Raw genomic sequence first — 71,360 nt, 5'->3', positions numbered from 1 at the left:
CCCCAGCAAGAGTGACCCCACCGTCACCTCCACGTTGTTCGAGCCTGAACTCCCCCTCAACCTGAGCCTATTTCTTGCCACATCTGCTGGCCTCTACCTGGCTGAGCCCCCTCCTCACCACAGGAAACCTCCCTGAGGTGGGGTCGCCCCCTCACCCTGACATCAAGGGCTCAGCATGGAAATAGCCCAGCTGGGCGCCTTCTCCAGCCAGGATACTCGCCAGCCCACGTCCATTGTTTGCAGAGTAGACGCAGAGTCCACGGTCAACATCCAGAGGAAAGGAGGGGCTTTCCCAGCAGGCACTACGGCAGCTCTCAAACACCCCGGCACCTTCCCATCTGCCCCCACTTTCCCACCCTCCCCCTACCTATTCACCTGGCCCCGCTTCTCACCCATCTCTTACCTTCCCACCTACTCCCCACTGTCTCACCTACTCCTCCACCTTCTCACCTGCCCCCCACCTTTCCACTCCCCCACCTTCTCACCTGCCCCCCACCTTTCCACACTCCTCCACCTGCTCACCTGGCCCCCACCTTCTCACACATCCCCCATTTTCCCACCTGGCTCCACCTTCCCACCCTCCCACCTTCCCACCTGCCCCTACCTCTCACCTGCCCCCCCATGCCCGCTCTCCAGCCTTCCCAGCCCCGGGGGAGGAAGTGGGTGCTTTTGGCAGGTATGATCGGGTGTCGTTATGCTCCCAAACTGATGCAAGAAAGCATTCTCGTTAGGTCGATTGATGAACAAGTGGCATGAGCACTCATAGAAAGCACACTTGCATGTTATCCCCAGGGCTTTAGCTTTCCTGAAACCCAAGCCCACATCCAGTTCTATGGACCATATCATAGAACTGACATGGACATAAGATGGATAAATTATCCATGGATCTTGATAAAGTTCCCTAATGTTGCTTAAATAAGTACATGAAGAAATGAACTTGGAAAGTAAACATGTCACCCCACCTGTGCACACTCACAGCATCACCAACAAGTGTCAGCCCCCCAAAGGTACCATGATCAGCATCATAAACTGGACAAAAACTGTGTCCGAATGACAAAGCCCAGTCCAGGTAGGCCTGTGAGGAGACCGTTCCATTTCCTGTGACAAGGTGAATTGTTTCAGTATTTCTGATGTTGTGCATATTAAAAGTAAGTTCGCCGTTCAGATTTAGCCTTTCCCATTCCAAATCCTACCCCCCAGAAATAACCAAAGAAAAAACTTTAATGACTTGTGCAAAACAGGGAGAAATTGAAATCAACTCAAATACCCTCAGAATAATTTGCACAAAAGGGATGTCTTAGATGTTTCAAAGTCATGAGAGAGTGGGTGATGAGAGATGGTTTGGGGGGCCTTCCCAGGTGAAAAAGCCCCCCTGTGTCCTGATTCTCATTTGTAGAAAAAAAGGCTTTAGTCTCCCAGGCCTTCCCCAAATTCCAAAGAGCCAAGCTCTAGTAGTTCATGATTAGGATAAGCAAGTCACCTTACTGTCTGAGCTCCTCCTGAAGGAATACAGGTTGTTGGACCCTGAGGCATACCTGTAAGAAGTTCTGTAGAAACTAAGACCCCTGCCCAGGTGGAGGATGGTAACCACATGCTGACCGCAGCATGCAAAACCCAGACTGGTTGGAACATCACCCCATTTCCTCACAACAACCCATCAGAAGGTCCACCAGCCTCTCGTGCAGCCTTCAACCCTCTCCCCTCATACCATCTTTTAAAAACCCTGAAAGCCATCAGGGAGTGTGGGTCTCTGGAACATGAGCTGCCTGCTCTCCTTGCTTGGCGCCGGCAAATAGTGAACACCCACTGTCAGAGTTTGGCTTTCTGCGCTATGAGCATACGGGTGCTTGCCATGGGGCTGGCTGCACTCTGAGCTCGTCCACACGGGCTCGTTCACCCCTGGGGAGACATATCAGAGACAGAGCAGTAGCCGCTGGGGCTGCAGATTGGGGGGGGGGGGGGGGGCGGGGCGGCGCTTCAGTGGGGAGGGGGCAGGAAGGGGCGGATGTTCCCTGTTCACTGAGGGTTGAGGGCTTCAGATGCCTGTTTTCTCATCCAGTCCTAAAACCTTAGGAGGCAGAGACTCTTACCACCAACATCCCCACATCCAAACCCACACCTCCTCCTTCTGCCCGTCCTCTGCCTCATCTTTCTCTCTAAACTTATCACCATGTGGAATACTGGACATGTCACTTAGTTCTCCACTCTTTCATCCTCTCTTAGGACTTCCCTGGTGGTCAGACAGTAAAGCATCTGCCTACGATGTGAGAGACCTGGGTTTGACCCCTGGGTCGGGAAGATCCCCTAGAGAAGGAAATGGCAACCCACTCCATTATCCTTGATTGGAAAATCCCGTGGACAGAGGAGCCTGGTAGGCTACAGTCCATGGGGTCACAAAGAGTCGGACACAACTGAGCGACTTCATTTTCACTTTCTTTCATCCTCTCTAGAATGCAAACTGGGGTTTTATTTTTTCCTCTTTTCCCCACTCTCTGGTTGCCCATTCCTAGATCACAGCATGTGATGGGTGCTCAAGAAGAAACAGTTGAATTAACTTGAGAAATCAAACAGAGCGGCCATCCTAACTTACCCAAGGCAATGGAGCTGGTCCATCACGGCCCTGTGTTTTGAACTCTGGGTATACCTACCTGGAACCCATATGCATTCCCTTCACTGTCTTGATCATCAGAAAACATGCATGGATGCTGAGTGGAACTTTTTTTTTTTTGCAGCCTCCCCACTTCTCATCCCAGTGACTAATGATTCTCCTCAACTATTGTCAACGTTTGAAATAGTTCTCCTTCCCTCTGCGTGTCCAGTCCTCACAGGAAGCAGCTGCCCCATCTTTCCCCTGAGCCCACCTTAGTTTCTCCTTCTAAAGGCGTGATGTCCATCTCCTCACTTGGGTCCTTGGATATAGAGGGACAGGTTAAGAGAAGACTCTGTGGCTGCTCCCCCATCACTGCCCCCACCTTTGCCCTAACCTTTCCCCATCTTGTCAACTGACACAGCAGATTTAAAATCACAAATGTAAAAAATAAAATAAAATCACAAATGTGTCTGTGCGTCTGTCACAAAGATGGAGTTATGTGGGTAAAAAACTACCTGCAGCCACACAACCCCCTCCGTGAGGCAGGAAGCCTGCCAGCCACATTAGCTTCTCCAGGGCTGGAATCAAGACCCAGCAGGTCTGAGCCAAGGTCCCAGCCTCTCTGTTCAGACTTGGTGATGGCACATTCTTCACGTGCCTTCCCATCAGAGTGCCCATGGGGCGCTATTGTATGGGCAGGGTGCCCTTGCCCAACGACCTTGAATGACCCAGCATCTCTTTTCTGGGGTGCCTCTCTGCCCCCCAGTACAACGTGAAAGGTGCCGATGGAAAGCAAGCATCACAAGCAGGGGATGGAAAGTGCTCACTCACACCCCAGCCCCAGAAAGTTCCACCCCCAAGAGTCTGTCTTTCTCACTCATGAGAAAGGCTAAGAAAGCTTCCTGCACTTTACTCTCGGGAGGAAACGCTGGAGTCGGCTGGTGATGAGATCCCTTCTTATGACTTGAAAGGACCAGGCTGCCCACACCCGGCTCCTGAAAGCTGGCAGTCCCCATGGTTCAGAATGCCCTCCCTGTGAGTGTCATCCTGCAGGGCTCCCCTGTCCTGCTGCAAACACCTGCCCCCTACCCCTTCCGTCCCCAGTGATGACTCTGCAGGGGCGTCTCTGTGATGCTGGCTTTTTACTCCGAGCCCCGAGACTGCACACCTTCAGTGAGTTCTGGTCCTTGGAGACCTTTCAACTGGAAATCTCTAGAACATTCTGTGCTTGATGGAGTTGTAGCTTGGCAGACATCAATTACCCACTTTTCCAACGGGGATGTATGTTCTTTGAAGTTTAACAGCATTCAGAAGCACCTTGGAAATGGCTCCAAGGTGATTATTTCGATACAAACGGCTGCTGTGACCTGGGCATCACCCAGGCAGGCTGGTTTAAGACATTCAGAGAGGAATCTGAGCCAGTCATGTCTGATACTTTTGCTGGGTTTAAGGGAAGGAACAAGAAATGCCAGGTTTTCCACATACAATCTTGGTGGGTGGTTTCAAAGAGCCGCCAGGCCCCTGGGGGGCTCGGTGTCACTCCTGACTTGGGAAGTGTGTCCTGAGACATGTGAGAACCTTGTACACAGCTTATGAAGGGCAAATTAAAATGTCCAAGCAGCTGGGAAACAAAGCCTTCCCGGAGGAAAGTGAGTAGGACAGACAGGCAGCATGAAAACCCCAAACCAAGGAAGGGCTGGGACCCATTTGGATGGTGGCGGTGGCCAGTCCCCCTGGGTCACATGGAGGTGGTTTTGCACCTTTCTGCTTGGCTCCCTGGCTCCCCTGGGTCCCAGAGAAGCAGCCTTGGTGCTCAGGGTCTTCTAGCCTGCTTGCCTGACTTAGAATGTGTGCCTTGCCTCCACCGCCATCTTTCAGCCTGTGAGCAAGTCACTCACTGTGGGAGCCTCCCTCCCACGCGGCAGGCCCCGGAGCGCTGCACCTGAGCGGGGGCGGCAGGGCTGCGCGCCAGGACCGGGTGTGGTGGCATCAGCAGGCCTCACCCCTGGGCTCTGACTCCGAACAGGCAGGAGAACACTCCTCAGTGGAACCGAGAGTGGGCAGTCCCTTGTATGAGGGCTGGGGGAGGAGCAGAGGGGAGCCCAGACTGGGGCAGTCAGCCAGTTGAGTGGAGAGCAGGTGGACTTGGAGGCACCCCTTGAGCCATCAGGGCACCTCCAAGGTCAGGATGGAAGGGTAGGATGGACTAGAACAGGGCAGAAATGGTAGAATGGGATTAACAGGGCAGCATGGAGCAGGAGAACATCCCATGGAGCTAGGGTATGGATGGTTCTGTGATGTATGTTGGAGGACCAGGCAATGACGTAACGTGCAGCTCCAGTTGGAGGGGGTCTTGGTTAAGGGAAATGGACTGAGCGCTTGTAAAAACTGCCTGAGTTTGCAGTAACCAGCCCTTAACCCATCTTACGCAGTTCCACTTTTTGAGGGCAGAGTAATAGCCCACACTCAGAGCTCTGTGTGCATCCTCAGTCAGCCTTTGGAACAAACTTACTGAAGAGGAACTGCTGGTTGCTGCATTTTATAGACAAGAAAACTGAGGGGTAGATGCTAGTTAACTTGTCCTTGATCACACGAGCAGCAACAGGCACAGGCGGGATTCCAAACCAGGTCCGTCTGACATCAGAGCTAAGTGATGACATATGTTGTCCTTTCTCTGTGGCCTTGCAAGTCCTATAACAAGGGGTCACCCTCCTCTTGGGGTCAAGAAGAAGCTTGCAGGGCTTAGAGGGTAAGGAAGTGACTCCTTCTCAAAGATACTTCAGATGACAAGAAACCTCCCCAAATGGGACCCTCAAAGCCACTCCATAGCCCCCCTGTCCCCAACACTCATACACATCTGAGGGACCATCAAGCTGCCACGGCCCCTGTCTAAGGAATACACACAACCTAACTCTACAGTAATTTGCTGTTGGAATTTTGCCATCAGCCTGTTTTCCCTCTTTTGAAAGTTGAGGCCATTTTCTTCCCATCTCCAACCTGTGGCACTTCTCACTTGTTTTTGTAGGATATTGTCAATAATGTTACCAGGAGTGATGTCAAAATCCTACCTTTAATGCTTGGGTTTTATGAATCGAGTTGTTGAAATCATGGGGGAGAGGGCTCAAAGGAGGGCTTCCTCCCCATTCAAACACTTCAATCATTTCTACTAGACTTCAGGAGATTTCCATCACGTCGATAAACAGGGCAGGTGAGTGATACTCATGCATGAACTATTTCTTTTCAGTTAAATATTTTAACATATTCTTTACTACAATTTCCACTCAGGAAATGTGTTGTGGACCAACTGTATTTTTGTCACCTTGGCCTTACCAGGGCTTAAGTAGTGTTGGCATTTATGTGGGGGCCATCGTAAAGGAATCCACAGTTTTCATCTGAGGACAATTGCTCCATCTGCACTGGTTGGCCCCTTCTTATCGACAGCATCAAACAGAGAGATTAGTATTTGGAGGTTTTGTTAATCCTCAGGAGTCAGGTCTTGTCCACAGTGTGTGGTATAAACGGGACCTCCGAGAACATCTGGTGAATCAGCGGGGCCTCAGGCCTGGTGCAGGCGACCAGGCTTCCTCTGATGAACCGGAAGGCCAGGAAGCTCTTCTCTGTGACTTCAGAGGTGGTCACATGTCAGTCTACGTTTGTCAAAAGCCCATAGGATGTGCAACACAAAGGTGAACCCTACCGTAAGCTGTGGCTCTGAGTTCAGTAATAATGTGTGAAGATGGCTCATCATGTGTAACAAACGGACCACACCAACACAAGACGTTAGTCACAGGGGAGATGTCGGGGGGAGGGGGGTAGAGGGTGTACTGGGGCTCTCTGCACTTTCCCCTCAATTTTCTGTCATCCTAAACAACTAAAAAAGTGTTTTAAATAAGAGCAAAAGCCTCCTCTTAGCTAGTACACAGGTCTGCTGCAACAAAATTAAAAACAAAGAGCAGGGGTTAGGGGTGGGGAGAGAGAGAAAGAGAGAAGGAAGGAAAAAGAAGATAAAAAAGGAGGCATTAAATGACAAAGGACCCAATTAGGAAGAACATATAACTTAAGAAATGGAGGAAGTTCAAATATAACTTGAGGGAAAGAAGAAATTTCCCAAGTGCTTCACACTACAGGATTTTGAAAATGCAAGTTAATAAATGATCATAGGATGTGGCTGCGATCTAGCCAAGAGAAATGTAAAGTAATGCCATATCCGCCGCAGCAGGAGCAGGGTTAACTGGAGGTACCAATATCGCATCGCAGAGTAAACCAGCAGTAACACGAGCACTCGCAGAATGCCGTGTGTCCCGGTCAGGGATTAACACCTAGGGGACAGCGGTCCCAGAAGCTGGGCAGCGCACTCAGAAGGGGCTGGCTGTGAAACCAACCCCCCTCCTACCACCACCTCCAGAAGGGAGGGTGGGTGTGGGTTCTCCACTGCCCTAACTCTGACTGTCAGAAAGGTGATCATGTTTGTCCGGGGCTTGGGGCCACTGCTAGCACTTGAGACACATTAGAAAAAGGCGCCAGCTCCAGTTAGAATATGTTGAAGAATAGAAAGACACCCGTCTGGCTGGACCAGTCAGAGAAGGCACCACCTCCGGGCAGAGCCACCGTACGGTGTCCTTCCCTCCCCACTCTGTCTGGGGCCACGGCTTGGCAGACAGCAGGCTGGATGTCGGCCCCCGCTTCCCAGTGCCTGGTGCAGGGCACAGCCTGCACCTCCCTTCCTGCTTCTTCACCCGGAAGTACTCACCCACGGGAGTGCAGACCCAGTTCCTGAGCCCTGGGTGCCGATCCCCCTTTGATGCCCTAGGAGTTTTTGTCCAGGAGACCCCAATCCACCTCAGGAGGCAAAACCACCCCTTCCTGTTCAAAATGGAAATGTACAATACATGCATACGCACTGAGTCACTTCAGTCGTGTCCACCTCTTTGTGACCCTATGGACTGTAGTCTACCAGGCTCCTCTGTCCATAGGATTCTCCAGGCAAGAATACTAAAATGGGTTACCTTGTCCTCTTCCAAGGGATGTTCTGGACCCAGGGATCAAATGTGCATCTCTTATGTCTTTACCACTAGTGACACATGGGAAACAACAGTACATGGGCTTCTAAAACTATGAATAAATATAGAGATAAACTAATCAGATTAAATTTATTAGATTAATTATTTGTGTTAATTTACATGTATAAACAGAACAATAATATTTGTGGGTTACACCTGAAGTCTTGAAATAAGATGTTAATATTTGCCATTTTAATCAGTTGGATATTCATTTGAAGCCAAATAGCTCATAGGTCATCTTTTCTGCACATAAAATCACTGCTCTAACATTGGAAAGCACCCCATAAAACAACAGGCAAAATAGGGTTAGAAAAAACACATATAGAGGATTATGGAATTGTACAGTTGCAAAAATAAATTGAGCATGGAAATAATATCATTATATGATCAACTAGTAGATTAGAAACAGCAAGAAACACAATAGTTAAGGTCAGAAATCAATGGCCAAAGTAAAAGGGTGCTTTCATATGATCGCAGTCAAGGTAAAGAAAAAAGACAAGTCGCTTACAACAAAGACAATGTAACACGTAAAAGTCGATGTCCTTAAGAAAAAAGTCAGTCAAAGAAAAACTAACAGGGCTCAAAAATATTAATCACGAAAAGAATTTTCCTTAAATGCAGGGAGAAGGGAAACTCTGGATCACGGGGCACATTTTCCAGAAAATTAATACCTAAATTATGATCCTGGTTGTTATTTAATTCTCCAGAAGAAAATCATGAATTCTTCAGTTGTCTAAGTCAAGAATCTTCTAGGGAGTATCTAGCCAGAATCAGGCTTGCCCACAGCAACATTTGAAGCCAAGAAACAGTGGAGCAAATTTATAAAGGAAAGAGAACATGACCCAAGGGTGTTACACTCAACCAAGATGCGTTCAAGTACAAATATCCCCAGCTTGAAAGGACTCGGGAAATACAGCACCCTGGAGTCCTTTCTAAAGAACTACTTGCTGGTGTGACTGAGGCATAAATGGAGAAACTGAAGTGTAATGTTCAGTGCCAGAAGATAGTGAAGCAGCTTACAGGACTCTAAGCGGAATCAGGAGTCTTCCTTTTCAGCATTTGAGAATGAAATCCAGCCAACCAAGCGATAAATCAAAAGAAACAGGGCATAGAATAGCCTCAGTGAAAGAACGGGGAGAAAGAAATCATTCCAAATGAGGGCTATGCTACAACGTGAAATAGAAATGTTCTAGAACTCTGGCTCACATCACAGGCTCAGCTCACAGGTCTCGGTCCCTGAGGAGTGTAGCGATAAGGTTGGAATATGAGGCGTGTGTCCAAGGTGGGATAGCTTGGGTGGGGTTGCCTCACAACCTTGGAGACCAAGAAGGTTTCTGTCTCCACTGGGAGTGGGCACAGCATGGCCTTGAAGGGGGAGGCTGTGTGGAGAGGCAAAGTAGGTAATCAAGCCCCAAAGACCCACCCGCCCATCCTCGCCCTGCCCGGGGTCTCCAGCAGCCTTGCCCGGGGGACCTGCAGGACACATCTCTTCTGATGAGCCAGGCAGGAACCCCTGGAGGGATCTGTCCAGGGAGCAAGCAGCTGGTCTCCTCTGGATGAGGGAAGGGGCTATCCCTGTGCTGGTCACCCCTCACACCACCGTTTCAAATACCCCCACCTGTTCCTGAATTTTAAAGCAGTTACCCCTAGAGACCCTGATGCTGGGAAAGACAGAGGGCAGGAGGAGGGGGATGACAGAGGATGAGATAGTTGGCTGGCCTCACTGACTCAATGAACATGAGTTTGAGCAAACTCTGGAAGATAGGGAAAGACAGGGAAGCCTGGTGTGCTGCAGTCCAGGGGATTTGTAAACAGTCGGATGCAACTGAGCGACTGAACAACAACAGCAACCACTAGAGAAAAGCCAAAAGCCTGATTGGTCCGTTTGCAAAGGAGTCGTTCATAAGTGACACTGAACTCCTGTCCGGCTGACTGATTCACACTGTCCAGTCAACAGGAACGTCCAGGAGGAGATGCTCAGGCCGCCAGGAAACACCCCTGGGTCAGCATGGTTCGCAGAGACCACGTTTGGAGCAGCTGATGCTCAGTGGGCCAAAAATGAGAAGGGATTCATTTCAAACAATGGATATTCATTTAAAAATTATAATTAGTCCCTGTAGGGTACACCTGAAAACAGGCAGAGGCCAGGAATGTAGCCAGCCTCACTGATGTGGAGCCTAGAGCAAAGACCAGAGAAAATAGGCACGCTAGGGCCAGGGCAGGGAAAAGCCATGAATGAAATAGAGCGAATGGCGTTTGCCCTCTGACTCAGGCAAGATGGATCCCTGAAGGAAACTGGGGACCAAAGAGATGCTTGGAGCACAGCTGTTGCAAACAGCCCCTCATCAAGGCTGGTACCCACGGCCCTGCAGATACCACAGCACGCATGCTGCTTCTCGCCAGCCAGGAAGAGGTTTCAAACACCATGCTATTGGTGAGTAACGAGTTAGAAGAGTTGGGTAGGAATGTAGACTCACAGCCTCTCTGCTGGCTGACCCTCAAGCCTCAGCCGGTCATGTAAGCTGTCACTGTCTCAGCTTCCTCATCTGTGAGAGGCTGGTCCACTCTTTCGATCCCTCCTGCACACCAGGGATCACCCTGAGCCCTCAACCCTGCGTACTTCAGGACCAGCAAGCCCAGAGGATCCCACCTCTTAGCATACGAGCATCTTTTCCAACCACGTGTCACCCAGCAACCACTTTGCCTTTCTCCCTGAATTCAGCAAGTTCTCCAGGCAGCTCCCCCTTCCTCTAATCTATCATCCACACACCTTCCGGAGTGATTGTCCCAACACACAACCTTACTGTGCTTCTCCTCCGCTAAAGCCCTTCTGATGGCTTCTTGGTCAGAGTCGCAGCCTCTTGACCAGATGTGAATGATGCCCACCTGTCTGGTCACATCCCCAGTGTTTCCCAGGTGAAAAACCTTCCAGGTTCCCACAGGATGGTCCTGTTTCAGTCATGCATCCTGGGAAACTTCCAGTCCCTGGCAAACCAGGACAATGGGATGGGTCTCACTACCCGGACTCTTCTCTGCAGCCCTCTGCTCCCCCAAGACTTCCTCTGGACCATCATGCCTCATATTCTGTGGGTTGAGAATGGTCTTCTTATCTCCTTTTATAAAATCCAGCCTACATCTCATCTTCCAGGATGGTGGGTAGCCACCATCTCAGAGGGTTGCCGCCTACCAGCAGCTTCGGAGACCTTTGTGACCTTGTCAGGAATGCACATCTATGGGCCCCACCTTAGACCTACTGACCCAGAAACTCTGGGGTGGCCCCAAGTGCTCTGGGCTTTGGCAAGCCCTCCAGGGATGCTATTGTACCTGGACGGTGAGAATCAGTTCCCCAGAAACCTTTCCTGAGTAGGGACCACTCCCCAGCTGGTTCATCAGCCCCCAGCCATGTCCACATCACCATGAGCCTGGCGGTGTTTTTCCTGTTGACACTCGAGTGCAGTTATCGGCTGACAATCCACCACCCTGTCCAGCAAGTTCTCTGAAGACAGCATTGGCACTTTCTGCTGCTCTCCAGGTAACATCGGTCTATCTTTGTAAATCCTTGGCAGTTTTATTAACTCTTTTATTAACAGAACAGACTTATTAGGTTCTGTTTTGTTCCCCAGGTCAAACCATGTTACAGAGAAGTGTGTGATCCCAGGGGAAAGGAGGTGGGGAAATGACAAAGAGCAGGTGTCCACATGTTGCTGGGGAGCATCTGTAAGAGGGAGTTTTGCCCTAATTCTCACTAAAAGCCACAGGTCTTGGTTCCCCTCATTTCGTCATAATGACATTCATTCTTTTCCTGATCAAAGGATCATCACTACTTTTCATAATATGTTACCCTTGAGCTCTAAGGCTACGCACTGAAGTTTTAGACATTAAAAAAAAAAAAAACCCTCTGGGGAACTAAAATTTGATTTTGAATATTTTACAGCCTCTGAGCCCACACTGTCTTTGTACACTTTTGGTCTCAATTAAAACCCCCACCACATGCCTGCTATTAATAATGACAGCAATTTACTTCTGTTGAAATTGAAAGCCTTCAGTTTCCTTTGAAAAATCTAAATGCATTTCACATGGTTTACAGACATGTTTCAAAGCTTTCTTCTCTTTTATAGCTTTTTTCCTTTGTGTTTTTTGAAATAGAGTTAATCTTCAAAGTCTATGATTGCCATCGGGTGCCTGAAGACGGAGATCTTAGCACACACAGCTGCACACGCGTGTGAGTGCATTTACATGGATACCAGTATGTATATGCTGTGGTCAAATCGTCCTGCCTTCAAGCACAACTTGTTATTGTTCATATAAATATGATTTAACTGATTTTTTTCCCTAGCATTTTTCCTTGACATTTTAAAAGTCAGTGAAATTATGGAGAAAAGAAAAAATAAAAGAAAAAAAAACTTTCAATGAAGAAACATAACTGTTTTCAGCAAGCCACATGTGACATTTCAGATGTCTGTTTTATATGACATTGTCTTGAAAGAGTAAGCATTTGGGAAGATTTCTTGAAGTAAACCATTAGAAGGAAACCTAAACAAATCATTAAGGTTCAAATACACGAGAAAAAGAGATGGGCTTTGGACCACATCAAATGCCCAAGTTTTCATAGTCCAGTTTCATATCCTGAACATTGAAAAGACAGATTCTGATACAAAAAGATTACGCCCCTGCCCTAAAGAAGTGCACATGTTGGCGAGTAGCTGGTGTGGGTGAGGGGAGATGTCTGGAAGCAATTGGGGCGAGACATCCCCAACACTCAGTAGTAAGCCGACCCCGTACCAGGGCCCTTGGTTTCTGAAAGACTTGGAAAAGTTAGGGTCAAAATTAAGTAGAAGGTTTTTAAGTCAGTAAGTAAGAAAATGCATTTTAAAATTATCTCCAAGCTATTAATGACAATGTTTGAGAGTTTGCTTGGAATCTGCTTTATGTGACCCATCTTCATTGATCAATTTTGTTGAAATGGCTTATCTGTGCCATTTTGTTAAATAGACACACAAAAAACCCAAATACAATCATGCAGTTATCTACACTGTAATTCACACAAGAAATGTTCTATATTTACAGTGCATCAAATGAGCAGTTTCACTTATTTATGTATCTGTTGACTACTGAAACAGTGGTGGGTTCATTATAGACGGTTGAATTTTAGTAACTGTTCAGTAACACTGTAAATTACTGTATTATCTTGCATTATGCTCATTGCTTTTTAACTTAACTTTGTGCATAGGAGTTGAACAGACCAGAAATTTCATGCCTCTCCAATTCAGCTATATTCAGTCACAATGTGAAGAGTATATTGATACGGCTGGTGACTAATGAAAAACTTGCTGGAAGTGACAATTTGTTCATGGATCAAAAGTGAGCAGGTAAATAGACCAAAGACACACACACTGCTATATCAGTAGCTCCATAGCATTCTCTAATTATAGTCAAGTATGAGCGTTGGGAAGGAGGTTCAGGAGGGAGGGGACATAGGTATACTTATAGCTGATACATGTTGTACAACAGAAACCAGCACAACACTGTAAAGCTATTATCTTCCAATTAAAACTAGATTTTAAAAGAGAACACTTTTTTTAAAGAAATCATGTAAAACAGTACTCAGAGAGAGTTAAATTAAAATAACTAGATTTCACTGAACGTGCAGAATATGTAAATCTTTGTGTTAGAGCTAATGTGGCATAAACATTCCCCACACTTCCATTGTTGTTGTTGTTGCTGTTTAGTTGCTAAGTCATGTCCTACTCTTTTGCAACCCCATGGAATGTAACCCACCAGGCTCCTCTGTCCATGAGATTTCCCAGGCAAGAACACTGGAGTGGGTTGCCATTTCCTTCTCTAGGGGATCTTCCCCACCCAGGTATCGAACTAGGTCTCCTGAATTGACAGGCAGATTCTTTACCACTGAGCCACCTAAGAAGCCAAAACTTCCACTTTAGAACATATCAATAAGAATCCTTAAAAAAAAAAAAAAACCACTCCAATATTCTTTAGTAAACCATTTTGAAAATGTGTCCAAATTAGAAGTTGAAAACGAGTCATTTAAGAGATACAGAAATTACATAAAACAGGCTAGAACTCCTTTTCCTATATTTAATTGGTCAACAATTTTTGCTTTATAATTTTTGATGGACCACTAGCTGCTCTATTTGATCCTTGCTTTTTCAGGTAATGTTTTTTAAAGTAATAGTCAATATGTTTATGAAGAGTTCAACAGGTGAAATTATACACACTTTCTCACGTTAATACTCTAACCTTTGTCCTTAACATTTTATTTTGAGACCAAATGAGCAGAGTTCAGTAATCCCCTTGAGGTTTTAAATTTAGCTTTATATGGTGCGAAGAAAGCAGCCTCTGACCAATGGAGAGAGGATCATCTTCCATTTTCCTTGCCTGAAGGAAGGGTTCCGATTTCCTCCAACTTTACGAAACATCAAGAGCTGATGGCTCAACATTTTTGATCACATATCCCTGAGTTTAAAAAAAAATCGCTCCACTATATCCTTAAAAAAATACATGAAGACGTGATTTCTAAAAGGATAAAAAGAGGATAAACTGAATAGACTCTTGAACACTATTAATGGCATTAAACAATATCTTCTTGCATCATGCTGGACTATGCTTCTTTGAAAATCTAACATAAGAATAAAGTAAGTAGAATGCCACTGTTTTCTTTCCATCACCCGCAGGCATGGGGTGGACATGTGCCCTCTGAATGGCTTTCCCAGCCGTGTTTGTGTCCATCTTCCTATCTCCGATCTCAGGTTTGGGAAGAGGCATCACCATGAGTTGGGATGTAAAACCCACATGTGCCAATTATACCTGAGACAGACTTTCCTCTCTGTGTCTTGGGCCCGGGGACAGGAGGGTGCCTGGCCTTGCTAGACCACCCTGGGCTTCAGCAGGAGTACTGGGGGCACAAGGGGCTTCTTCAACATTCCACAGCCGCCAAGGTGGAGGCCCCAGGAAGCTGGAGCCACGGGGCTGGAACCACACTCTCTGGACTGACCTCCCAGTGACCAGACACACAGCCCCTTACGGAAGGAAGCCCCCGGGGCTGAGGGTTTCCAGCCAGTTCTCCTGGGGTCTCTGTCCCCCACACTTGGGGGTGTTTTCCATGTTCAGACTCACGTGGGTTTCTATTCCCCGTGCACATTCCTTCATCTAACCCTCAGCAAGGTGGAGGCCACCCCAGGTAGATTGACCAGAATATTCAGAGCCCAGTCACCTGCAGTCCTCAAACACTCCTGCTCCTTGGGCCCCACCAGGAGACACTCAGGTTGTTCCTGTCTGAACCACAACTCCCAGCCAGTTTAGCCCACAACAGGGCCACCTGATGAAGCACGTCCTTTGTCACCTGCTTGAGGCTGGGCAATGCCACCAGGGAGTTGGGACACAGAGGATCAGGACACCAGAAGCTTACTCAGTGCAGACACCAATTCCAACCCTGCCTCCCTTCCCTGGGCTTGTTCAGCATGTGGCTTGGTTTGGTTTCACAGAACCATGTTGTCCAAGCTACTGACACCATCCACCCTTCATGAATTTCATAGGACAAGCTGGTTCTCCATGATATCGTTTCAGTATTTTCCTTCTTTGTATGAATGTGTCAAAATGCTCCCAGAAGATTGTTAACCGGCTGGCAGTGTTCACTTGGCCCAGTTCTGGTTTGTTTTTTCTCCAGTTTATTCATTTTACCACGGGTATTCTGGGAATGTGAGAAGCAGGCAACCCCCACACCCCTGCAAACACACACACACAGACCCCCACACACACACAGACACACACACACACAGACCCACACACACAGACCCACACACACACAGACCCACACACACAGACCCACACACACACACACCCACACACACACACACCCACACATACAGACCCACACACACACACAGACCCACACACACAGAGCATGGTTGTTTAGCTAAAGCCCTTGAGTGAGCTAAACTGCCTGAAAGATGGCTCCATTGTGTAGTAAGAATAATGTTATTTAATACAGGTATTTCTCTTTGTGTGTGTAATGTCAGGCTGGTTTCTAGCCATTTGGTGTATTTTATGAGCTGTAAGTAAAACTACACCCCCCAAAAAGCAAATGAGCTAAAGCTAAACTATTTCATTTTTCCTTTGTAACAACTTCTGTCTCCACTTGAAATGAAATTAACTGAATAAGGTGGAGACCATGCATCTTCATATTATGAGAAGTTGTTCTTTGTGCTCAGTTGCTTCAGTCATGTCCAACTCTATGACCCCCACAGACTGTAGCCTGCCAGTCTCCTCTGTCCATGGGGATCCTCCAGGCAAGAATAGTGGAGTGAGTTGCCATCTCCTTCTCTAGATCTTCCCAACCCAAGGATAGAACTCAGGTTTCCTGCGTTGGCAGGCAGATTCTTTACCGCCTGAGCCAAAACAGTAAACTTCTCAGCAATGAAAGAAGGGATCTTAAGGCATCAATTAGGCTCTGCCCTATTGGTTTGTTTATTTGAGCCAGGTACACTGCTTTTCATAACGAGCTCTAAATAAGTCTGTGATAGTCGACATTTATGTTCAAGTCCCAGGTGTAAAAATAGACTCCTCTGTTTTCCTTAGGTAGTACGGAACTAGAACAATTTTCCTGAGTTTGGGGACAGCCATACCCTCATGCAGTGTGGTTGACTTGCCAGGTCCATCATGGCACAAAGTACCATTGCCTGGTGACATCAGCATTTTCCCACGTTATGAAGCATCCTTGGACAGGACAAAGGCTGTGTGTCAGTGTGTTCAATAACCGAATCATAGTCCAGTTCTTGAAAGGCATCAACTGCCCACCTATCATGGGAGGACTTGTGGGTGAAGCCACTGACCAGCAGAGAAGAGGGCCCAGGAGTCCCAGGCCCCTGGCTTGCTGATGATGGAGAAATGGCCACCAGAAAGTGGAAGATGCAGTGATCCGGGGCAAAGCGTAGAATGAAAAGCAGGCAGAGCTTTTGGAGACTGCCCTGTCTGTCAAGTCTTCCCCAGGGGTGGTGACAGGCCAGGGGGAGCCACGGGCGGGGTGAGGGGGCTGCCCAAAATGTAGAGAGGAGAGGAGAAGCCACCAGCCCACAGACCTAGAGATCCGAGCCACATCTTCTCTTATCTTCCTCTGCTTTCACGTGGGAACCGGTAGGGTTTTGCAACCTGATTCACAGTTTGGATAATTCAGGTGCTGAATTTATGTTACATAAGGTGGAAAACAACAGAACTAGATAACACTGACGAGTCAGAACAGAACCTGAATACAACGCTCCCAGTGGCGTAACCAAATTCTCCACCCCCAGCTAAACATCATAAATAAAACCACCAGAGCCATCACATAAATCAGAGAGAAATCTGGCTTTGTGGAGTTCAAAATAAACACAGAGAAGCCAAGCCCCGCTGCCCCCTCGCCCCCACCCCCACAGGGAGCTGGGGCCCTGTCCACACAAGCACAGAGGCTCCCAGGTGCCCAGGCTGGGGTGGCTGTTCAGATGGTGCTGGGGGAGCTATGCTTCCACCCTGCCCCGGAAATCCTGCGTCTCTCACTCACCTCTGGGCTCTCGTATAGTAGAACATCTCGTATCCATGCATCTACTGGGGGTCCATAAATAGTTACTAACTTGGGCACTGGGCTAAAGCTAATGAGAAATCTAGACAAAATCTGAGAAAACAAACTAGAGATGCATATAGCCTTCTGAGGTGTATATGATTAACTTATGTTCAGCTGAAATCTTGTACTTTTTTGAATGATTGTGTGTGTTTAGAAAAGATTCCCCCCTGCTAACTTTGTAAGGAGAGGGGCAGCAAAGGCATCAAAATCTGTATACAAAAATAAAGAGATGCTAGGTTACGGCATGATGTGATCTGACATGAATGAAATACACAATGTCTATGTGCAGAGAGGCACCACTTCAGAGTGCCATGTGTCAGCCAGAGATATTAGCACAGACAAAATAAACCTCTCCAATGTCAGGTTCACATGTCCAAGTCAGGGCCGCCCTGGCTGTCCTCCGGCCTTCACAAAACCGCATGAGATCAAGAGGGACCACGCATCTGAAAGCCTTTTGAGGATTATAACATGTTACACAAGTGTGGAGATTAAGCATGACCGTGGACTTGGCACTGTTGAACTTGGTGGCCCAGAGCACTGTTTGGTTTTGGCTCAGCCTGCCCTGGAGACCTGAACTTCAGGTTACTGGAAGGTGGTGTGTGCAGCCAAACCTGCACGGCTCGTCACTCTGACACGTATACCCGAAACCATGACAACGGAGACGTGCCCTCTATAGCTGGAAATTCACAGCCATAGGGCAGCACTGTAGTGGCTATCTGGTCAAACCACCTATTTCACTGATCGCAATGATCTGTTCTAAAAACCAGGCTGTTTGTATATTTTACACATAAAACGAACAAAGCTAGTGGAGGTGATGGAATTCCAGTTGCGCTGTTTCAAATCCTAAAAGATGATGCTGTGAAAGTGTTGCATTCAATATGCCAGCCAATCTGGAAAACTCAGCAGTGGCCACAGGACAGGGAAAGATCAGTTTTCCTTCCAATCCCAAAGAAAGGCAAGCCAAAGAATGTGCTTGTTCACATGCTACCGCACAATTGCACTCATCTCACGCTAGCAGAGTAATTCCCAAAATTCTCCAAGTCAGGCTTCAAAAGTACGTGAACTGTGAACTTCCAGATGTTCAAGCTGGATTTAGAAAAGGCAGAGGAACCAGAGATCAAATTGCCAACATTCGCTGGATCATTGCAAAAGCAAGAGAGTTCCAGAAAAACATCTACTTTTGCTTTATTGACTACGGCAAAGCCTTTGACTGTGTGGATCACAACAAACTGTGGATAATTCTTAAAGAGATAGGAATACCAGACCACCTGACCTGCCTCCTGAGAAATCTGTATGCAGGTCAAGAAGCAACAGTTAGAACTGGACATGGAACAACAGACTGGTTTCAAATTGGGAAAGGAGTACGTCAAGGCTGTATATTGTCACCCTGCTTATTTAACTTATATGCAGAGTACATGATGTGAAATGCCAGACTGGATGAAGCACAAGCTGGAATCAAGATTGCCAGGAGAAATATCAATAACCTCAGATACGCAGATGACACCACCCTTATGGCAGAAAGCAAAGAACTAGAGTCTCTTGATAAAAATGAAAGAGGAGAGTGAAAAAGTTGGCTTAAAACTCAACATTCAGAAAACTAAGATCATGGTGTCTGGTCCCATCACTTCACGGCAAACAGATGGGGAAAGAATGGAAACAGTGACAGACTTTATTTTCTTGGGGGCTCTAAAATCACTGCGAATGGCAACTGTAGCCATGAAATTAAAAGATACTTGCTCCTTGGAAGAAAAGCTATGACCAACTTAGACAGCATATTAAAGAGCAGAGACATTGCTTTACCAACAATGGTCCATCTAGTCAAAGCTATGGTTTTCCCAGTAGTCATGTATGGATGTGAGAGTTGGACTATAAAGAAATCTGAGCACCAAAGAATTGATGCTTTTGAACTGTGGTGTTGGAGAAGACTCTTGAGAGTCCCTTGGACTGCAAGGAGATCCAACCTGTAAATCCTATAGGAAATCAGTGCTGAATATTCATTGGAAGGACTGATGCTGAAGCTGAAACTCCAACACGTTGGCCACCTGATGGGAAGAACCAGCTCATTGGAAAAGACCCTGATGCTAGGAAAGGTTGAAGGAAGCAAGAGAAGGGGACAACAGAGGATGAGCTGATTGGATGGCATCACCGACAGGATGGACATGAGTTTGAGTAGGTTCTGGAAGTTGGTGATGGACAGGGAAGCCTGGCATGATGAAGTCCATGAGGTCACAAACAGTCAGACATGACTGAGCGACTGAACTGACACATAAAACAGTGAACTGCAGACCCAAGTACCCAGATATCAACTGCAATAAATGTCCAGATAACCTGGCTAGCAGCCTCTTTGAGTCTGAATATCTCAGAACAACATGGAAATCAATTTTGTACTTCTGAGAGGTAAACAACATTTATTTATTTTTTTATAGTACAGCCTTAGAGCTGAATGACTTAGATGTTGACCCAGATGATAAAGAATCTACCTGCAATACAGAAGACCCAGGCTCCATTCCTGGGTGGGGAAGATCCCCTGGAGAATGGCTACCCACGCCAGTATTCTTGCCTGTAGACTCTCTTGGACAGAAGAGCCTAGAGGGCTACAGTCCATGGAGTCTCAAAGAGTTGGACATAACTGAGCAACTAACACTTTAGAGCTGAAAACAGCACCTTCCTGGGAGTTAGAAAACCTACTGCTTCTACCCTCCAAAAGTTGTGTGATTTCTAGGCAAACTATTGAATCTCTCTGGCCTTCATTTTCCCCTCTGTAAAAAGAGATTAGTAATAGCTGAAGTATTTAAATCAAAGATAAACAATATTGAATGTGATGTTATGATGATGTAACCAGATGGGAGAAGGCCATCCAGATGTCCGGTTGAAGTGAAACATACTTTGGTTTCATATAATCAAAATGTACCCAGTGAAATAAAGAAATGAAGCTATTGCACAACTTTAGTATATCCTTAATTATAATAGCAGTCATCTTATAGTTTAGTCTTTTAACACAGTGTTTCTCAAACTTTTCCTCATTGTTGCCCCCTGAGAACTGCTTTGGAGAAGGCAATGGCAACCCACTCCAGTACTCTTGCCTGGAAAATCCCATGGACGGAGGAGCCTGGTAGGCTGCAGTCCATGGGGTCGCTAAGAGTCGGACACGACTGAGTGACTTCACTTTCACTTTTCACTTTGATGCGTTGGAGAAGGAAATGGCAACCCACTCTGGTGTTCTTGCCTGGAGAATCCCAGGGACAGAGGAGCCTGGTGGGCTGCCGTCTCTGGGGTCACACTAAGTCGGACACGACTGAAGCAACATAGCAGCAGCAACAGGGAACTGCTTTAGACATTTCTTCTTAATTTCTCCCCCATTAAGTTGTAGTTAACGTGGGTGCACATTTCACCCTTTGGAGGGCCACAGATTATTGCAGTAGCTGCGTCTTTTTCACACCCTCCCCCACCAAATGCAATCTGGGATGGGGGGGGTGCTGTACAGTCGAGCCAGGTGGTCCAACGGCAGGGCTCAGTGTCGGTGGGTTACTTTTAGGGCACGCTTACAGAGTGCTGGACCATGTGCAGGCCCATGATCTTATTCCTCCCATCTCACAGCTGTGTTAAACAGCTTGCCTGAGCCCCCAGAGCCAAGGGATCTGAGCCTGGTGACTCTAGCCCCCTAAGTCGAGTGCCATCCTGCCTCTCATTTGTCAAGCTTGTCTGAACGTTGCTACGAGTGCACTAACAACCTAGCGCATGCTGGGGTTGACTGCCAGAGCTTCTGTGTTCCCTCCTGCTTCTGTCGCCGTGTCCTGCGGTGGCCAAGGGTCGTGTTGGCCTCATAAAGACTCTTTCTTGATGCTCTGATCTTATCCAGCCTCATCAACCAGCACAACAAACGCCCATTATGGAAAGTCTTGCAAAGGAGCCAGGGGAGGAGATGTAACATAATACCCAATTTTCTTCCTTTCCTCAAAGAGCCAGATGATCGAGTGGAGCAGATAAAGCAATTCGCAGCCAGCCAGCCCTACAGGAAAGCATGCTATAAGAGGATGTGAAAGTACGACAGAAATGCTACTCAAGTCCTGTATTGCCTTATGTCCCTGGGGGATCTCTATTTTCTTTCAGTGGGTAGGGCTTCAGTTTGTCAGCAGCTCCCAGACAAATTTGTGACATAGGGTGAAGAGACGGTTAGACTGAATCAGCCTTATTCATGTCTGCCCTTGTTTTCAGATGCTCGAGTGCCAAGTCGCTTCAGTCATTTTGGACTCTTTGCAGCTCTATGGACTCTAGCCCACCAGGCTCCTCTGTCCAAGGGATTCTCCAAGCAAGAACTCTGGAGTTGGTTGCCATTTCCTCCTCCAGGGGATCTTCCTGACTCAGGGATTGAACCTGTGTCCTCTTATGTCTCCTGCATTGGCAGGCGGGTTCTTTAGGGCTAGCACCACCACTTGGCAATTGATTAACACGTGCTAACGGATGGATGGGTGGGTGGGTGGATGAAGGAACGGTTGCTAAGCTCACAAACATTTGAATGTTTTCTCTTACAACTATGAATGTAGAATGGAAAGTAAACTTTAACTTCTTAAGCTCAGAAGACTGCTGTTCAGAGATGCATCTAAACAGAGATGCATTTCAAAATAGAGTTTGCTCTAATTAACATGTCTTAAAGATACAACCCAGAAGGCCATCCGTTTCTAAGGACTCTTCCGAATAATTTTATTAGCTCTGCCTCTGAGGAAGATGTGTAGGATTTTTCAAGTTTTTTGTCTTTACCAGTGAAGCTCTGCTGTGGGCGAAATACTGGAAACAATGGCTCAGGTGATCAAAGGGGTAGGGAGGTGACCCAGCTCCGTTTCTGTCCTCTGGGCTCTTACGTACCGAGGTATCACCGTGGTGTCATGGGCTTGGCATTGACATCTAATAGCAAATTATGAGAGAAGTCTATTCCTGGAGACCTTGCCCATCCTCTGAGGATGTGGCATGATGCTTTCAACCACATTCATGGTCAGACAGACGCTTTAATTCCTCTGACTCTTCTTTAAAAAAAAAAAATTATTTATTTGGCTGCATCAGATCTCCGTTGGGACATGTGGGATCTTCACTGTAGTGCAGGTTCTCTAGTTGTGATGTGCCTCTGGCCTGTGGGATCTTAGCTCCAATGGAACGCTGGGGAAGTCCCCCTCTGATCCTTCTTAAAACTGTCATTTTCGTCAAGAACTGAAAGGCCTGGGATCTTTGAAATTCCAAATGATTTGCAGGATTGCACACCTTTAGATCAATTTCACAGACATTAGGAAACCAAATTGTGGCCAAAGCTTTAAAGGGTTTTGGTCCTTGCGTTTCCCAAGATAACGCAAGTGACACTGAACTGCTCTCTGCTCCCTAAGATACGAGACACCTTCTGAGAAAATCCAGCCAAGGCGACCATCCAAGCTCTGTGTCCAGCATAGTCCATCCCTGAAAACCTGCTCATGATCCAGGGTTACTGGGGAGAGCAAAGGTCTGGTTTTCAAAGACTGAGCCAGCTACAGAGGCTCCGAGGATCTTCAATGCTCGTGGGAAAAGACCTCTTGGCAAACATGTGAGCGGCCTTGTGAGTGGGTGACTGAACAGTCACGGGTTCCAAGTGCGCCTCTGAACTGGAGCAGCCACTTTGTGTTTCTTCTTCCCCATCAACATGACAAAAGTTATTTATGAGTAGCTCCAAATAGTCTAACATGCTTGCTTATTGATGCTGCTAAGGGCATCTTGTCCAGCTGTGCCTGCCTGGAATTCTCCCAACACCCCAGGACCTGCTCAAGACTTGGTCCTTACAAGTGCCCCAGGGAAGTTTTTTGTGCTGGTTTCAGGGGACCAGCTTCTGAGGTGCAGCCCATAGTCACTTTATTACCTGCCTGGAAATGCCTCCCTTCCAATTCAGCAACTCTAATCATCTATCCACATGTAATCACTCTAAGACAAACTTAAACCATTTGTTTGTTTGTTTATCACTGTTCTCTTCCAGAAGTGAGTACACTAATATCAACTGCAAAAAATAATATAGAAAATGAGCCCTATACAGAGAACACTCTATCTTTCTAGACCAGCGCAAGGTGGTGAGGGAATTTCTGGGAGCAGCAACTCTGGCTGGATGTTAAGGGTCGAGCATTTTAAGTGATGACATCACATGTGGAAAATAAACTGGCAAAACAGGTTTGAAACTGGTGACATCATTCTGGGTCTGTTTCTACCACACCAGTAAGACCAGTTGGAAAGACAAAAATGGTATCAATTTGATAGTTATGATGACACCAAATCATGGCTGACTTGTTGGCTTTCTTCTCCTTTTAAATGACAGGATCAAATAATCATTTATGAAAATTATCACCTAGTTGTTCTGCTAACATGCAATGAATGACCTTCATATTTCAATGACCAGTTGCTTGTACATAAACACATCATCCTTAACACTCTCTCATGTCATTTGCTTGCTTCAAATGTTTCCTGATAGACTAAAAGGCATCCAATGACAAAAGGCATAGAGAAGCTAGACACCTCCCAGTATGTATTGTTGGTGACAAGGCTAAGTCCTGTTTAAGCAGTCAAATATGCTGTTTATATCATTCCCAACTGCCCAACATTCACGAGGAAATCAAGTTCCTGCTTTAAACCCTATTGACCCATGGGCAACATTCAAATCCCACAGGTCATAATTGACCACCCAAACCTAGAAACAGACACAAGCAAGGGATGGAGAAGAGTTGGTCCAGAGAAAGATGCTGCAATGCAAGCTCAACTCAGCTATGTTCCTGCTCCAGGGTTTTATGACACAACTGTCCCTTCTTTCACACATGAGAGTCTTTCATCTCCAGATTTTCAAACATAGGCACATAACCCTTACCACATCTTTGTGAGGTAGGCAGGTGGTGCCTGTTATGATCCCTCAAACTAAAGATGAAAGGTGATAGTGATGGTGATAAAAATTAAAGAACATCAAACAGTATCAGTACCATCACATCAAAAGACCTGTGGCTTTCTCAGGAAAAAAAAAATGGAAACTGTCACACGTGTCCTCATCTGTTTTACCAAGTTTTATGCAGATGCTAAAGTCCAACTAGTGCTGAGAGTCTATAACACAAAGAGTTGAATTATTGATGCTACTTTGTTCAAAGGGGCAGAAAACTCATGGAAGTCACGCCTTCTGTTATAAGTGTTTTATTTATGAAAAACACCAGCAGAGTCCAGAACATCCTCCTGATTCCATGTGGTCCCTGCTTTTCCTCAGCCAGTGTGAGGTGACACTCAGCCTCCTTTACTGACAAACCTCCTCCTGAGCGACCGGTAGCCTTGGAGGAGCTCAGAAGAGAACTCCAGGCCTACCAAAGTGAGGCCTCAAGTCCGCCAACAGGGCAGCTGACTTGACCAAAATCAGCGCCTGGCTGTCCCTGCCTTTGGGTCTTCAAAGCCAAGGAAAAACTGAACAAACTCCCAAGACCCACAGACCTTAAACAGATCCAAACTTTGGGCCGGGAGGAAGGGGAGATAGTGAAAGGAGACCGTCAGGGAGTGTGCCCCTGAAATTCTTCCCCTGTCCCCACAAGTCCTTGTCTCCTGGAAGGAGACTGGAAGAGGGGTCTGCACCCCTCCCTGCGCCTGCTCGTGAACCTCTCCCCCACCCCCCCGGGGGGAGGCGCTCAGCATCCCCAACCGGGGTCGGGGGAGCCTTTCCTCCCTTCTGCCACCTCTCCTCTCCCCTCCCTCAGTCGGACACACGCCCCAAGCTTGGCACGAGGACCTCTCTTCGAACCCACTGCAGACTCCGGCCTTGCAGCGCCCCACTCTTTGTCCCCACACTTGCACAAGTAGGGAATCCTCCCGGGTGAAAGGAGGGAAGACACCGGTCCAGAGCTGCCCGGAGTGGGGCGGGCAGGGACGGGGAGGAACATGTGTTCCCCCTTTCGGGAGGGGGGCCCGGGCCTAGAGCTGTGAAATCCTCGCAGGAGAACCTGTCCTAGAGTGGGAGTCGAGGAGGGAAGGGGGGCGGACCTGGGGGAGGAGAGGGGATGAGGTTTGAGAGAAGGGGCGCGACAGGGTCGCGGGATGAGAGGAGGGAGAGGATGTGGAGAGAGCAGGAGGCACAGGGGAGGGGAAGGGAGCGAAGGGGCGGTGATGCGGCGGAGCAGGGCCGGAGGAGCCCAGAGCCCTTCTAGTCCCCCAAAGGGTCGGGAGGCTCCCCGCCCCCTCTAGGCCCCGCCCTATCGCCCCGCCCCATCCAGCCCTTGGCAATCGCCCCGCCCCGTCCAGGCCCCGCCCTGTTCTCGCCCCGCCCTCTCAATGCCCCGCCCAATTCAGCCCCGTCCAATCGCCCCGCCCCTTTCAGGCCCCGCCCCCAATCCGCCCCGCCCCTGGCCCTTTCCAGGCCCGCCCCAGCCCCGCCCTGTTCTCGCCCCGCCCCCTCCACGCCCCGCCTTGCCTCTTCCCGCGGCGGCGCCCTGGAAATATGAAGAGGCACAGCGGCGGTGGCCAGTGCAGCTCGGAGTGGCGGCGGTGGCCGGGCGGGCGCGAGGCGGCCGGGCGCGCAGGGCCGGGCACGGGGCGGGAGGCCGGGAGCGGAGGGGCCAGGCCGGGCATGGGGCGCGCGGCGGCCGCCTGAAGCGTGCCTGGCCCTGTCCCCGTGCCGCCGGGCCGCGCCGCCCGGGCTGCGGGCGGGTCCCGGGGAGCTGGGTCCCCGGACGGCGAGCGGTGCGGCGCGCGCGGGCGGTCCCGGAGGAGGCCTGGAGATGTCCTGTGTGCGCCGCCTCCTGCTCACATCCCTGTTCCCGGCCCTCCTGCTTCACGGTGAGTCCGGGGAGCGGGGGTGGGGACGGGAGCCGAGGGTGTACCGGCGGAGACTCCGCAGAACAGAGGTGACCCCACGGCCAGGCACAACCCCTCTCCTGGGAGCCCTGGAAGAGGCTCGCGTTCCCAGGCGTCGGTAGCGCTCTCTCTGGAAGGGCGCGCGCTCACAGACTTTCTGTCCAGGTCCCACGACACTTGTGTCCACTTTGCGGGGCTTCGGACTACAGGCCGTCAAGGACCAGCAGGCTGTGCGCCCTTCACAGAGTGTCAGAGCGCAGGGGGCTCGCGCTGAGCTCCAGGCTTAGGGTGGACCGTGCAGAGGACTGTGATCTTGCGCGCCCCTTGGAGAAGGAGTGTCTCGAGGGGCTGAGGAGTGGTCTGTCCCAGGTGGACCGGTAGGTTCTCTGGAGGCACTTTCAGGGAGCAGGGTCCTCGCAGCAGCAGAGGGGCAGTAATTAAAACTAGTCCCCTAAGTTCTTTGGGACCTGAGCTTGCTTCTCTCCTGGGTTTTGTTTCTGCTTCGTGTGTCACATGTTCTCAGCGGCCCCAGTAAACCCCCAGCTAGAGAGCAGCAGGCTTTACAAGTGCTCCAGGAATCACAGTGAAGGAAGTAAGACAGCATTGCTCTGGGCTGGGAAGGCAGACTTGTGGGGCTGGGTGGCGGCAGCACGTGTGCTGATCCAGATGTCCTGGGCCAGCTTTCCCTACAGGTGAACGCCTGGCCCTTTAGTGGAGTGTCCACCAGGAGCAGAGCTCTCCTCTCTCCACACCCAGCATGACCTCTGCACGTTAGATCAGCAGGTCAGCACCCTCACGGCCTCTAGGTTTCTGATCCAGCTTCAGAAGGCAATCAGGCAGTGACCCCTTAGACCATCTAGGAGAGGGTGGGGCAGCACCCTGGGAGCCATGAGCGGATGTTTTCTCTGTCGTTCTGCTCAGGCAGGCGGTGTGGGCAGCACAGCTCCCAAGGGCCCTGTGAACCAGTTGGGTTGGGACAGACCTGCCGGAAGGCCAAGGTGTACCCAGAACCCCAGCAATCCCAGACTTTAAAAGTCAGGTTGGAAGACTCGCAGTTCGAGGGCCAGAGAAAGAGAGAAGGTGTAATTACAGGGTTGCGCTCCTCGGCCCATCTGCTTGGAATTACAGAGCAGTCTTCATCTTTGGCTGAAACATGAAACAAATCAGAGCCCACGGGCAGATCAAACGGCAGCTGCCACCCACACCAGAAACGAGAGGCAGAGAGAGAGGACGAAGGGGAGAGTGTCCCCTGAAAAACCTCTCATCGTAGTTGAAGGAAAATGGGCATATGGGCGAATGCCTTTAAAGTGAAAAAAGTACTTGAAATTTGCTTGAACAGAATTTTTTTTTTTTTTTTTTTTTTGCACAAAGCCATTTGCCTTTTGGACTACAAAAGCCATCCTCAGAGACGCGGCCTAGGCCAACCCGTCCTGAGTTTTTCCTCCTTGTTTTGAGGGGTGGAAGTTGTAACCACACTTCCTGCACCACAGTGCAAGCTGCGATAGTGCCAATGGATAAGGGGAGCCCAAGTGCAGCCTCACTGTGGCTTGAATCTAGCCCCAGATCTCCGGACTCCAGCCGAAGTCAACCTGAACCCCTCGGGGTCGGGGTTTACCCAGACCCACAGTGTGCTGGGAGAGTCAGGAAGGGGGAGTAAGCCAGTGGGGCCGGCCCCTGTGCATGTGTGCACATGTGTGCAGGCATACATATGATGAAAGGATGTAAGATAAAAAAACCAAAGTTTGCCAAGTTTAAGGGGATGACGAGGATAATGCTACAAAAAGTCATCCCATTTGAAAGTGAACCTCCTATGGAAAAATTATGTACACTGATATTGCCCACAGACCAGCTACGCTCGTGGGGGCATAAAGGAGAAAGCGAGGCAGTGGTCTTTCTGGGTATAAATCTCTGTTATCTGAGAGAGACTTGCTTGTTACGATGCCTTAGGGTAGTGTAGAGCACCAGGAAACAATTGAGTATTCTCCCTTTCACCTTTTTCTGACCTATTTTTACTTACTTGAAGTAGTTTTAACAAAATATGGGCATTAATCCATCTAACCCAAGGGAGTGGCTTGAGAGTGTGTCCTACTCTGCAGTTAGGGGTCTTGCCAGTATTTAAAGATTCTGTAGTAACAGATGGAGCTTGATCATTTATCTTAAGAGAAGTCATCAGTCTGAAGGAAATGGCCTGCACTCTTTTAGAATGGCTTAATGGTTTTTCTCCTGATATTGGAAAAGATCCTGATGCTGGGAAATATTGAGGGCAAGAGAACAAGGTGGTGGCAGAGGATGAGACGGTTAGATAGCATCACTGACTCAATGGATATGAGTTTGAGCAAACCCTGGGAGATAGTGGAGGACAGGGAAGCCTGGTGTGCTGCAGTCCATAGGGTCACAAAGAGCTGGACACGACTGAGTGACTGAACAGCAAAAACAACCTTAGGATGCCATTTGTTTACTTATTAATATGGTAGCAATTAGTAGATTAAAACATATTTTCTATGGTGATGCATGTACTTGGGGCCAACTTTAATTAATTTAGTTCCTGACATCATTTATAGATTATTTGTTCCACAAAGAAGTCTCATTAATAAGATTACAGAGTGCACAAGATCTTCAGGAAGATTCCAGGTGAAGACGCTGGAGAAACTATTGTGTTTGGCATCTGATCTTTGTTCAGTTTGGGGGTTACTTTTATTTCAACTCAGGCAAGTCATAAATTACCCCTAGATCCTATTGGTGAGTAAATTAGGGTCTGGCAAGACAGGAGCCTTTTGTTTATTTTAGCTTTTTTTTTAAAACTGTAAATGTGGTGAGAGACCCAAGTTCAAAATGTGACAATGAGAAAGCATGCATGTCAGTTTTACTTTCCTCTCCTTCACCTCCTGAGAACAATTGCATTTCTTAGTCCAAATAAAGCCGGTTGAATGTCGTGAAGGTCTGCAGCTGAGGGATGTCCCTTGTTGCTGTTTTCTTTGCTTCAGTGAAGAGTCACAAAAGTCATCCGGCTCCAGAACACAGATTAACATGAGGCATTTCAGAATAAGTGGTGCTATCATATGCCCCGAGTGCTGATTCTTTCTGCTGATGGAAACGAAACGTTTGGGATAAAGTTTTGGAGCTGATAGTGGGGAGACGGTCTTCTCCTCAACACCGTTTACTTTGTAGCATTCATTGACTTTTCTGAAATGGGAAGACACTTTTGAGCTATTCTCTTTCACTCCAGTGTAGTCTCTTAAAGTTGAAAAAAAAAACCAAAACGCAACAACCTAAACTGTGGATTACCAAAAGATTGCTTAACCAACAGAATGCAAGGAAACATTGCAATAGGGTAAAATAGAATCTTTGAAATACGATTTTTATTGAAGGCAGTTCTTGTGACCAAAAAAACATTGCCTTTCCTGTACCTTTTCCCCCTTAGTCATAAAATATAATCTTGAAAAGAAATAGGACTCAGCTGCTCATAGCAGGGAGCAAGGGTCGTAGGCAGATGGTAAATATTCTTTTGTGGAAGAAGCTGACCGGCCTCGAGCATGTGGCTGAGCTGACTCGTTGTAGCTGTGTTCCTTCTTTTTCTCCCTAAGTGAGTAGAGAGCTCAGCACCAGTGGGAGACAGGGCTGTGCACATGCACTTCATTAAGGGCAGACTGATGACAGCCTGGTAGAATCGCCTGAAGGGAAGCGCAAAACACTTGGGACTAGAAATGTGAAAAGGTACGTTGGTGATTGTGAGCATCTGCTGGAAGCTTATGTGGCATGAGTGTCTTTAGGAGCCTCTGTGTGGGGTGGAAGTGATCCTGGGGAAAAGCTCAGGAGACAGTCTGCCACCGTCCCAGGAGGAACGCCTGCTGTGTCCTGACGTTGTGTGCACAGGCCGTTTGGTTCTTCTCACTTTGGGAATAAAATTATTTTGGAAAGTCGTGTAATCGGAGGAAGCTCGGTCAGAGAAAGGATGTGAAGTCACCCTGCAGTGACTGAGGGTCTCCTGTTCTCGAAGGGTTTTCTAGCCTCCTTCCTTCAGCCATTCAGTCACCAGGTCTGTCTACCAGGGCCTCCGGGTGCCTGTGTCCCTGCCAGCTGGGGACCAGGCTGGGCCAAGGGGCAGCCCCTTCCTGAAGATTCCTGAGAACACCTGGGGAAGGGGAGAGCTTACGGAGAGCCCAGAGCCGGGAGGTTGGCACACTGCCCTGGCTGCAGTGTTTCTCCCTTCTGGGAGTCCCACACTCCACACACTCACACACCGCACACATAGACGCACCATATACACACACACCGTAACATATATACTCACACACCATAACATACACACATAACACACACACACACACACCACATATACACACCATACACATGTATGCACACACACCATACATATACCACATATACACACGCCACACACACACACACCATACATATAGATACACACACCATGAACACACCATGCACATGTACGCACACATGCCATACATACACCACATATACACACGCCACACACACACACCATACACATACACACACACATCAGATATACACATACTATAACATATATACACACTCACACACCATACATATAGATACACACACCATGAACACACCATGCACATATACATAGCATGTATACACACACCATACACCACATACACACACATACTATACATATACCATGTACACACACACCACATACACATATATCATACACATATATACATGTGCCACAGACATGCTCACACTCATACCATACATACACCACATATACACACAGTATACACAAACACATACATACCACACACACCATGTACACACCACATACATACATACCATGAAGACCCCACGCACACACACACACAATGCCAAAACACCACACACACACATCTTGCACACACACACACACACCACACACACACACACCACACATACACACACAACACACCTCATGCACACAACATACACACAGACACACTCCATACACATAGTCACACACACTTCACACACACACACATGACTGTGAAGAGCAGGCTGTGGTGGCAGCCATCAGCTCCAGGCCCAGCGGGCAGAACTGCCATCTGTGGTTCAACCCCAGCATCTGGCCCGACACCGAGGCCTTAGAAGAAAACGACTTAGAGAATTACCTCGTTTTCATCTGAAGTTAAATGAAAGCAGGACTTTGAAATCTTGACTTTATTGTGTTTCTCATAAAGGGAAAATGCCTTCAGATAAGAAAGTTTAAAGCAACGCTCTCAGCTTTGATCTCCAGAAATGTGGAAATAAAAACAAGAGCATGGTGAGTGTAGGTGCCCGTCTGGAGTGAACTCCAGCTTTTGTTCCAAAACATGGCAGCTGTGTGGGCGGTGGAGCAGCCTGCCGACCTCACGGCCCACTCACTGTCTCGAGGGCCCCCTTCATGGGCCGGGCGATGTCTTGGTAGAGTGATCACTTGCATGTCCCCTGTTGTCCCGTCGTCTCTCCATGGATCTGTCTGCATCACAACAACTCCATCCAGAGAGGCATCCTTGCTCTTGTGCAGGAGGGATGCAGGTCACATTGCATCCAGGACACAAAGGTGCATGGTGAGCAGGGATGGGTCTTTCAGAGACCTGCTGCCCTCCGAAACCACCTTTGTGCATGTCTTGATGTTATACTTACTTGGCTGTTTTGATATTATTTTTTTAAAGCATTAAAGCACCTTTGCAGTGACTACCCAGGTCAGAGGTGAGTTCAGTCCCAAGTGTCCAAGCGTGCCTGGAAGTGTTTCCTTCCCAACTGATTTCTCACTTTATTGTGTGGACGGTGGTGTGGAGTGTTGGGTCCTCAGTCTAGATGGGCAGGTGAGAAGCTGCAGAGTATATCGAGGGGACTCAGATTTTTTAAATGTTACTGAGAACTTGGGGATGTGGCCACACACCATATTTCTCCCCCATGTTTCCCTTCACGTGTCAGTGATGGGGCTGGCCTCATATAATACAAGCTTGCACCCAGTAGGCCTGCAGCCACCTGCTGAGGGGTGAAGGTTGACTCTGAGTCACTACTCTGTCCCCCACCCCCACCCGCCCTTCACCTTCTGTCTGGTCCTGTCGGTGGCCTGGCTCACTCTGCAAGAACAGCGTGGGTTCAAGGATCAATGTGGGTGATGGAGAAATACTGCATTTGTCCTTGTTGAAGCCAGTGTTCAGGGGTGCTTACTGTGAGCAGAGCCTGGCAACCAGGAGGATGTAAACAGTCACCTGGCCCCATGGGCCTTGAACTTAGGGCACAAAACCCTGGGTAAATGGTTAATCCTGTGTCTCCTCTCGTTTGGGGAAATCTGGTCTTTTATTTGCTATCTCTGGGAGTTTTCACCGTCTGAACAGTAGACTGTCAGTCATGGTAGAAGTAAAGGTCATTCTGGAGTCATTTAGAATTTCTGTTGTGAGTAATTTTGCCCGTGGGAATGAGTCGCTCTTGCACACACACATGCACGCACATACCCATGCAGAGTGAACCCATGTGTTCACTCTGGAGGGTGAACACACCCTCTAGAGCCCCAGGAACTCATGTAGTTCTCTGCAAGAGGTCGCCTATGAAGTTGTCCCCTGAGCCTTCAGGAATTTGTTTGTTTTCAGCAAAAGAAGAGTCTCCTTCCAGGGTCCATGTTTTCCTCCCTTCTGTACTTGAAAGAAGCTTCCTCATTGTCATAACCATTTGATCTGGGCCCAGGCCTGAGACCTCAGATGTCAGAGACTGTTCTGTAGTGAAGTCACATTGATAGCCACTTCATCAGAGCACCACTGGCTGGGCCGGCTGGGCGTGGCTGTATCAGGGCCTGGCTCTTCCTAGGACCCTTGAGACCTTGAAGACTGGTTTTCCTCTGCTCCTTTCTGTTCATGTGCCTGATATTTGAGAAATGAGATAATATGTGAGTCAAGTGAATCTTCAAGTGTTTTGCAGATGGTAGTTACCATTCCTGTTCCTCTAATTTTTAATTTGTACTGGGGCACAAAGGCACCTGTTTGATGACTTGGCTAGAGTCACCTTGAAGCCTAGAAACAGCCTCTTTCTACCTACGCTGGTGCTGTTTAACCTTTGAGATGCTCTTTTCCTTGTAGTCATTTGCAACAAAACTTAACGAGTGAGACCCGATGAGCTAGTCTTCTCAACTGACCAAAACATCTAGACTCCTTAGTTCACCAAAACCATGATGTTATTTGTGTGTGCACTCAAACATGTGTGTTTCCTCACTCATATGAGAAACACAGAGAAGGGGACCTTCTCGTGGCCTAAATAGGACTGTCACCTACTCTCCCATGACCACCGCATCCAGAGCACCACCCACAGGCACTGCTGTTCCTAACAGTGACATCACTGTGCACCGCCTTAAGAACCTGAAAGACCGTCATGTCAACTGCACTCAGTGTTCAATGGCAGAATTGTCAACAACCAAATATGGTAATGGGGTTTCCCAGGTGGTGCTAGTGGTAAGGAAAGCATCTGCTAATACAGGAGACTTAAGAGACTCAGGTTCGAATCCTGGGTTGGGAAGATCCCCTGGAGGAGGGAATGGCAACCCACTCCCAGTATTCTTGTCTGGGGAATCCCATGGACAAAGGAGCCTGGTGAGCTGCAGTCCATAAAGTCGCAAATAGTTGGACATGGCTGAAGAGACTTACCATTGGACAGCACACAGTACAGCAAATATGGTGATTAGCCAATGCACTTCTGATTATACTGATAATCTAATCAAGTGGAGGGTTTTAAAGTTATTATGTATGATAAGACATTTACTATTATAAATAATAAGTACACTCAGGTAGGAACTGTTATCACAGTTGCCACCTAGGAGTTGGATGTCGATTTAGGCTGTTGAAGATGGGTGAAAGTGGACCTTTAAGTATTTTGCAAGAGTTTGTTTCTCGACTTAGTGCTGCGTTAGTAATACTCCTGCTCTCCTGTCTCTGTCTTTCTCTCCCTACTTTCATTTTTAAATACCTTCTTGGTGAGACCTCTTCCTACCACATGCCAGAGATGGTTCGTGCCTCTCCAGAACCACAGAGAAGATTTACTGCTTGTTGAAAGCAATTCCCTTCTTTCATCTTTCTCACGTATTCAGGCAAAAACGATACACTGAGCCATGGCAGAAGCTTCATAATTGATCCTCCTACTGCTCATCCCTCCAAAAAAGGGAAAAGTAGTCTTTCCCAAATGGAATCCTTATCCTGTGTTAGTTTGCTTAAAAGCTTTAGGTTCTTCCGTGTTCCAGCCCACTCCGTGCTCAAGATGACATACAAAGGGCTCCGTCCTTGGCCACCTGGGGATCTCTCCTCCATGAGGCCTCTCCATCCTTCTTTCTTGTGTTGAGCGTGGGCTGTAAACTGCCTGGACCATGTCCACTGTCTTCAGGACACAGCGGCTCCTCCAGGAACAACCCCCCCCCATGGTTGAACTCAGAAGCTGCTCCCCCTCATAAGCCCCTCCATAAATCCTGGGGTCTGGTTTCTTCCCCAACTGTAGGATGTGCCTATAGAGTGAATGCCTGGCCCTCTGGAGCCTTTCTGATGGTGTGAGTGAGTTGCTAGTTTCAGTCCCATATTTGGAGCTGGCACAGTCCTGACGATGCGAGAAAACGGGGCCCTGGGTTGGTCCTTAGACTGGTCTTGTAGGGTACCCCATGGCTGATCCTGGGAAGGGAGTCTTGGGGTATAAGGAGTGGGGAGTGGTCCACATGGCCTCCTCTACAGCTGAACTAGGTGCCTCATGTGGCCATTTCACTCCCAGTTGTTGATTGAATATTAGACTGAGCCTGGCTCAGACGCTAAAGAATCCACCTGCAACGCAGAAGACCTGGGTTTGATCCCTGTGTTGGGAAGATCTCCTGGAGAAGGAAATGGCTACTCACTCCTGTGTTCCTTTTTTTTTTAATTGAAGGATAATTGCTTTACAGAATTTTGTTGTATTCTGTCAAACTGCAACATGAATCAGCCATAGGTATACATATATCCCCTCTCTCTTGAACCTCCCTCCATCTACCACCACATTCCGCCCCTCTAGGTTGATACAGAGCCCCTGTTTGAGTTTCCTGAGACATACAGCAAATTCCTGTTGGCTACCTATTTTACAAGTGGTAATGTAAGTTTCCATGTTACTCTCTTCATACATCTCACCCTCTCCACCCCTCTCCCCATAAATCTGTCCTCTATGTCTGTTTCTTCATTGCGACACTCCAGTATTCTTGCCTGGAGAATCCCAGGGACAGAGGAGCCTGGCAGGCTACAGTCCATGGGATCGCAGAGTTGGACACAACTGACTAACACTTCATTTTCACAAGGGGCTGGTGTCCACGACTTACACCAGGCGAGCTGGGTGAGTGTTGGCGACGCCCGTCCAGAGCTGACCATTAGAGACAGCTTCTCCTGCCTGCTCCCACTTGACCCCTTCAGTTTTGCTCCCTAAGAACCATCAAGGTGATGGGTACTTTGAAGGAAAAAGATAAAAAGAGAACAAATTCCAGTCCTATTTCCCACCCTAAAGATTCATCCCCACCTGGTGAGTAGCCCTGAGTCCCAGGGAGGGGTTGTCTATCGAGGCCTCAGTCCTGCGGGCCTCCTGGGCAACACCTCGCCTGGCCCCCGATGTGGCCCATTGTCCACCAGGAGCAGCAGCAAGATGGAGATCTGTCTCTAGAAGCCCTTTGCCTGCTCTCTAATGATGTGCAATTGGTAGTTTGGGGATTTTATTTCTCTCTTCCCTGGTTAAAAAGCTGCCCATGAGCTCCGTCCCTGGGTGGCCCCCGCCTCCTGCACAACCATGCAGGTCCCGAGCACCACGTTCTCTTCCCCTGTCCCCGAACCTACCTCCTCCCCAGACCCGGTCACCATCCACACTGGTCCTTGGACGTCCAGCCCAGCGAGACCTTGAGCGTCTCCATGTTGGAAAAACTCAGCTTCATTCTTCTTTGTGCTTCCAGCCCCTATGCTGCACAGAGTGGCAGCACGTGGGCACTGGTTACGGTGAGTAGAGCTTGTCACCGGCCTCGGGCCCCCACCCTCCTCTCCATCCGGGTCACAGTGAGTCAGCTGCCAGGAGCCCGGGCCTCTGGGCACCCTGTCTGTGCAGAGCTCGGAGCTCACCAGGTCAGGGGCCTCGTACGGTTATGGTAGCCGTTCTGTTAGTTAGGAAGGGCTTTCTCAGGGCCTCTAAGAGCCTGATCATCATTTAAAATAAAAGCATACGTGCATGCTAAGTCGTTTCAGCCTTGTCTGACTCTCGGCAACCCCATGGACTCCAGCCCACCAGCATCCTTGGGATTCTCCAGGCAAGAATACTGGGAGCAGGTTACCATGCCCTCCTTCAGGGGATCTTCCTGACCCAGGGATCGAACCCACGTTTCCTGCAGCTCCTGAATTGCAGGTGGATTCTTTACCACTGAGCCACTGGGGAAGCCCTAAAATAATAGCAACTAACATCTAATAAGAACTGTGAACCATGTGCTAAAGGAAATGCTCCTGGCGAGTCCTGAGACTGACCCCAGGACCCCGCAGCGCTGTTCCTTCCTCTTTACAGGTGAGCACACAGGAGCCTGTGGGGGCCGAGTGATGGGTTTGTGGTCACGGTGCCGTTGTGTATTTCATCGGTTGTAGGACTGATATCCTTTCATAAACAAGGTCTTTACAGTGGGTGTGCATCTTCCGGTCACCGTGAGCCTGTGGGTGGTAGTCATGTTGGGGACGTGTCTTCACCTGCGTGAACCTGGATCCAGCTGCCCGTACTGTCCTCAGCTCACTTCCTTTCTGTGCGCTCCTGTTACTCTCCATCTGTGGCATAGTTGCCAATAGCTTGGTCCTGAAAATAGAGTGAAAGTTTGAGCCAGGTATTAGAATTCACTTGTAAATTCCACTCAGCACTGAGAACAAAACCAGGGTGGAAATCAGGCAGACCAGTAAGAGAGCCGGGGGTGTCCTGTGACATCAGTGGGGCGAGTGTTCATCTCAGAGTGAGGGTGGGAAGTAACTGCCCTTACATGTTTCCTCACTGAGAAACAATCAGTTATGTGGAAGGGAAGATGCCCACAAAAAGATGAGGCTGTGTTTGAGCTTTGTTGTAGCTTGTTGCAGATCAGAGCTGTTACTGTCCTAGTGAAGCATTGCAGCTGAAGGCCGGATCTCTCTGGAGCGATGAAGCAGTCAGAGGCCGTGCTCTGAGGGTATCTGGGCACTGCTGCTATTATTTAAATGCAAGTGCTTTTTGTCACTGGTAATAAAATAATGATGCATCTTAACAACCACTGAAGTCTTGGGTTTGATGAAATCCATTAAGTGGCTGATCCAGTTACAAAACCAAGCAGCCCAGCTCCGGCATTTCACCCATATCCACTCCCTTCCAGCTTTCCTTACCTTTATGGGAACACATTTGCAGGGTGTAAAGGGGTTTATATAAATTAGTTTTAGAACAGAGCTTGGCTTGGTTGATCTGAGAGCATGGCATCTTGACTGAATGCTGAGTGTCACATTTAAAAGAGAATCTTTCTCAGTTCCCAGTGTCTCATGACTTGAAGACTTGAATTAAAGTCTATTTTTTTTTAAGCCACATAACAATTGCTCGCACAATTGACTAAACGGATGGCAAGTTATACTGTATTATAGCTTGGTTTCACTCCCACCAGGGGACTCAGGAAGTGCTTCCTATTGTCAGGATGATCACCACTCTTGGGGTTGGTGGAGGCATCCCTCTCCAGCCTCAAGTTCAAAGCCAGCTGAGAGAGGTCCACACAGGTGCCAGACAAATGGGGACTGAAACCCTGGAATTAGGCTAGATACCCCACCAGAAGACACAGGGAGGGTGGATGGCCATGTAGGATTGCTAACAGGTCACCCCTGACTTTTCCAGACTTTCCTCCTTCCCAGAGCCACAGCCTACCTACTGAACGGGCCTCACTGTGGGGCTGGCAGAGGGGCTGATCAGAGTGCATGTGTTTTGAAAACAGGCTGGCTTTGCAAAGAGAAACAGCCAGGTTAGCAGACTTGTGTCCTGCCTGTTTCCTTCTCCTCTCTGGGGAGGGTTGGGAATGGAGCACCCAGGAGTATCACTACAGCAGAAAGGCCTTTACTGGGATGGAGTTGAAGGCCATGGGGAAGGGGTCCTTACTTAACAGCCCTAAGCATTGATATCTACACCACCTGATGCAGATTTCTGAGTTTTAGCGTTACCACATTACCATGTGGCACTACTGGTAAAGAACCCCCCTGCTGATGCAGGAGACATAAGAGACATGGGTTTGATCCCTGGGTCGGGAAGATCCCCTGGAGGAGGGCATGGCAACCCACTCCAGTATTTTGGAGAATCCCATGGACAGAGGAGCCTGGTGGGCTACAGTCCGTAGGGTCGCAAAGAGTCGTACACAACTGAGCACACACACATACACACACTCTAAATCAGGTGTGACTCACGTGGTTTGGCCGAACAGAGTTGGTGGTGACGTAGCATTTAACATTTATTATGAAACGATTACCACAATCAGTTTTGTTAACACCCATCTTTCATTGTTGTATGTTTGTCTAATAGTTGTTTTTTTTTTTTTTTACTAACACAGTGCTGAATACCTAGTGGGTCCACAATAAAGATCCATCAGATCATGAGTTATTTCAGGATTGACTCTCAGAAGGAATGGCAGGCTTTCAGAAAGACAGCTCCGCCTGTTTTCATTGCCTTTTCCTGAACACGTGGTGGTAATACTTTTGTATGCACATTTTGGCCAACCTGGTCTACATGTACTAAAGAGGTGTTTCGGCCTAGGTCCCCTCTACCCTGGAAAACATTTACAGGTGTTCAGTCTTGCAGTCAGTCTTATTTTAAACCCTGTAACGTATGTTTGTCACCAACTTTGGGTGGCAGCTTTGAGAGATCACGGGGGAAATGTCACCCCTGCCCCCTTGAAGGGCGAGTGGAAGACTGGTACCACCTTTAGAGGGTGTGCACTTGGAGACTGATGACCCCGAGATGCATGAGGTAGTGCGCGCAGAAGGGAGCCCCTACGGCAGGGTGTCTCCTGAGCGCCATGGGCCTCTCCCGCCAGTTCCTTTCACCCTTTTGCTGAGGCCACTGCCATCTGTGTGTGACTGGCCTGTCCACCTTCCCGACCTCCCTTCCTGCCATCCTTCCAGCCCTGTCTCCAGCCTCGGTGGCCCTGAAGCACAGGCTTCTCTCCCCTGCAGCCCTGCACAGCTGTTCCCAGAGGCATGGCCTTGTTGGCTGGTTCAGGAAACTGGATTTGGGCTCTGGCTTTGCTAGGGACTCACCAAGTGACCTCACGCAAGTCACGTTCATTGTCTTCCTGGATCCCATCTTCTCAGCTGGGCGAGGATCTCCTGAGACCCTTTCCCACTGAGGCGTGTGAATTCCAGGAGAGCAGGAACAGCCATCGACCCGGCGTTTCCCACCTGGGGGATGTCCCTGCCTCGGGGAAGTTCCTCCGCCAGCCTCAGGTCTCTCGGGCTCCACTGACACGCGCTTCCGCGTTTCTGTTTCAGGGCTGGGAGAGGGCTCTGCTCTCCTTCATCCGGACAGCAGGACCCATCCCAGGTCCTTGGAGAAAAGCGCCTGGCGGGCCTTCAAGGAATCCCAGTGTCATCACATGCTCAAACACCTCCACAATGGAGCCAGGATCACCGTGCAGATGCCACCTGCCATCGAGGGCCACTGGGTGTCCACCGGGTAAGTGGCCGGGGCGCGAGGGCCCGGCGAGTGCACTTCTTAGGGTTTCTCAGTTGCACAGAGGCTTTCTAGAACCCACAGTGATCCTGGGGTTGTCTGAGTTCTCACTCAGAGCCAAGTGACTCTTGGAAGCCTGGGTTGATGAAGAAACAGAGCTCGGTCCTGCAGAAATCTTAGCCTGGGCAGTGGGGATACGGGGCCACTGTGAAGCCACCAGGAGTGAAAGCGTCCTTGTTTACTGAACCTGAGGACCACTCGAGTATGAAAAGAAACCATTAGCAAGTGAAATTAGCAAGCGTCTGTGTTTCACCAACCCTGAAACATGACGTGCAAGCTTCTGATGGTCTAAATAGTCTAGCCGTATTCTGGTAAGTTGATATCCAGCTTCAGAGTCTGAGAGTACGTTGAAAGGGACCCACACTGCCTGGACCAGCCAGGGCACAGCTCTTGGCTTCTTTTCCAGGCTGTGGAGCTGAGATTTATCCTGGTTTGAGCTCTGGCTTATCTTCCATTAGAGCTTTTAAAAATAGCCCAGAGGCAGACCTGTAGTCCTCGCCCTGCCCATTAAATTGGTGCAAATTCACATAGCTAACTAGGCTAAGGAATAGTGGGATCTGACACCTTCTGTGCAGACCCTCCCCAGGTGTCTCAGGGAGGGTTCACAGGCATCCAGAGAAGAGAGGGAAAAAAAGAATAAGACAAGGAAGACCCAGAGGTTTTTTGGTCTGTTTTTTTCTTTTCCTCTAAAAATGGGGTTTCTCAGAATAACCTCCTCATCAGTATTGGCACAGACAATCTTAAAGCAGTGTACTTTTAAATAATTTATCATTTTGTTCAACAAATATTTCTAGAGTGCACAAATGTTTACTGCGCCTGAGCACAGTTCTAGATTTCGTGTGTGTAGCAGAGAATCAAATAGACACGTCTTTAGGAATTTCACAAATAAACACACAAAGAAGTGTTACGAAGAGAGAAAAAAAACAACAGGTGCTCCAAGAGAATCTCAGGGCCCCTATTTTAGGACGGGTTGGGGTGGGAAGGGCTACCAAGATGAGGACACTTGAGCTGAGATGTCCTTGGCAGTGCAAGACTGGGAAGAGCTCTTGCTGTGGGGCAGGCAGAGGCTGGACTGGAGAAGCACCATGGTAGCCCTGTGCCTGGGGCGGGGGCGGGACAGTCCCCAGGAGGCCAAGGAGGAGGCTAAGCTGGCTCTCAGGGTCCTTGCAGGCCAAGTCTCTGTGAGTCTGGCTTTTAAAGTAAGAGAACTGGGGATGCCATTGAAGAGATTTCAGCAAGGGCCCTGTTAACAGCCCGTTGTAATGTGACTGAAGGATGCTCTGGCTCAAGGGGATGGTGGAAAGAGTGATGGGGATAGTAGGGTTCTCGGCCTCCTTAATCAATAGAAATCAATCAGAGGCCAGACAAGAAATTCAGGCCAGGCTTTACTGGGGCCCCTGCTGCAGCAGAGGGGAGCAAAAAGAAGTAATAGGTTGCTTTGCTCGCCCAGGTGGCTTAGTGGTAAAGCATCCGCAGGCCAATGCGGGACACTCGGGTTTGATTCCTGGGTTGGGAAGATCCCCTGGAGGAGGAAATAGCAACCCACCCCAGTATTCTTGCCTGGGACATCCCATGGACAGAGGAGCCTGGCAGGCTACACCCCACGGGGTCACAAGAGTCAGACACGACTTAGTGACTAAACAAGGATAACAACAACCCCCCAAGGGAAGGGTGAGCTTGTTCTTTACATGGGATGAGGGTAGGGGGTGTATCCAGGGGTTGGCAGGTGGGATGGCTTAGGTGGTCTGCCCACCCCTTAAGTGGTATTGAGTGCAGGGGGCACATACAGTCCCCTGCTTTTGCTCCCGGCTCTTCAGAAGGCAGTGGGGTTTTTGGTCTTTCTGTATTTTGTTGTCCATCATTTGCCCAACTGCACATGCACACAGTTATTTTTAGTCTTGTAGTTTCTATTTATCCATTGCTGGAGGAGAAGTGTGTCCAGGTGCAGGCACTGCAGCCAAGGGTCCTGGGTCCCAGCCCCTTTCAACTTGGGGATGACCAATTAAAAACCTAGCTAGAGACTAGTTCCAGCTGGAGATGGCTGAGGGCTGGGTGAGGGGAGTCAGAGTCTGTGGGCTGATGGAGAAGTGAGTGGGTGCAAACTTAGAACTGGATCAGCAGATTCTCAAGTGAGATGAGGTATGAGAAGTCAGTGATGCTCTTGTCTAAGCCATTGCAGCAGACATGAGCCTGCTTGCACGGAAGGACTCCTCTCTCCCTGGGGGATGGGGGGAATATGGGTTTCCTCTCCCTCTGTCACAGAGACAGATGCTCAGAGGACCACTGGGTGCTGTATGTCCACTCAGCATCTGCCGGCAGGTGAAGGTCTCTCCCCAGAGAATGGTACCCACTTCCAGTAATGCTTAGTCGTGTCTGACTCTTTGCGACCCATAGACTATAGCCCCTGGTCCATGGGATTTCCCAGGCAAGAATACTGGAGTGGGTTGCCATTTCCTCCTCCTCTTCCTGACCCAGGGGTCAAACCCACATCGCCTGTGTCTCCTGCATTGCAGGTGGATTCTTTACCATTGAGCCGTCAGGGAAGCACTAATGCCCATCCACCAGCTTATAAACTAACAGTAATTTTGAGAACCACTGGCCTTTGGGATGTCAGCTTCACAGCTTGATTTAGCCACACATGGCTCAAACCAGATTTACCATACCTACTAGGTTTATATATAAATAATAGATACAAGCAGGTTAAAGGCCAAGACTGGTGAGAAGAAAGTCCCAATGTCACCAAGACTAGGATCTGGCTAAAGGTGATGAGTGGATGGATTCTCTGGCCAACCCATTGACCACAACTGTGAGCTGTGGGGTCAGACCCCTGTGATGACCACCCCCCCACTGTGCTCACAGCATCCCCCCATTTTCTGTAGCTGTGAGGTGCGGGGTTGGGCCCCTGTGATGACCCCCCTCCTGTGGCTCCAGGCTCACTGGGTCTCTCCCCTGCTTTCCCGCAGCTGTGAGGTGCGGTCAGGCCCCGAGTTTATCACCAGGTCCTACCGATTCTACCACAACAACACATTCAAGGCCTACCAGTTCTACTACGGCGGCAACCGCTGCACCAGCCCCACCTACACGTTGGTGGTCCGCGGCAAGATCCGCCTGCGCCAGGCCTCCTGGATCATCCGCGGCGGCACTGAGGCTGACTACCAGCTGCACCGCGTGCAGGTCGTGTGTCACTCGGAAGCGGTGGCCGAGCAGCTGGGGCAGCTGGTCAACCGCACGTGCCCCGGCTTTGTGCCGGCTGGGGGCGCCTGGGTGCAGGACGTGCCCTACGACCTGTGGCGGGAGGAGGGCGGGCGCGAGTGCACCCGGGCCGTGAACTTCGCCATGCACGAGCTGCAGCTGGTGCGCGTGGAGAAGCAGCACCTGCCACACAGCCTGGACCGCCTGGTGGAGGAGCTCTTCCTCGGGGACGTGCACACCGACACCACCCAGAGGATGTTCTACCGGCCGTCCAGTTATCAGCCGCCGCTGCAGAACGCCAAGGTATGGCGCAGGGCCAGATACAGGGGTGGGGGCTGAATCACGGAGGGGCTGGGGTGTCCAGCCACCAGCTGCCCCGAAGAACGCCAAGGAACTCTGATGCCCCACTGTGCCCCAGGTGTTGGGGGGGCTCTGTCACAGAGGGACTGCTGGGGGTGATGGGACAGGAGGACTGCAGGCTGGGGGACACAGAGCCTGGGTCAGGGCACCTGAAGGCTCACCTCCAGCTCTGTGATGAGGCCTGGTTTTCCCATCTGATGAGGGTGATGGTCCTGGGTTGGTGGCTCAGAAGGGCCTTGGTGGCCATCCTTGAAAATTTCTAAGTCTTCTTTCTAAGTCTTCTTCTAAGTTAGTCTGTCCTGACCCTCTGGGAGCTTCTTCTATGAGTCCGAGAGGAAAGCTTGCAGGAAATGGAGAGGAGTTATGATCTTAGCACCTGGGAAGACAGAGGGGCAGCCAGGTGGGGATCCCCTGGCCCTGGAGGTGGGCGTGGGGGTGGGGGCTGTGGACTGTTAGAGCCTCCTGCTCTTTCTCCACGACAACCCCATGAGACCGCAACGACCACCCTCTTAGCAGAAAAGTGAGCAGCTGAGGTGTGAGGGGTGGTCTCCTGCCCAGGGTCACTGGTTAGTGACTTTCAGGGTCAGAGCTTGAACCCAGATCTTTCCTGAGACCCTGCCCTCTCCCAGTTGGACTGAGTGAGACCTAAGTCACTGTGGCGCTGTGGAGGATGTGATGGGGACAATGAACATCTTGAATGCTGACCCCCTAATTACACTTGGATTCACCAGGCACTTCCTTCCCGCAGGCTCGGAGTCTGTGTCTGCAGTAACAGGATGGTTTCCACCACAGAATCTGGGGAGGCAGGCAGGGGGCCTGGGTTGCGGGGGATGGGGGGAGGCAGAGAACTGCTCCCCCTCATCAGACCAGCTTTTCTGGAATCCTCTCTAGAACAGCAGCTCTCCAATCACAGGGCTTGTCTGACTTTTGCTTGGTGGTTTATTTGTTGGTTTTTTATTTTTTTGTTTTTTTAAATTTATTTTTAACTGGGGGAAAATTGGTCTTCCCTGGTGGCTCAGCTGGTAAAGAATCCACCTGCAATGCGGGAGACCTGGGTTCGATCCCTGGATTGGGAAGATCCCCTGGAGAAGGGAATGGCTACCCACTCCAGTATCCTGGCCTGGAGAATTCCATGGACTGTATAGCCCTTGGGGTCACAAAGAGTCAGACACGACTGAGTAACTTTCATTTTCTTGCTTTACAGTGTTGTGTTGGTTTCTCATTCGGTTTGTTCTCTCTCCTCTGAGGGTGCTTGTGCCTGGTGAGGGTACTGCACGGTATTGCCCCCACCAGACCACAATTGTCTTCTTTCTGTGAATGTGAGCTTGTGCCATGGAAGTTGGGAAAGTCACCTTTGTGACGACTATGGGACATCTGTGAGGAGGCCAGCCTGCAGACGCTGCTTTCTCTGGGTGCGTGTCTCGGGGACATCCCCTCCTCGGGCTCCAAGCAGACCCAGGTCAGGTCTGTGTGCTGTGCCCTGCAAGTTCCTGGGCTATCTAGAGCAAAGATGGGACAGGGTCATGGGGGAGAGGGCAGCCCTCCTGCCCCCAGGACCCCAGGCGCCCTGACAGGGAGAAGGCAAGCAAGGGCTCTGCCTGCTCCGTGTCTGATGGAGGGGCCCCAGGCCCGGCTCCTGGGAAGTGAAAGGACGTTGTAGGACCTCTGTGGGTGGCTGCCACATCCAGACACTGTGGCTCCTCTCCAGACTCCTGGTGTCGAGACACTGTGAGAAGGGGGTTTGCAAACGTGCACTTAGCGTCCTCTGAGCCCAGCTGAGCTGACATTCATATTGTCTCTGGGAGTGAGTGTGTCACTGGCGAGGATGGCCTGCAGCTCGTCCGGAAACTCCACAGGAGCCAGAGTCCCAATCCGGCCTGGCTGAGCCTACGAGAGGATCGCCTGGGAGCAGAGCCTTTATTCCTGTTCACAGTCCAGCGAGGATACTGGTGAGCAGGATGGTCAGGGGCCAGGAAGGAGAGGGAGGCCAGACAGAGGCCCCCTGCCTCAGAGAGGCCGCAGATAGGCTGGACCTGGCCTGGGGCTGTGTGTGCACATCATGGGGTCCAGGCCCCGCTTCCTCACCTGAGGATGCCCACATGGGCTCTTTGATCTCCTGCGCTCTCCTTACACCTGGAAAAGCAGGGAATGCCCACACCCAGCTCTCTCTTTCCACCTCTGTCTCCTCCGCTTCTCAATGTTCTCTGGCTCTTAGAACAAAGTTAAAGGGTAAACCCTTGCTCCTGAACTGGTGGCTCCAGAGAGGCACCCCCAGTCCTGTGCCCACTGGGCTGACTTCCCTCACCAAGCCCCGCCGTCTGTTGGGAGAGCCAGGCTCACACTCCAGCTCCTGGAGCACACACATTTCGGAAATGAGTCATGACACGTCAGCGTGGGGATAGAGGGTGGCACCTATAAGGCTGGCCTTCTTAGGATTTTCATAAAAGAGTCGAGGCTTTGTTTTCTGACAGCACTGGACAGACTGCAGAATATGTGGACCTTGGAGATGGAGCCAGTCCCAGGGTCCAGGTCTCCCGGGGTCACCAGCTGCAGGCTTGACAGTGTTTTTCTGACCTCTGGAAGTAAATCTTTCCTGTAAAAGAAGCAGAATTGATTGGGTTGACATGCAGAGCACTATCAGGCATTGGGAGAGGCCGCCCACCCGGCCTGCAGTGAGGAGCCCTCAGGGCAGGTGGCTCCTGGGAGGGAGGGTGGCTGAGGAGGGCCCCCCCAGCGATGGTGAGGCTGTAAGATGGATCCTCCTGTTTTCTCTTCCCTCCTCTGAGAGGACTGTTTCCCCAGATGCTTAAGAAATAAACTCTTTAAAACCCAGGCCACGATCCCTCTCCTCATTAAAGAAACGCTAAGGGTGGAGAGAGCCTTGGACCATAGAGATTACCCAGGACACACTGTCGAGTTTTGTTGTTTGTTTCAAAGGAAGGTATTGAACAGTGTGAAGAGTGTGATACCGTATGTAAAACTAGCAACAGAAGAAGAAGGTAGGCTGACCAGGGACCTGGTATTTCTGCAATGTCGGAATAAGGAGAAGGGGACAGTACAGCCAGGGACCAGATGTTTGTCACCGGGAACATTTCTGTACCTTTGTTCCATGATGTTATGCTATCCAAACTCATTACCACACTCAAATTCTAAACAGGCAGGACTCTGAGGCTTGGAGGAGAGCGGTGGCCACAGATGAAGTGGTGGCCGGGCTGGGCGGACGTGGGCCGGTGTCCAGGCCTGGGCTGTGCTCTCTGCAGAGGCTGGCCTGGCCCTGTGGCTCGGGGAGCTGAAAAGGCCCGTTCTTCTCCTGTTGTCCCCAGCGTGTGCGTCTGGGCCGCCGCGAGCGAGTGGTCAGGAAGTGTTACGATCCCTCCCCAGGAGCGCTGGGGGCGTGGGTCAATGGGCTTGGCCTCCGGGGCCTCTCCAGAGCCCTAGGTGCTGCTTGCCCACCGGCTCCCGCAGGCCCGCCCTCCCGCCGCCCGGGAAAGGAGGGGCTGGGGGCGCTTCCGGACAGACCACAGGCCCAGCCGCCCCCCCCCTCTGAACCCTTCACCTCCCCTAATCGCCAGTCCTTAGAGACCTGGCTGAAAATTAGCTTAACTGCTAAATTGAGTTTAAAACCACTCGTTTCAGCCCCTCTGGAAATGGGACACCGTGTAAAAATAGAAAAGTTAAATCAGCCTGTTTTTCTTAGCTTTGTACAACTTTGCTGTGAGGTTCAGAGCCCTCGACAAATACTCGATGTTTGAAGAGACTCAGGTGAGCCTCCTGGGAGGATTCTTCCGGATGAAGTTGGCTACTTTTCATTAAAAAGAAAAACAGGACCCCCTAAAGTAACCCTGAAAGAAGAGGCTCGGCCTGAGTCGAGTTCAGCTTCAGGGCACGTTCCCCTCTGCCTGGATTCCTGTGCCGCGGAGGGTTAGCCAGGCGCCTTCTTTCCTCGGCAGAATCAAAAGTGATTAGAGCAAAGATTGCCGGGGTCGCTGGAAACGCCAGGGCCTCAGGATCAGGCTTGCAAGCAAACGGAATTGGGCTTTATCCAAAACCCTAGGCCGGTGAGGCCACAGCATCGTAAATCAGAGAGGTGTCTGCAAACCAGACCACTCTCCCCAGCCACGTGCCTGAGGTATTTGGTCTGGAATGTGATGGCGGGGCTGCCCGGCAAGGAAGAAGCCCAGCAGCACATTTTGGGGCTGCCTGAGCCCTGGGAGGAAGCAGGGGTTCCCATGTGCTTTCTGTCCTGCATTCTCTGCAGACCTCGGGCTCGAACAGCCATTTGTCTGGAGGGAGCTTGTCTTTCCAAGGCTCTTCAGAGCACGTGAGAAATACAGGTTTACGGTGACATCTGTGACATCCCAGTGACCTTGGACCACATGGCCATGGACAGCAGGTGTCCGCCCAGCTCTGGGAGGTGGGTCTGCGGCAGGAAGGGTCTCTCCTTAGGCCTGTGGTTGGCGTGACTCTCGGTGGAGCAGTGAGTGGGTGTCACAGGTGCACGGGTAGAAGGATCCAGAAGCTCACGGAGGAATCTGAGTCCCCGCTCTTTTCTGCCAGTGCAGGGAAAGGAGAGGGGTTTGTGGAGGTGATGGGAATTGGAAGAGGTGGTCGAGGACGGGGCATTCAAGGAGTCAAGACTGAGACAGTGTCAGAAGCCGGCTTACCTTCAGGATGCTGCTCTAAAGAACCGTGACCTTGCCCCTCGGGCTGGGTGCTGCCCAGCGGTGATGGGATCAGCTGATGGGCTCTGGACTCCGGCGGGCTTGCTCAGGTGGACACCCCAGGGCCAAGAAATGCATTATCATGCAACGGCCATGCCGCGTGGCTCCTGGCCTCTGCTCTGTCTGCAGAAATGTGTTTTCTTTTTTTTTTTTCTGATTCCTGAGTGCAAGATTGCTTTATTCAGGGAGTCAGCAGACCAGGAAGTTGTTGTTGTCAGGGACCATGCATGCGGTAAGCATTTCGTCCCTTAAAAGGCCAGGAGGCTGGGAGGACGGCGTGAGCTCCCGGGTACAGGAAGTCAACTGTTGGGAAGTCCGGGGTGAGTCCTGATGTTCGGGGTGTTGGCCAAGCTGCGGGGAGAGGACAGGGCAGGGGTCAGACGTGGGGTCCACCGCCTTCATGGCAAACTCGACTGTGAGGATGAGTCGCCTTCAGTTCTTTAAATGTTCTAGGACACAACCAAGTAAATGTTAATTCAGAGTTCCTTCTGAAACCTCCCCTACAGTCATCTGTATTGAAGATCAGCGGTCTTCTCAAGGATCTTTCTATCCTGCTGTTGGGTCTGGGCGCAGTGTGTCTGCAAGGGCAAGCTGAAGGCAGGATTCTCTCTCATGTGATTTACAGGAAGGGTCTCTGGGAGCACACGGCTCAGACTCTAAACCTCCTAGAAAACCGTTTCTAGGAAATGCAGTGTTGTTCCCCAGGGACACACCCAATGCCCCGTCCTACCTCCAGGACGCAGTGTTCCCTCGACTCTGCTCCGGAAGCATCTGGCAGCCACACACAGGGCCGAGGAGTGGCTGAGCCTCTCTTGCCCTCTCCCCTTGTCCTTCCAGCTGGACCCTTCTGTGGTGCCTGCATCACAGCTACAGGGTTGCCGGGCAGCATCTTTGTGTAGCTGAGTCCTCTTCCCTCAGCACCCGCATCAGCTCCTGGCTGGTGGTAACCAGGCTGAGTGGGGTCTGAGCGCTGCTCCAGCCTGGCCAGACATACTGCCAGCCTCCAGGGGTGGGGAGTGGGGTCTAAGGCTACAGTTACAGACACCCAACCCATTTCTTGCTGCAGGTCACTCCTCTTGTTGAAATGCTCTTCCCCCCTTAGTCATCGTGAAAGCCTGCTATTTAAGAAAAGCATCTGGGGGACTTCCCTTATAGTCCAGTGGTTAAGAATTCACCTTGCAATGCAGGGGACACATGTTTGATCCCTGGTTGGGGAACTAATATCCTACACGCCACAGAGCAGCTGAGCCTGCCTACCACAGCTAGAGAGTCCTGTGCTGCAAGGAAGGATCCCGAGTGCTGCGACTAAGACCCGACCCAGCCAAATAAATAAATATTTTTTAAAAAAGAAAAGCATCTTGAAAAAGAGAAATTTCACACCTGGGGCAGTATCTCAGCCTTAATTTTTGCTTCCCCACGGTTGTTCCTATAGATCTTTTGAGTTTTATTCAAGCCAAAGTGAAAGTGAAAGTCGCTCAGTCATGTCCAACTCTTTGCAATCCCATGGACTTCCCACCAGACTTCTCTTGTCCATGAAATTCTCCAGGCAAGAATACTGGAGTGGGTTGCCATTCCCTTCTTCAGGGGATCTTCCCGACCCAGGGATTGAACCTTGAACCTGGGTCTCCTGAATTGCAGGCAGATTCTTTACCATCTGAGCCACCGGGGAAGCCCAATATTCAAGCCAGGGATGGTGGTAATTAACAGCATGAATCAGAACTTTTTAAAAAAATCCTATCCACAAGACAGAAAAGTGTTCCCTTTATCCAACCATGACTGAAACTGTCCCCTTGTTGACAGTGTCCATTGAGAGGCCAGAAATCCCATTCATTTGTGACATTTGGTTTCTTAATACCAACTGAAAGAGTTGTTTAAAATTGTGACTAGTCAACTCAACAACAATTACAATAAAAGAAACCCAATTAAAAAATGAGGAAGGGGAGTTCCCTGATAGTCCAGTGGTTAGGATTCCAGGTTTTCTCTGCCAGGGCCCGGGTTCAGTCCTTGGTTGGGGAGCTAAGATTCCACAAGCCATGTGGCACAGCCACAGAAGATGTACAGATTAGCCCATAAGTGCATGAAAGATGCTCAGCATTTCTAATCCTTAGGGAAATGCAGATTGGAACTGCAGTGGGTTACCACCTTCACACCTATTAGGATGGCTGTTACAAAGAAAGGAGAAAGTAGCCGTTGGTGAGGATATAGAGAAATGGGGACCTTTGTGAGAATGTATGGTGTGCAGCTGCTGTGGAAAACCATATGGCAAGTCCTCAAAACATCAAACACAGAATTGTCCTTGTTCAGCCGCTCAGTCGTGTCCAACTCTGTGACCCCATGACTGTAGCCCACCAGACTCCTGTCCACGGGATTCTACAGGCAAGGATACTGGGGTGGGTTGTGGTTTCCTCCTCCAGAGGATCTTCCCGACCCAGGGATCGAACCCATGCGTCCTGCACTGGCAGGCGGATTCTTTACTACTGAGCTACAGGGGAAGCCCAAAGACAGAATTACAATTAGCAATTCCATGTATTGACCCCAAAGAATTGAAAGCAAGGTCTGAGGTGTAGTGGACCGCCATGTAGCGAACAAGTGGAAGCAGTGCAGGTGTCCACCGGCAGATGATGGCTAAACCAAATGTGCACGCACACAGTGGAGTACCACTCAGCCTTAGGACGGAGATTCTGACACAGGCTGACGTGTGGACGAACCTTGAGGACATTGTGTTAAATAAGCCAGTTACAAGAAGGACTGTATGATCCCACTTATATGAGGGACCTCAAGTTGTAATATATTCTTAGAGACAGACAGTAGGATGCTGGTTGTCAGGGGCTCGAATGAGGTGGGGACAGAGTTTTGGAAGATGAAGAAGTTCTGGAGACTGCTGGTGGTGATGATTGGACCACTATGTGAATGCACGTCGATGGCAAGTTTTATGTTATGTATATTTTACCACTACGGGGGCTTCCCAGATGGCACTAGTGGTAAAGAACCTGCCTGCCAATGAAGGAGACATAAGAGACATGGGTTTAATCCCTGAGTTTGGAAGATCCCCTGGAGGAAGGCATGGCAACCCACTCCAGTATTCTTGCCTGGAGAATCCCACGGACTTAGAGGAGCCTGGTGGGTTACAATCCATGAGGTTGCACAGAGTCAGACATGACTGAAGCGACTTAGGATGCATGAAGTCAAGTAATTAGTTTACAGATTTTGCAAGATCAATACCCAAGGGCCAGCTTCCTCCCACTCCCTCCCAGCAGATGGATGACAAGCTTCTCCAAAACTACCCAGCCTGCCTTTCTCCGCTGCCAACCAGAAATGGTTCAGGTGGGACCCTCACTTACATGAAGGGACCAGAGTTCAGCCAGGTCCTCATCTCAAAGTTTAGGACCCCTGCCCTGTCTTTCTTAAAGAAAAACACCAGATACCACTGTGCTGGGCATAGACCAGCCAGGCCACACAGCAGTGCCCCCTCCTCTAGGCTGGTTCCTTTTCTGAAGAGCAGTTGATCCCTGGTGTCATCGGAGCAGCTCTTATAAGAACTAAGGCCTCTTGTTCCCGCCCCACCTGCCCAGTCTAAGAATTCTGGGCACTTCCTGAATGATATTGGTGTTTGAGGAAGCAAACAGATCTTTTCAGGGATTGAGGCTCGTGTCTTCCTAGAATGGCCAGAAATCAAGTGGTCACAAGTGATGTTTTTAAATTCCCAGATAGCAAACCGAATGGTGGAAGCAGGAGGAAGCAAGTGGAGGCTGGGTCGGCCTGTCGGGATCTGCAGTGCACGTGGGCTGCGTAGAATCTGGCTGGTAGGCAGGAGTCGGGGAGCAATCAGCAGGCTGCCAGCTGGCGAGCTCCCGGGGGAGTAGCCAAGCAGTCACTCCTTGCTTTGGAGCACTCTTTGCTCCTTGCTTCCTGTTTTGGAAGCAGCCTGGTGTGTGCTCTCAGAGGGTTCTCTCTCTTTCCAGCGTGTCTCCTACACCACTTGGCATGGTTGCTAACAGGCACCAGCATCAGAACGTTTGTGAAATCTCAGAGACTTGAGTCTGAGTACTGGGCTGGTTTCACTCAGATATTGTGGACTGGGGTGGGGGAGCAGGGACAGCAGGTATAGTTTGATCAAGGTGCTGCTCACAATAACACTTACTAGCCATTAAGCGGCTAACTTCCTGGATGCGGGAGCTTATACGATGTTACAGGCATTATATTAGCTTTCTGTCCCAAACTTTGAGTATCAGAACCCCCTTTTGGGGTAAAAAAAATTTGAAACCTTCACTTCCTAGTAATTTACAAGAAAATAACATCATGGCAAAATTACTGAATTCAATGATGCTTTCTTTCAATTAAATTTGTCTTTTTCATCCTATCATGCATTTGAAAGATCGTAGCACTTATAGCAGGAGACGTGCTATTTGTTTGGTCTTCCTACCAAGTGCCATGCACATACACAGCCCCAACTCGCCAAAACTCCATGCAGCAATTCTCAGAGTACAGAGTGGCCTGCCTTAATCTGTGCTCATTTCCTACAGCATTTATGCAGGTATAACAGTGCTCATTTTATGCATGGGGACGTTGACATGGAGAGATCAGTAACTTTCCTACAGTCCCCAGCTGCAGTTGCTGGCCTTTGGATCTCCTGCCATGGCTGGAATCATCATTTTTTGTGCAAAGAAGCCCTCGTGGGCTGTGTGCACATGTCCTTCCGGTCCGTGTCCTCGTGGTGGCTTACAGACAGCCCCCTGCTGACCACGGACTGTAGGGCACTTTCTTGTGTATCTCAGAGACCTGGGCAGGAAACCGTAGGTGTACAAACACATGGGGCCCGGGACAGAGAAGCCTCTGCGCTGCCTATTGGATCTCCTCCTCAAGCCCCAAGCAAACCTCCTCTCCTGAAAATAATGCCTGGCTCCACTGATGAGCACAAGGACTGTCAGTGGGCATCATGCTGTCCCAGAAGGAGAGCATGGAGGGGGGCGACTGGAATGCCCTGGTCCCCTCCTTTGCCCGCCTGCTCACAGAGGCAGCCCCTCTCAGAGTCAGTGCGAGGGATGGAAAGGCCTGGAGGTTGGATTTCTGCCCAGAGAACAAGTGCCTGCCTGCCGAGTGACCACCTGTCAGTCCTGCCCGCAGGCTCGGAGCTGTGCCTGGTGGGCCCCAGGCAGGGGCGGGGTCAGGGTCGCCCTCCTGCCACAGAGCGGTCACGTGGGCGTGGGCTTCTAGCGTGGCCGGCATTTGGCAGCCTGGGTGGGTTTACAGACCCACGTGGCGGGGAGAGGAGCAGAGAGGATGTCCGTCCTGGGAAGCAGCCCTGGCCACAGGCCTCCTGTGCCTTGAGTCCTGCAGCTGGCAATGGCCGTCTCTCTGGTCACAGAGCTGCCTTCCCAACTCCCAGACCTCAGCTTTTTCTATGAACCCCGAGCCTTGCTCCAGGCAGACAGCATCCACATGGCTAACAGTCTCAGGGGCCCTACTCAGAGGGGGTTTTCTCAGCCGCAGCCCTAGACAACCCTCGTGCAGGATCCACGCTGGTGCCCCAAGGCCCAGGCAAAGAGGCACTCCCTACAGACAAGTGGCTGCTCTCACACTAAGTACGTGGCTTAAAGCCATGAAGCAGGAGTCAGGAAGAGCCAGCACACTGTCCAGACCGTGGGCCAACGCATACAGGTGGGTACAGGAGTGCCCGTATCCTCCCTGGCCTCTGCTCTTGCCTCCTTGAGGCCAAGCCCTCATGCCCTCCTTCTCGGGGACCCCTGCCCTCATGACACAGTGCCCTGAGTCACCCATGGCAACTGGAGTGCTTTTCTTCCTTCTGTGCGTGTGTGCGTGATAAGTCTCTTCAGTCATGTCTGACTCTTTGCAACCCCATGGATTATAGCCTGCCAGGTTCCTCTGTCCATGGGATTCTCCAGGCAGGAATACTGGAGTGGGTTGCTATTCCCTTCTCCAGGAGATCTTCCCGACCTAGGGATCGAACCTGCGTCTCTTCTGTCTCCTACATTTGCAGGTTGATTCTTTACCACTAGCACCACCTCGGAAGCCTTTTTCCTTCTAATGTCTCATAATTATTTTCATTGGAAAAAATCTAGTTGTGGTAAAATACAGGTAACAAAGTGTACCATCTTAGCTACGTCTAGGCATCCAGTTCGGTGATGTCAAGGACATTCGGGTTGTTGTATGACCTTCCTTTCCATCCACCCCAGCCCCCAGTAACTTCTGTTCTGTTTTTGGTTTCCATGGATTTGTCCACTTGAGGTCCCTCTATGTGGGATCGTACGGGGTTTGTCCTCTGTGACTGGCTCATTTCACTTGGTATAATGTCCTCCAGGTTTATCCATGTAACAACCTGCATGTGTCAGAATCCCCTTCCTTTTTCAAGGCTGAATTCTATTCCTTTGCATGTCTGGACTACATTTTCTTTTTTTTTTTTTTTTCCATTTATTTTTATTAGTTGGAGGCTAATTACTTTACAACATTGCAGTGGTTTTTGTCATACATTGAAATGAATTAGCCATGGATTTACATGTATTCCCCATCCCGGTCCCCCCTCCCACCTCCCTCTCTACCCGATCCCTCTGGGTCTTCCCAGTGCACCAGGCCCGAGCACTTGTCTCATTGGACTACATTTTCTTTATTCAGCCACTGATACACAATGTTGCTTCTGCCTTTAGATTATTTTGAATCGTGCTGATGTGAACATGGGTGAACAGATTCCTTTTTGAGGCCCTGATTTCAGTTCTTTAGGGTATAAGCCAGAAGTGGGGTGCCAGGTCCTAAGAGAATTCTTTTCTGAAGCAACTACATCATTTTACATTTCCACCAGCAGTGCAATGGGGTTCTGGTTTCTCTACGTCCTCACCAAGACTCTCATTTTCCGCTGGTCTTGATACTGCATGCTAAGTTGCTTCAGCCCTGACCTTATGGACTGTAGCCCAGCAGCCTCCTCTGTCCATGGGATTCTCCAAGCAAGAATACTGGACTGGGTTGCCATGCCTTCCTCCAGGGGATCTTCCCCACCCAGGAATGGAACCTGGGTCTCTCATGTCTCCTGCATTGCAAGTGGGTTCTTTACCGCTGAGTCACTGAGGAAGCCCGGTCTTGATAGTAGCCATCCTAATTGGGCAAGGTTGTGCCAGCCTTTCTTTTTGACATCAAGTGTCCAAGACAGGTGGTATGGAATAAGATGTAACAGGATTTTCAAAAGGCCTGCAAGTCACAGCTGAAATATTTAGGCCTGGCTCTACCACCAGCCCCCACACGCGCGCGCTGATGAGAACAGGCGGGCACACGCGCCCCCAGGCACCCTCAGGTACCCTGGTTAATGGCACGGTGCCCTGGGGAGGCAAAGGCTGTGCATTTGCATTGCCCTCTTGGACACCGTCTTTTCCCACCTTGTGTCTCGGCGGCAGAACCACGACCACGCCTGCGTCGCCTGCCGCATAATCCACCGCTCGGACGAGCACCGGCCGCCCCTGCTGCCCCCCAAGGCGGACCTGACGGTGGGGCTGCACGGCGAGTGGGTGAGCCAGCGCTGCGAGGTGCGGCCCGAGGTCCTCTTCCTGACACGCCACTTCATCTTCCACGACAACAACCATAGCTGGGAGGGACATTACTACCACTACTCGGACCCCGTGTGCAAGCACCCAACCTTCACCCTCTACGCCAGGGGCCGCTACAGCCGCGGCGTGCACTCCGCCAGGGTCCTGGGCGGCACGGAGTTCGTGTTCAAAGGTAGGGCCCATCCCGCCCCGGAGCTGACGTCATGGGGGCGGTCCGGGGGCGTGTCTGTGGAGGCGGAGCCGGGGCACAGGGCATCTTCTCTGCAGGGATGTTGGGGAGGAGACCTCCCGCCTCCAGAGCAAGGTTCGCTGCGGCCCCTAGGCTGTGGTCAGTGGCGTCTCTGGTGCCCCAATGTTTGACTGTCTGGCCCTGGAGAAGATGCCACGCACTTGCAGGCGGGAGGTCAGAGGCCTGCAGGCAGGTGAAGGGTGACTCCACTAGACTGCTGTCAGCCAGGGTGTCCTATGGGCTCTATTTCTAGGTTTTCTTTGAGCATGTGCATCTTTTTAGGCAGGTGTCCACCCTGTCATGGACAAATAAGACAGTGGTGTGACCCCTCCCATGACAGCATCCCAGGGTTCAACACCCCCCCCCCCATAGCTCTTGTGTGTACACAGAATATGGCCCCTGAGAGGGGCTCGCAGTTGGTTGGGGTTTCCCTTTAGTGGACTTAAGCATATTTTTCTTGCTTGCCACCTAATTAACCTTAGTTGCTCAATTCACAGGCCAGTATTAATTTGCAAGACTGCTCACTCATATAAGTGTATGACACCAAAACTATTTAAAAACCTCAAAACCTATTCATAAAAACAAATTCCAGTTTTTGTTGACAATGGTGTCCATCCCAATGAGCGGTGTCCCCAGAGACCACTCCCTGGGGACAGTCTGGCTTCATAGGACAGGCTGGGTCGGCTGCTTTGTGGGCTCAGCATGGACAGCGGATGGGCTGGACTTCCCCTGGTGGCGCCTGCAGGGTGCCTGGGGTGGCCACTCATCACGTCCACGTGTGGCACCCTTTCCACCCGAGGGTCCTTCCTGTGGGCCATGGTCTTCGGGGTGGGCTGACAGCAGGGGCTGGTGAGGCGTGGTGCCGCCAGCAGCCGCGCGTCACAGAGCTATCTTGTCTCATTGGCAGTGAACCACATGAAGGTCACCCCCATGGATGCGGCCACGGCCTCGCTCCTCAACGTCTTCAGCGGGAACGAGTGCGGGGCCGAGGGCTCCTGGCAGGTGGGCGTCCAGCAGGATGTGACCCACACCAACGGCTGCGTGGCCCTGGGCATCAGGCTGCCTCACACGGAGTACGAGATCTTCAAGATGGAGCGGGACACCCACGGCCGCTATCTGCTGTTCAACGGCCAGAGACCCAGCGATGGCTCCAGCCCGGACCGGCCCGAGAAGAGAGCCACGTCCTACCAGATGCCCCTGGTGCAGTGCGCCTCGTCGGCACCCAGGCCTGAGGACTTCTCCGAGGACCCTGGGGGGCACGGGCACCGCAGCTGGGCCCCCGGGAGCAGCCCAGGTCCCCTGCTGCTGGCCGGACTCACCGGCCTCTGGACTCTGTCACCCTGGCTCGGCCTTGGCTAGAAGTGCCAAGGGTATGATTTTTTTTTTTCCACACCAGGATGCCTTACAATTTACAGACTTTCTTTATGAAAAGAAGAGACACTTCTTCCTCAGATGCACTTGAGCGGCTGAGAATGGTGCTCCTTCCCGCCCGCCACCCCCACCCTCCAACCCGCCCAGCCTGAGTCATGAGCTGTTTGAAGATTCGGCTTTGAACTCCGTCCAGTTGGGTCCTGGGCCTGGGCGTCCTCACCATATAATTGCACTTTAAGACCGCAGAGGGTTTCAGGCGAGCATGTTGGCAGAGGCAGCGGGGCAAGAGCTCCACCATCTTCTTCGTTTCCATCGTTGTGCGCTTTGGGGTGGAGCTCCGGCTTCAGCTTTTCCTGCTGCTTCTCTGCGGCTGCTTCCTGCTCCTGTGAACCTGCTTTGCTCTCTGAGTTCCCAGCCGGGGATGCCGAGCAGAGTTGGTTGGGACTGTGATCCAGACAATTTTTTTTTTTACATATAGAAGAGACAGGGGAGCGGGAAAAGACCTGAGTATAAGGGAACAACTGTGCCAGCCTTTCCGCAGAAAGAGGACAAAGCCACACTTTCAGATGTTGAAAAGTATCTGTAATTAAAGTTTCAGAGTCACTTAAACAGTGGTCGTTTTAGCTTGTTGGGAAAGGAGGTGCCGGTCTGTGCTGGTCCCCGGTTGGCTACCGGACGCTCATCACTCTTACCACCCAGGCACAGGGTGGGGAGGTGCGGGTCAGCACCCTTCCCACTGCAGATGGACAGGAGCCGCGATTCAGGGAGGATGACCCGGGTGACGTGGTGCCCCTCTGGTCTGGCCTCCTCTCTGGAGGACCTTGTCCTGGCTCACGTGGCGCCTGGAGCTTTACTCTGTCACCTCTGCCGCTTCAAAGACTAAGACTCAGAGACCACATGGGGGCGCCACGGCCCTGGCTGTCCAGAGGAGGCAGTGGGGGCATCCTAGCCAGGTCCCCAGAGACCATTCACCCTGCTCAGGGTTCAGGCCGGGCTGACCCGGCTCTGCCACTGCAGAGAGTCTCAGGGCACCGTCAACAGAGTCTGTGAGGGTGCACGAGTCGCTGTGGCTTGTTAGGAAATGTGCCCTCTGAACACCGAAGATGGTGGCCAGGAGAGACCCATGGAGGGAAGCGTGAGTCACCGAGAGAAAGCCCGGACATAAGTTGAAGCTGGTGTGCAAACCATTATTGAGGTCAAGAGTCCCACCTGTACTTAAGAGCTGCCTTTATGAGACGCTGTGGTGATAAGTTATAAGGGGGCATGGGGGACCACAGTGCTGTCTGTGTCTTTAGATGATATTTTACATTGCGGTTGAGGGGGGTTATTCCAATGAAAGTACTAACTTAATGTCTGCCCAGTTTAATAAACAGAGATGTCAGAGATACTCCCACAATATACATTTTACCTGTGGATCTATTTAATTAACACTAATGCTATCTTTAAAGGATATAATAAAATTGTGTAAAAAAAAAAACAAACATGTTCACTACAGAATACCTCTGTGATTTACTGTAAAAATGTTGGATTTATAGTCACTCATCTGGACTCAGCTGTTCACACTGTTTAAAAGTACACTCCATGTGTATACACATATACACACCCATATGCACATATACCCCAATACACAGGCTTGAATGTGTACATAGTGTGTGATATGTATGTGTCTTAGGGACGAGATGACATTCGTGTGGTCTTGTCACTTTCTGATTTACTACAAATCAGAACAGAGAATGACCAGTATAATTTATTCACAAATTATCATCAGTTGGATTTGTGCCTGTCGCTCACTGTCTCACCCACATACTTCACGTCCTAAAACTAAGCTGCCCGGGTAGCCTACGAAGATTGTCTAATTTTAAGAGATTCTCCATCACTTTGAAGAAACACAATGGCCTATCCTTTAACAGTCATTCTGTTTCAAGAATTGGAAATTTTAACTTTAGGCCAAGGTGCCGTCTCTGAGGAAGGAATGGCTGACTCTAGAATATTCCATAAAAGCTGACAATACTCCATAATCTGCACTCAGGAGCTGGCCAGTCTGCCCTGAAGTTAGAAGCTGGTCATATTTGTAACTCTGAGATTGGGGCAGGCAAGGCATGAACACTGACTGGCTCTCCTTGGTGTCGCTGGCCTCTGGGACTGGATGTCTTGTCCTGAGCAGCAGGCTGGTCACAGGCAGCTCAGAGAGCTGCTTCTTGGTCAGCAATATAATTTGAGTGTCACCTGGGCTTCAGACTCTGTAAAATCCAAGTTGACCCAGGACTCAAGAAGGTACTTCTAGGGTCCCAGTGTCCCTAGCACAGAGCAGAGGGGGTTCGTTCAGACATTACAAGTGCCACCGTTCATCCCAGAGGCCCAGTGTCTAGCACTGCCGAGATCATCCATCCTGAGTGGTCCGTCACAGGGTTCCCATGCCAAGCTGCCCATCAGGGTGACCTCGCGCTTCCCGACACGGAGGAGCCCTATTCAAAGGGCGGGCAGCCCAGAACCTCTCTGATGGGGCCTCGCACACACACACCAGATGGAAACAACCTGAGTGTAGGCCTTGTAGCTCCTGACTGAAGGAAAATCTTTTTGACGGTAGAAGCACGGTTCTCTAGTTCAACTACTCTTTAAACCTCCTACTGAAAACAGCGGTGATGTTCATGGCCATCCACACAAACCCTGTGATGTTCTATTGTAAATGGTACGTCCCATCCCTGTAACGCATACTAGGTCCCTGGTATTTCTTTTGGAAAATAGAAAAACCACTCCTTAAATATATGTGGAAACCATAAAGGACCCTGAGTAGCCAAAGCTATCTTGAGAAAGAGCAAAACTAAAGGAAGCACATTTCCTGATTTCAGAGCATATTGCAAAGCCACAGTTGAGTGTGGCACTGACACAAAGCCAGACACCCAGAACAGAGACCAGGGATAAACCCGCACGTTTGCAGTCAGCTGATCTTTGTTAATGCAAGGGAGCCAGGAAGGTGCAAGAAGAGTCTTATGACATTGGAAAGACTGAATACTCACATACACTAGACTGAAATTGGACCCTTACACCAGAGACAAAAAGAACAAACACCAAGTCAAAATGGATTCAAGGCTTGAACATAAGGCCTAAAATGGTAAAACTCTTAAGAAGGAAATATAGGGGAAATATATCACGACATTGGCTTTGGCAGTGATTTCACGGATATAATTCCAAAAGCACAGGCAACAAAAGCAAAAATTAAAAAATGGGCTACATCAAACCAAAAAGCATCTGCACAACAAAGGAGAAAAATCAATAGAGGGAAAAAGCAACCCATTAAATGAAAGAAAATATGGCAAACTTTTTATCTGATAAGGGGTTAATCTCCAAAAGGAACTCCTACAACTCAACAGCAGCAGAAAAAAAAAGCAAGAAACTCTTTATAAAAATGGTCAAATGGGGACTCCCCTGGTGGTCCAGCAATTAAGACTCTGCACTTCCAGTGCACGGGTGCAGTTTCAATTCCTGACTGAGGAGAAAGATCCCACATTCCTGGGGGCCAAAAAAACACCCAAAACATAAAACAGAAGCAATATTCAATAAAGATTTTAAAAATGGTCCACATTAAAAAAAAAAAAAGGTCAAAGGATTTGAATAGACATTTCTCCAAAAAATATTCTATTTTATATTTTCTCTTCTTTGAGTAATTTTGCCATGGAAACAAGTGGATGATGTCAGAAATGGATGGCATAAACATGGAAGTGCAGGCTTCACAAAAGAGCTGGTCAAAGATGAGAAATAGCTCTGATTTCCAAACAAAATTCATTTCAGTAGCCAAGAAAACAGAGTCCCTGGTGTGATAAAGCGCATTCTCTAAAGAACCCCCTTTGAGTGTGCTCCAGCACGAATGTCTGTCCGCAGTATTCACAGCAAACTAGCCAACCTCTGCATTTCCTTATTAGCTTGAAACTAAATAGCAGGAAATAGCCAGGGGCACCAATAACACTGCAGAATCTTGTGCCAACTTCCAGCTGGGTAGACGGCCCTGTGGAGCTAGTTTCTTAATACTTTGAAAAATTCCACTGAAATGAGAGATAACAAACTTGAAAGGCAAGTCCTTTGTGCATCAATAAATCAGACATCAAAGTGATGATTGGGCCAGAGATCTAAAGAAGTCGTGTGTCATTTTCAGCATAATAAAGTAGTGAATATGAATTCAGATGAGCGGCCTGGCTGGAAATAAAGCAAACCATGTGCTCTATTTCTGGAGTAGCCCTTCTCCCCGGGGGGTGATACAGATTTTGATTCCATGGTATCTTGCACACTTGTTCACTCGTCTCATCACATTTCCAGACCACAGAGAGCCGTAAGTTACCTTTTCCGTTGCAATTCACTCCAAAAGCATTGGACTATTGAAGAAAATGGTGATGATTAAAACAACTAAAAACTCATAGGAGTTCTGTGCAAAATTTTACCACACAGGCAAACAACTATGAACAAACAAGTTTAAAAACAGTTAATTCATGCTATACACCTGAAAGTAACACAACATTGTTAATCAACTATGCTCCAGTATAAAAGGAAGAAATGAAGCAGGTATTCAACCTGTTCTTGTTAGGTCCATGAGGTCCTAGCGCCCTCCTCAGGCTCTAGGAGCATAGCCTAGAGCCTCCTCCTCCACTGCATAGCCAACTGCTCCTCGATGGGGGTCCTGCCACAGCCCAGGCCGGCTGGGGCGGGGGTTGGGGGGAGGTGGTGCTGCAGGACTGTGACTTACATCAGTTACTCTAAGCTTCAGACACTTACTTTGATTGTTCTTCACTTATTTTTGCATGATCAACATTAAGTAAACTGATCGTTAGACTATGCCCTGCCACCATTTAGGAATAACAGTTATGTTGCTATAAATAGAGGATTTTTTACTCAAAGAAAGTTTTGAATCTGTCTCATTCCATCATATACTCAATGCAGTGACCCTCCCCTGCCCCCAGCCAGTGTGATAACTCATGGGGACACCCAGGGTCAGCCTGAAAGTTCCCAGAGTCATTGCTGAAACTGTCAGGGCATGTCATTCCATTTCTGAACACTTATAATTCTTTAAAGATTCTTTCTAATATTGGGATGAATATTAGACCCTAGTTCCACCCATGATCCTAAGTCTCTCAGAAGGAATTACTCTTTCTCCACTTGACAGGCTTCCAAACAACTGTTCTCCCCAGGTCTCTTCTTTGGTAGAGTTTTGTTCACATTTTCCTAATAAGATTTGGACCTTGTGCTGCAAATCACTGCTCCGTTCTTTCTTATTTAGTTAAGTTTCAGTTTGTATAATTAACAATTCTCTAAAAATACTGAATAAAATATCATAGATACAGATGGACCAATGAAAATAATCTTAGCACCACTACTTCCCCTAGTCTAGACCAACTCTGAAGACAGCTGAAAGTGTTAATTGCTCAGTCATGTCTGACTCTTTTGCGACCCCATGGACTGTAGCCCACCAGGCTCTTCTGTCCATGGAATTCTCCAGGCAAGAAAACTGGAGTGGGATGCCATTCCCTTCTCCAGGGGGTCTTCCTGACCAGGGATTGAACTCGGGTCTCCTGCACTGCAGGCAATTCTTTACCATTTGAGCCACCAAGTAACACCAACTCTGGTGGAACCAATATGTCAGTTTTTTTTTTTTAAGACATTCATTTTTGGCACTGAGGTCCTTAAATATTTAGAAGTTGAAACTGTCTCTTTTATGCTGCATGGTGTAGAAATGTCAGGACTCAACAAACCATTTGGAGAAGGAAGTGGCAACCCACTCTGGTACTCTTGCCTGAAACATCCCATGGACGGAGGAGCCTGGTAGGCTATAGAGTCACAAAGAGTCAGACACGACTGAGCGACTTCACTTTTGCTTTTCACTTTCATGCATTGGAGAAGAAAATGGCAACCCTCCCCCGTATTCTTGCCTGGAGAAGCCCAGGGACGGAGAAGCCTGGTGGGCTGTAGTCCATGGGGTCACACAGAGTCAGACACGACTGAAGCGACTTAGCAGCAGCAGCGGCAGCAACAAACCATTGCTATAAGAACCTTGAAAGGAATCACAGGTTTTTTAAAAAGAAATAATTTGTGTACGTATTGGTTGTGTATGTCTACAAGCTATTCCAATGTCTGCTTTACCCTCCCTCGCTTCTGGCATCTATGGCTGTTTTCAAATGTAATCCACAAAATAACAGATGCTGCATGAAGATGCTTGTTAAAATATTTTACCATTGACAGATTCCTTGCTTATCAAAAGCTCACAGAAGATACTTAATTGCAAGGCCTGTTTGGGAATCACGGGAGTCTCCACCACTGGGTTTCCTTTCCATGTGGAACCAAAAGCTTCAAGAATTTGACATCTTTCTGGGGAAAGATAAAAGAGGGAACGTCACCTTGGTCTCATAGCAAGTGATTGTACTTAGCGTAGAGGAGTGGTTATAGACTTATATTTTGCTTATCTTAGTGCTTTGTTGTTTATGCTCTTGAAAATCTGTATTCTCAGCTTTGCTCTTACTGCCTTAGCTTAGATTATACTGCATTAGCTTAGTACGGTTAGATCATCTGAGTTCTTTAACTTGCAATCAATGTTTCTTTATTTACTTATTTTTATCCCACTTTATTCCAAAAATGAGTCAAGGCAGTTTACGGAAATACCTACAATTCAAGGGGACCGAATAGAATATAAAAATAGCTGAGTACATCTGGGCAAACAAAATCGAAGGCTACAAAAATAAGAACAATCCAGATGTGACCTGGTTGTTCTTAGGATGTGCTCGCAAATCTTAGCCCCTCACTAGAGGGGAGCTACAGTTAATGTCAGGCTTTCTAGAAGCCAAAGAGGTAACATGACAAAATTTCATGTGACTCAAACAAATTAATTACTCAGGAAAAACAACAACCATTTCTGGAAGCAAAGAAAGAGAGATTCTCCTTGGGACACTTGTTCAATAAAGAAGAACCACGCATTCATCCCCCAGTTTATCTAGCACATTATTCCAACTCAGGGCTTCAGAAGCTCCATAATCTTTGCATGCTATCTACTGAGCTGGGTGCTCTTTTGTGCACTGTTTAGAAGATACTCCAGGTCTGCCCCACATCTAGTCCCAGTGTGGAAATCTCTTAAATTTAAACCTCCGAGTCCATCTGAAATTACCCTCACGGGCCCAGGGATCTTTAGAAAACTTCATTTCTTACTTTGAAGTCTATGGCTTTCATGTTCGATTACTGTCTGAAACACGGGGGTCACGGGGGTCTTCCTTTCCTGGGCTCTGTGGAGAAAAACTGGACTTTCATCCTTCAGTTAAATCTAAGGAAGAAAAAGGAGAGAACAAACTTCCTATAAAAGTGAGATGTTATTATGTGCTAATGAAAAGCAGACTGTCTCCTGGTAACAAAAAGTCCAGTTTTGCTACACAAGGCTGCATTCCCATCAAGGACTCTTGATGATCTGTCCCCAGAGGGGACCCATAATCATTGGATCCTGTTACCAGGTATGTCAATAAATGCCCAAGCATGCAGTCCTCTCTGCTAAGCTTATCCAAGTTCAAATCCCAGATCTTGAGAGCAAAACCATTTAGTGTGCAACCTCCATGAGAAAGGGTCCCTGTTTTTTGTTTTTGTTTTTTAATATCCAAGGATGGTCTTGCTTAAACTGTTGTGGGGGGTGGTGATCAGGGTGTCCTCACAGTCCACACCACAGGGGGGTCTTGATGTGGCCAACTCCAAGGGTCTCCCCTCTCTAGTCCAGTCAGACCACATCTTTCACCCCAGCTCTCTCACAAGGTGGTTGGCAGTAGAGACTCTTTTTTTCTTTTTTATCTTCAGGATGCTTCCTGCCCAGACAGTCGCCCCATTCCAGAGTCAATACATCAACCCTGGGCTTTCCTGGTGGCTCAGACGGTAAAGAATCTGCTGCCAATGCAGGAGACCTGGGTTCAATCCCTGGGTCTGGAAGATCTCCTAGAGAAGGGAATGGCAACCCACTCCAGTATTTGTGCCTGGAGAATTCCATGGAATGTAGCCCACGAGACTCCCCTACAGGTGGGCTACATTCCATGGGGTCGCAAAGTGTCAGACACAACAGAGAGAATAACACTTTTGCTGGGTGGTGTTTCTTTCTGAAGAGTCAGCTGACTCTCAGATCAGAAACACCAAGGAGAGGATTTTTAGCTTATGTGGGCACCAGTCACTCCCCTGTGCCACCCTGTCACAGATGGACCTCCTGGCTCAGACCCGAGGACTCCCCTATCTCTCCCACTTCTGTCTCTTTCTGCACCTCTTCCTTGTTTCCTTGCAGAGAGTTTTTTTTAAGTCCTTCAATGCAAGCCAACTTCTTCTCTGGGAAATCCTTGTTCTTCCTAAGAGATGTGTGTGTGTGCACATATATGTGCTTGTGGGTGCATGTCTGTGTTTTGCATCGCAAAGCTTTCTCTTTGCCTTACAAACTACTGTCCCAGGCTTTACTGGGAGGTGAAGTTCCTTCTTGGCTGGATTCCAGCTGATTTCCAGACAGGAGAAGGTAGTGGCCCCTGAATGAGCTCAGAGTGAATTTGAAGGAGTGTCTACACAGCCTTCTCCTGCTCTGCTCCCACGTGAGCGGGATGGAGGTCATCACTAGCAGCCAGCCCAGGACTGCAGGGTGGGTCTTTTTTTCCTGCAACGTTGAGAAGCAGTCGGCCCTCCCCGGAACTGGCTACAATCTGAGAGTTGACACAAATTAGACTCTTTCTCTATTTGCAGTCATCCCCCTTTCTCCATTTCCTTCTCCCAATAAATGTGTTTCCTCACTTCATCATACTTACAGGAGCCAGTCCCTCTGTGTACACACTACTCACCCATTGTGCAAATACTGATCATTCTGAAAAGCAAACTTCACATGGAAAAACACCAAAGTTACCCAGATGCTTCTTTCCTCCTAATTATGGTATTATTATTATTATTATTCCTCCATCTTTTCTGCTAACTTTGAGGATTCAGACGGAGCCTGCATCATCTTGAGGAAGCATCGCCTGCCGAGTGCCTGGCCACGCCCACACCTGAGCACGGGTGGAGCACACAGCGCCCCGGCTGTCTCGGAGGCTCCCTCACCCATCATTTATCCTGGTCCTTAGGACCTCATCTCCCTAATGCTTTCCTGAGTTGTTTGAGATTACACCCATGCCCACCCCACCTCCTGGCAGGTTCTGTCTCCCCAATGAAAGTGAAAGTGTTAGTCACTCGGTCGTGTCCATGTCCCACTCTTTGCAACCCCATGGACTCCTTTGCAACCCGCCAGCTCCCCTGTCCATGGGATTCTCCAAGCAAGAATCTGGAGTAGGTAGCCATTCCCTTTTCCAGGGGATCTTCCTGGCCCAGGGATCGAACCCAGGTCTCCGGCATTGCAGGAAGTTTCTTTACTGTCTGAGGCACTAGGGTCAGTAGCACTTTCCATATTTATCATTTTTTTCTAATGTTATTTAACAGCTGTCACTTCTGCTACCGAGGGAGGCCCTTGGCAGAAGGGGCTGGGCTGACTGGCCCACACTGTCCACACCTGGATCCCCAGTATTTTGCAAACATGAGCTGGATTAGGGAGCAAACAGTGAATGTGCTGTCTGGTGTCCCCCACCCACCTTAAAGCCTGGCTTGATTCAAAACTGCCCCAGATGGAATTCAAAGTTACAGAATATTACAGAATTTGAACATCGTGTAAACAGATTTCATCATGGCCTTGGCAATCGGCAGAACCCTGGCTTCAGAAAGCTGTCTTTTGTTTGAGTTCAGAATGCTTGGTTCTGTGTAAAACATCCAGACATGATTTCTAAGATGAATATTACCCTCGTTCTCGGTCTAAAGCTATTGTCAGGAGCAAAACAGTAACTGTAAGTGCCCCTCAGCACAGGCAAATCCAGGGCTTGCCTGAAAAACAGAGAGGCAACCCCTCACCCAGGAGGCAGAAGGGGAATCTTGTCTTGGAACTATGTACAGATCATCCTAGCAACACGGTGAAGATCTGTGCCTTTTCTGGTCGGTGCCTGGACAGCAGGGCGGCCAACACTGGGCCCTGAGGGCCAAGAGCACAGACTCAGTCCCACTTGACCACAAGCCATTCCTTGGTGGGGAGGGGGTGTGGGAGGGAGAAGAGGGACAGGGCCGAAGGGGGGCTGTGCTTCCTGTGAGGGCTTCTGTCTACAACACTAGAGTCTTGGTAAACTGAAAAAGGGAAAGCTAAAGTTGATATCGCTTTAAAATAAATAAGACATAGAAGATTGTAAGTCAGTAAGAGGGCTGATTTGAGAGTCTATTTGGAATATCAAAGATGCAGCCTGTAGTTTCAACTACACACTGCCGACTGGTTGATGCTTATCTAAATTATAGGTCCCATCTTGGACTTAAGATTCAAAACCACAGAATTTCAATTCTACAGCAATAAATGCTGCAGCTTCTGAAGACAGGCTCTAGAACTGGAGCGTCAGGGCTGCTCCAAGGGGCCTCTGTGTTCAGGCGGGCCCCTGGGGGCTCTCCCTGGTGGCGCCCCCCCACCCCATCTTGGGCATGAGATCGTGCTGGGTTCACCAAGGGTCAGCATCGACCCCTGGAAACAGGGGAGTCAGAGTCGATCATTGCTAATGTGAAACTCTTCCTAGAATCATTCACAGACCCACTCAGTTCTCCCCAGGGTCACAGCTGACCTGCTGGCTCTGAGCAGGGCCAGCTCATTTGTCCTTCTGTCCCCAGGATGACACCTGGTGGGTGGTAGAAAGCCCACCAAGTCCATAAGAGGCTGCCCTGGAGCATCCTTCTAGAGGTAACAAGACTGGTGAGGAGGACCGAGGGGAGCCGGTCCAGAAGCAGGTCAACATGGAGGGCAGGGTTGGGCCCGTGGGGACACAAGGGGCAGGCTGTGGCCCCCCAGGGATGCGGGGAGCTGGAAACAGGGAGACCAGAATCATGGAAAGCAAGAAAAGGGTGCAGGTGTAGCTGGCGGGAGCCTGCTGTCTGAGTGGGGGCGCACCAGTACAGGAACTGAAGCCCAAGCCCAGGTCGGCGGAGCGTCCTGGAGGCTTGGTTGGCAGTCTTTCCCCTCCACCTTTTTGCTTTTTTGCTTTTGGTCCCCCTGCCCTTTTTCCAAGCAGCTGCAAAGAACCACGGGAAAAGCGTGTCACTCAAAGTTATTTGTCCCAGTTGTGGTGACTTGAACTGCTCTGGAGACTCCAGGTTGGGATCCAGAGGCAGATTGTGAGAAGCTCAGGTCCTCAAGTAAAGACCCTCGCCTGCCCTCCAGGCCCGGCTCCTCTGTTTCCGCTGCCCCTGGGCTGAGCCACCCTTGCCTTCATCCCCTTCCTCCTCCCCACGTCCCCCCACCACCCCACGTTCCCCTCTCTGGGTGGCACAGCATCAGCAGAGCAGAAGGAGGGGGAGGGAAAGTGGGTACCCAGCCCCTGGGGTTGCTACAGTCTACTCTGCCCGCGGGCACCTGCTGGAGCCTGATAACTGCAGTGCTTACGGAGGATTTGCAGCCCTGAAGCCCTTGGCCGCCCACGAGGTTCAGCTGCGAGGGATTTCCATGTCCTCTGTGCTCTGGGCGGAGAGTCTCGGCTGATGGTTCTGAAAAGCTGTGCGTGGAAAAAGCATGGGAACGGCAGGAATGATAAAGGCTGCTATAGACAGAGCATACAGCGTGGCAGCCCCGAGTCACAAGCTTTGGACCATCAGCTGTAAAACCGACTGTGGCTCACAGGCCAGGCTCTTGGTGGGCTTGTCCTCCGTGGCTCAGCAAGTGGTCCCAAAGCTCGGGGGCTGAGAACAAAAGGCTATGGACGTCTTTCTCCATGGTGTGGACTGGATCCTGGGTGGAGCACATGTCCCTCCCCCCCCCCCCCCCCAGCTTCATGATGTCTGGGATCTGCCCTGCAGTGACTGCCGGCGGGCAAGAAGAGCTCCATGGGCCCCTCACCGTGAGCTCAGGCTTGGATTGGCCAGGGCTCCCAGGACCACAGGAGGCAGGAGCTGTCTTACCTGAAGGTCTGAGCCCTGGAAACGCCCCTTCAAGCTCTATTGTCCATGCAGTCAGAGGACCACCTGGGGGCAGCCCAGGGACGGACCCCATCTCTCATTGGGACAAGTGTCCAAGATTTGGTTGCTACTTTCAATCCACCACAGTATTATCCCCATTTTACAGAAGAGGAAACCAAGGCTCAAGAAGCCAAATGATTTCTGTCTTATAAAAACCTTTCCGAGGCCGGAAAGGATGATGAACTCCAGGCCTGCTCTTCCCAGGATATAGCCCAGCTCCCTCATCCTGCAGACCTGATTCAAGATGAGACTTGGTGAGGGGCTGACAGCTCTCCACAGGGTTTGGAATAAAGCGGAGCAAAGCATTTTGCCACCGTCCTTTATACTGTGTATTACTCCCTGAAGAGGCCCCTTCTGTCGGGTAAACAGCTGCAGAATCTACAATTTCCATTCTGTTTGAGAGGTTGTTCAAGGTAAAAGAGGTGGAAAAAATACCAAGGAGTAAAATCACCAATTTAGATGAGCGCTACCTGGCCCAGGGTGGGTTTCTATCCTCAGAGGAGAGAAATGTATTTACATTATGAGAGGAGCTGGGTCCAATGGGAACCCCGTGTTATTATTAGACTTCCTCTTGAGAAGGATTTGTAAATGAAAACGTAACTTGCTATTTTAGTATTTTGTTTTTCAGGGAAGAAAAACCCTTTGCAAAAACAAATTTAAAAGGAAAAACTTATCCATTTCGAGCACTTGTTTATTTCTAATTTGCCAGGCTAAATCCATCTTCTTTCATCTCTGATTTCACTGGGGGCTGGGGAGGATGAGGGCTTTTCTTCCTTTTTCTGAATCTGAAAGGACTCTTCAAATTCTAGCAGGATTGAATCCTTTGGCATCTGCGGCCCTTCTGCTTGCCTGGCTCTCGGGCGGAGCTGCGGGCAGCAGCGCCGCTCAGTGGTCAGATGGGGAAGGGCAGGCCAGGGGGTTGGGGGAGCTGCGGGGTGGATGTGGCCACGGCCTCTCTGTGAACCGTTTCTCATTTTTTAGTGAGCGCCCTACCATAGTGCTGCTATTCTATCTCCTCAGCTACCGAAAATCTCGAGAAAACGGGTCTTTCAGCTGCTTTTGCAATCCCAGTGCAACTGTGGGCTTGACATTTCCACGTTTGAGTCAAATCTCCTATGGTACATGTTTATGAGTACTTTCTTAGCTTCTGTTAACATGTATTCATTGTTCATCACACAAGTAGCTAGAAGTTGTATTTAAGCAAGAGATGTGTTCCTGAAGAGTTTCAAACATAATTCAAATTTTGGCTAATTCTAGGCAGACCTCAGGAAGGCGTGTGGGCTCACTGGTGCCCTCTGTTCCTGGAAGGGCCAGGCGGCCCCTCTCTCTCCAAGGGCTGCCAGCTTCCTAGCTTTATCAGCAGCGCTCCTGGGCTGGACTGACCCTGACTCAGGCCTGCACTGGGCAGGTCACCTGCCTGAGGGGGTAACCACGCCCCCCTGGACACGTGCGCTCTCCCAGGTCCCTCCTTCCGTTCTGCTCCTCCTCCTTGGCCGCCCCGCCCCCCACCCCCACCCCATCTAGCGTCCCCTCCACACTGGTTTATTTAGCATGTCTCTACTCCCAGATCACACTTGCCCTCTACCCGGGGGTGGGATACAACCTGGAGCATACACTCCACAAAGATTTGTTGAGTGAATGCCTAAAGAGCTAACAGGACAAACCCAAGTGGCATCTGCTTCTTCCCAACACCACCACGTTGAGGGCTTCTGGAGGAATTTCTCATTTGGAAGATGAATGTTATTTTTTAAAAAACTTCATAGAAAAAAGTCAAGTGTTAATGTTTTAAATTGTATTATTTCAAATTCCTTAATTGACACTTGCACAAAATATAACCACATGGATATATTCTCCTTGCAAGCGAGTTAAACTATTATAATTTAAGGCTAAAGTCCTTTTTACAAATACGCCTATGGGATGTGGTATTAAAAAGAGACTTTTCACAGGGTAGAACTAGGTCATCTCCAAGCAGTCCAACAAAATATAGAGTAGGACTCCACCAAGCCAAGTCAGTAAGTGGTTTTATCTTTTATTCAAAGGGAACAAGGGACTTCCCTGGTGGTCAGTGGTTAAGA

General features: G+C 49.6%; 1 protein-coding gene across 2 annotated transcripts; it reads left to right on the top strand.

The window, feature by feature from the left end:
* The first annotated feature begins 25,731 nt into the window (after positions 1 to 25,731).
* APCDD1 (APC down-regulated 1) lies at positions 25,732 to 58,724 on the top strand. Of its 2 annotated transcripts, none has more exons than XM_020899604.2 (5): positions 25,732 to 26,065; positions 39,580 to 39,763; positions 42,784 to 43,315; positions 55,494 to 55,815; positions 56,780 to 58,724. In XM_020899604.2, exons 1-5 carry the CDS (start codon positions 26,008 to 26,010, stop codon positions 57,229 to 57,231), a joined length of 1,548 nt encoding a protein of 515 aa, XP_020755263.2. In that variant the 5' UTR covers positions 25,732 to 26,007; the 3' UTR covers positions 57,232 to 58,724. The 2 variants fall into 2 exon arrangements, with proteins under 2 accessions (XP_020755263.2, XP_070308744.1); XM_070452643.1 differs by lacking the exon at positions 25,732 to 26,065 and adding an exon at positions 38,364 to 38,778.
* The last annotated feature ends 12,636 nt before the right edge of the window (positions 58,725 to 71,360 follow it).

This window comes from Odocoileus virginianus, chromosome 22 (assembly GCF_023699985.2).
Source record: "Odocoileus virginianus isolate 20LAN1187 ecotype Illinois chromosome 22, Ovbor_1.2, whole genome shotgun sequence".
NCBI lineage: Eukaryota > Metazoa > Chordata > Mammalia > Artiodactyla > Cervidae > Odocoileus > Odocoileus virginianus.
The sequence above is the reverse complement of the archived record's forward strand: the minus strand, read 5'-3'. Positions and strand labels throughout refer to the sequence as shown.

Bases quoted from the DNA above. Each gene is read 5' to 3' on its own strand.
- APCDD1 (XM_020899604.2), top strand. From the start codon at position 26,008: ATGTCCTGTGTGCGCCGCCTCCTGCTCACATCCCTGTTCCCGGCCCTC. The intron at 26,066-39,579 runs GTGAGTCCGGGG...TTTCTGTTTCAG, and splicing joins CCCGGCCCTCCTGCTTCACG to GGCTGGGAGAGGGCTCTGCT. The intron at 43,316-55,493 runs GTATGGCGCAGG...TCTCGGCGGCAG, and splicing joins CGCCGCTGCAGAACGCCAAG to AACCACGACCACGCCTGCGT.